Raw genomic sequence first — 72089 nt, forward strand, 5'->3', positions numbered from 1 at the left:
CTACAGTATTAGATCTTTGGGTATCATCCCTGCCCCAATTTTACTTTCTAATTGGAAGGTTTTTGGGTTACCATATCTTGTGTCAAAGTGTTATGAATATTTTATTACTTTTATTCTTTCATGTATACAATTAGATCAAAATATTATATGAAAGATTAATTAGTGAAATAAGATAAAGTTTTATTGGTTCCTGATTCACCCCTCCCCTCTTAGTAACCTATCTGACATTATATTTCCAATAGTTTGTATCAAATATCTTAGTTCTCATAGAATAAGTTTGACAACTTGAGATAAGATCAGAGGCAATAGAGGTATATATGCTAGATAAGGATATTGAGAATGAAATTTTGGATTTGGAATTGGCCATTGGACAACTCAAGAAAGAAAAGGAGCAACTCTCTCAATCATTGAAAAGAAGTAAATATTGTGCAATACAAATGGATGATAATCTCTACATTGAAAGTACAATTGAAGACTTGTGTCTTGAAAAAATTCAGATGAAGTTGATGTTGCAATCAAAGACCTATTAAAAATAATTCAACTTTTATAAAGAAGTCAGAAAGATTAAAAGAGAAAAAGAAATTTAATCAGTCAAATTATGTGAAGTCTTGGAAGAAAAATACAAAGCCAAATAAGTGATAGAAAATAAGGATAATGAAATTTTAAAAACTATCCCTTCAATAAGAAAACTTTATTGATTAACCCAATGATGTAAATCAAGAGCTTATCAATATAAAGACAGAGAATGAAATACTATAGAATGACCTTAACATTGAAAAGAAAACCAATGAGAGAATGATGAATCTCAAGTAAAAATGAGTCAATTGAATGAGAAAATTTAGTATAGACACAAACCCAAAGCTCGACTAGGATATACAGAAGAAGGTGAATAATCTCAATAAGGAGCTCAAAAGAACAAAAGGTCTACTTGCAATGATTGGGATAAGATATGTCATACATCTAAAAAATGTTGGAGAAATGGTAAAGAAAAATTCAATGGAAGGTGTTATAGTTGCAACAAGCATGGTCATAAAGCAAGTGAATGCATAGAGAAAACTAACTTTGAAGGAAAGTGTCACATTTGTAAGAAACAAGGACATAAATCTTCAAAATGCAAAACCAAGAATTGGAACCCATTAGAACAAATTGTGAAAGAAATATTTGGATGGGATTACAAACCATGGTGTAGATGTCAAAACTACGGTGAATTTGGACACATTAGAGAAAATTGTGTGAAACATCACATGAGGAAAATGTTATATTGTTGTGATTGATCGAGATTTATAGATTTTCCACTAAAGTTATGGCTAATTTATGGCCGATATGTTATAACCCTAAAGCAGTTTGATACTTGTATAAAAGGGCTTAGGGTTAGGGATTGTTTTATAGTGTGATGCTAAATTGCTTCTTGCGGCGTTATTGAGCTATAAGGGATTACAGATTGTAATCAAGTTGTAATTACTGGATTGTAATAATATTGGACTTGTAGTTTGGTGGATGTAGCCCAGGGATTGGGTGAACCATGTTAAATCTTGGTGCCTTGTGTTCACTTTTGTGTGATCTATTATTTCCTGTTATTGGTTATATTTGCACATAGTTTTTATTTTTGTTTGTGGTTTTATCTTAACAAGTGGTATCAGAGCCTAGTAGTTTTTCAGTTATCCTCTATAGGAAAGTTTCATGGTTAAGTGGGAGTCTCACGATTGAGTGGGAGTGATGGAAGATGAGGGTAAGCTGAGGGTTGATAGGTTTAATGGGTAGAACTTCTAGATATGGAAGATGCAAATGGAAGACTATCTTTATCAAAAGGATTTATGGAAGCCATTGGAAGGCAAAGCCAAGAATCAAGGATCTATGTCAAATGATGAATGGGATCTTTTGAACAAAAAGGCACTTGGAAGCATTCGATTATGCTTGCACCATTAGTTTCATTTAATATTACAAAAGTGAAGACGATAGAAGAGTTGATGAAAACCCTAGCGACACTATATGAAAAGCCCTCTACTTCAAAAAAGGTATTTCTAATGAAGCATTTATTAAATATGAAAATGGCAGAAGGTGGATCTGTTGTAGATCATTTAAATGAGTTTAATACTATATTACTAGTCAGATATCTTCTATGTGTATCAATTTTGATGAAGAAATTAGGGCTCTCTTGATTTTGTGTTCTTTGCCTGAAAGCTAGAATGGCTTGGTAATTGCGGTGAGTAATTTTGTTTCCTGGATCTAGTACCCTAAATTATGATGATGTGATCGGTGTTGTTTTTAGTGAGGAAACTCATAAGAAATCCTCAGGTGGATCTACATCAAGAAGTGCTTTGAATGCACAAAGCAGGGGCAGAATGACTAAGAGAGGAAATAACTCTGGAAATCGTGGAAAATCAAGAGGAAAGTCAAAGGGGAAGAGGTCTCAATCAAGAGGACCAGATGACTATTAGTACTATGGCAAACCAGGTCATAAAAAGAAAGATTGTTGGAATCAAAAGAAAAATGAAGGAGATAAATCAGATGGAGACAAGGAGGAAAATGTGGTAAGTAAAAAATTCAAAGAGGATTCTTTTCTTTTTTCTTTAGAAACTGTTGATGATTCATGGGTTTTAGATTCGGGTGCTTCATTTCATGCTACACCTAATAGAGGTTATTTCATTGATTATGTCCAAGGGAATTTTGGGCTTGTTTATTTGGAGGATAATGAACCCTGTCAGATTGTTGGAAAGGGAAAAATTAAGATTAAGTTGTAGAATGGGAATCATTGACTACTACATGAGGTAAGACATGTTCCAAGGCTAAGTAGGAATTTAATTTTAGCAGGGAAACTCGGTGATGAGGGTTGTGTAGTTACTTTTAATGATAAAAATTGGAAGTTTTCAAAAGGTTCCCTTGTAGTAGAAAAGGGTGTGAAAGTAGGCACCTTATATCTTTGTATAAGTCATATTGTTCCTTCTACTTTGATTATTTCAGAGAAAAATGAATGTTTACGAACAATTGTTGCAGTTGAGCAGGGAGAACAAATAGCTACTGTAGATTTTGATACAACACTATGGCACAACAGACTTGGGCACATGAGTGTGAAAGGTATGAAATTACTTCATTCGAAGAAAGTTTTACTAGGTCTGAAATGTGTTAGTATGGATTTCTATTAAAGTTGTGTATGGAAGACAAAAGAGAGTGAGTTTTGCAAAGACTAGGAAGGAAAACAAAAAGGAGAAATTAGAGCTTGTGCATACAGATGTATGGGGACCCGCTTAGGTATCTTCCCTTGGTAGCTCTCATTATTATGTTACATTTATTGATGATGCAACTAGAAAAGTATGGGTTTATTTTCTTAGACAAAAATCTGATGTATTTCAAACTATTAAGAAATAGAAATGCTTGGTTGAAAATGAGATTGGTAAGAAATTAAAATATCTCAGATCTAATAAGGGTAGTGAGTATTGCAGTCATGAATTTGAAGATTATTGCTCCACTAATGGTATTCGTAGACAAAAATTTATTCCAAGGACTCCATAGGAAAATGGAGATTGAACGCATCAACAAGACTATAATGGAGTGCGCAAGGAGCATAAGGTTGCATGCTAGGTTGCCCTTACACATGTGGGGAGAGGCTATCAATACTATAGTATATTTGATTAATAGAAGTCCCTCTACTCCTTTGGGCTATGGTATTCCAGAGGATGCATGGACTGGTAAGAAGGTAAGTTATTCTTTTCTCAAGACCTTCGGTTGTGAAGCTTTTGCTCATATAGATTCTGAAAATAGAACCAAGCTAGAAGCCAAATCAAAGAAATGTGTCTTTTTTGGATATGGCATTAATGAATTTGGTTATAGGCTTTGGAATTTTGAAAATCATAAAATTGTAAGAAGCTGGGATGTCATATTCAATGAGAAAGTGTTGTACAAAGATCTATTGCTGCAACATGAGAAGAAAGAAGATGATAATGTAGTGCTAGATGATACTCCAAAAGCTGATGTTCCAACCATTACTCATGATTTGCAACAACTATAACAACAAATACCACAAACACCAATGAATGCTAGACGATCAACGAGGAAAATTAGACCTCCACAAAGATTTTCTCCCTCTTTGTATTCTATTTTACTTACTGATGCTAGTGAACCTGAAAGTTATGATGAAGCTGTCCAGGTGGATACTAAGATTCAGTGGGAGTCTGCAATGAAAGATGAAATGGACTCTTTGCTGAAGAATAAGACATGGGATTTGTGCAAGTTGCCTGTAGGTAAAAAGGCTTTATAGAATAAGTGGGTTTATAGGTTGAAAGAAGAGGAAGGAGGTAAGAAAAGATTTAAGGCCGAGTTAGTTGTAAAAGGATTTGCATAGTAAAAGGGAATTGATTATGATGAGATATTTTCTCCTGTTGTTAAAATGACTTCTATCCGTACTATTTTAAGTCTTGTGGCTACTGAAGATTCTTATTTAGAGTAGCTAGATGTTAAAATAGCCTTCCTTCATGGTGATTTGGATGAAGGAATATATATGGCTCAGCCACAAGGTTTTGAGGTCAAAATAAGGAGAACTTAGTGTGCAAATTGAAGAAAAGTTTATATGGCTTGAAGCAAGCACCTCAGCAATGGTATCTGAAATTTGATAGGTATATGCATGAGCATGGCTAACACATGTGTCATTTAGATTATTGTGTTTATTTTAAGAGGTTGGATGATGATAGCTACATTATTTTATGTTTATATGTTGATGGTATGCTTGTAGCTAGGTCTAACATGGATCATATTAAGGGGTTGAAATGTCAGTTAACACGCGCATTTTCTATGAAGGATTTGGGGGTAGCAAAACTAATCCTTGGTATGAAGATTTGTAGAGATAGGAAGAATAGAACATTGATGCTATCTCAGGCTGATTATGTTGAGAAGGTGTTGCAATGTTTCTCTATGGAGAATGCTAAAGCTGTCAGCACACCTTTACCTGGTCATTTGAAATTGACAAAGGAGATGTGTCCCAAGACATAAGAAGAGGAGGATAAGATGTCCAAGGTACCCTATGCTTCAGCTATAGGAAGCTTGATGTATGCTGTGGTATGCACTAGCCCAGATATTGCCCATGCAGTGTGAGTCGTTAGCCAATATATGAGTCATACAGGAATTGAGCATTGGAATGTAGTAAAATGGATTCTCAAATATTGGAGAGGAACATCCAAAAAGTGTTTACACTTTGGGGGCTCTACTACTAATTTAAAGGGCTATGTTAACTCATATATGGTAGGGGATATTGATACTAGGCAAAGTACTACAGGTTATGTCTTTACTGTTGGTGGGGCAGCTATGAGTTGAGTTTCTAGGTTATAGAAGATTAATGCTCTATCCACTACAGAGGCAGAGTATGTTACTACTACAGAGGTAGCCAAGTAGATGATATGGCTCTAGTTCTTCTTGGAATAATTGGGACATCCTCAGAAGGATAATTATTTGTTCACAGATAGTCAGAGTGCCATTCATCTTGCAAAGAATTCAGCTCTACATTCTAAGACCAAACACATATAGTTGTGGTACCATTTCATTCGGTCAGTTTTGGAGGATGGATAGTTAAAGCTAGTAAAGATACATACAAATGAAAATCCAACAAATATGTTGACAAAGGTTGTACCAAGGGAGAAGCTGAACTCCTCTTTAGTTTCGGGTGGTCTCTAGACTGAACATGAATAAAAGAACAGTAGAGTCTAGGGTGCTTTTATCCTTTGGGAGCCCCATGTGGTAGTGGTCTTGCTCCAGGATTAGTCTCCAAGTGGGAGATTGTTGTTTAGTATGGATTATAATTAGTCCCCAAGTGGGAGATTGTTAGATTGTGGTGACTGATCGGGAAAGTATTTTACATACTCCATTGTTAGATTTTGGGCCCTATTTTATCAGGATTCATAGATTTTCCACTAAACTAATGGCTAATTTATGGCTGACATGTTATAACCTTAAAGCAGTTTAATACTTGTATAAAAGGGCTTAGGGTTAGGGATTGTTTTATAGTGTGATGCAAAATTGCTTTTTGCAGTGGTATTGAGTTGTAAGGGATTACAGATTGTAATCAAGTTGGAATCATTGGATTGTAATATTATTGGGCTTGTAGTTTGGTGGACGTAGCCCAGGGATTGGGTGAACCACATTCAATCTTGGTGCCTTGAGTTCATTTCTATGTGATCTATTATTTTCTATTATTGGTTATATTTGAATGTAGTTTTTTTTTGTCTATGGTTTTATCCTAACAGAAAAAGATATACTACAAAAAGATGTTTTATTTGTATAGAACTTGGACATCTTGCCAAGAACTCCATGAACACAAAAAAAATTGAATATTGAAATAAAGTCGAGGATGACAATATCAAAAAATAAATAAGGCAACAATGGGTACTAAAATCTATAGAGAATGCAAGCCAAAATCATGAAGTGAACGACACCCAAGTTAATGAGTTGGGTGGCACAATCATTTCAACTTAGTTCCCTGTGGAGATCACTGAAACTATAATTTAGAAGAAGCCATCTAACATAAGTTCTAGCTAGCAAGCAGAAAGATCCATAGTAGCATTCAAGATGCACAAGGATCACTAAGTTATGATGGTAAATTCAAGACCTTAACGAGCAAGTTTGGGATACACTAGAACAATGGATACAGATATCGAGTAATGATAACTCTACCAAACTATGAATATCTCCTGAACATTAAAAGCCAAACTAAGTGGAGAATAGTCTATCATTGAATGAGTGTATGTACGAAGCATTAATGATGAAACAAAATATGAAATCCATTAAAAGGAAGAAATCAATTGCATTGTTTCACTATGAATTACTACAACTATCTATGAAGAGAGAATTTAGAGCCCCTAAGTGATTTGAGCATTTGTTGTTGAAGATTTCTCATATTTTCAAAATTTCTACCAAGCATTGCATCATCTACCAGCAAAGTCAAGAAAGGTTTTGAAATGTTAGTCTGAGGAGTCGACTACTAGGTACCTACATCCATGTTGAATATGATGATTGCAGAGTTACTCAACCTAGTTGGTGCTCAGTCTCAAATTCTACTCAAGGTATTACTCATGCACAACATTTTTTCATTCTACCACTACTCTATTCAGGAACTGGGAACTATAGGAACAAATGAGGCATTCAATGAATTATTTGTGGATGGTGTATTTAAACTCAAATATCAACATTTAGAAACCAAGGGTTTGACGCATATTTCACATATGCCAAGGGATTTTCAAGTCAAATGGATTGGACTTATTCTAAGTTGTATTTATAATGGTAAATTATGGTTGGATCAATCCATTTAGTTAATGAACTTAACAATTCATAGAATCACTAGACTATCAATGTTAAATAAAGCAAAGACCACCAAAACCCTAGGTCATTCCAAGTTGAACTCTTGTCGAGTAGGAAAGAAGAGGCATGAAGCTGGGTGACATAATAAACATAGAGCTAAAGTTTGGAATCCATTTCATTGCTCACAAAATATGTAGCTCAAGTCAGTTGAAAAATGTGTCATGTGAAGCTATTGATCTTGCATACAAGGTGGTAAAGAATAATTTATCTTTTGACCTTAGAGCCATTTTACACTACTTTGCACTTGAGGTTTGATAGTTATGTCTATATTATGGAAGTCATTAGGACCCAAGAAAAAGGTAATCAAAAGCATAGTCAAGATAGATATTTTCTCTTAAAAGAAGGAAGCAAATTAATGTCCATAGCCAAGTCAATGGGCTATATATGAATATTGAAGATCTCCAAAGAAGCTAATGATAATTCAAATAGAATAAATAGTTTTGTAAAACAGCCCATATAAGTTTGGTTCTCTTTTGACATGTCTATTCTTTACATTAAAAAAATTTCCCTTCAAAAGGATCTTTTGTATGGAGAAAGGATGTTCCTTTTTAATATTGATCAATGAGTACATAGTAGAAATGGGTGAGAATTTAAGTAGCATCATGGATAATTATTTTGAAACATTCAAAGAAAAGATGAAAAATAGATTTAGGATACCAAAGAATATTGCAGTAGACTATGAGCAAGATATTTGTTTCATGGTTGACTGTGACAATGTATATATTGAGGTAGTCACACCTAGAATGGCATGGGTTAAGCCTCTAGACTATGAGGTTAACATTGATGACACTAAGGATATCATTGAAGCTCTACTGAATGAGCCTATGGACCCTAAAGCCACCTATTTTGGAACCTATGATGAAGCTAAGGAAGGAATTGAGATTGAGATCATGGTACCTCAAGTAGTAAACAGAGGAAGGAAAAGGAAAGAAAAGATAATGAAAAACACAAAGCAATTAAATTCTCCACTAATTCTTATCAAGGGAAAATAAGATGATGTAGAAGATGAAGATGAAGAGGATGAAGAAGAGGAATTTGGATCTAAGAAGGAAGAGTCTCCTAAGAAGAAGGGGAATGTAATTATAACTAGACATATTAAGTCATCCCTTGTAGTATTCACAACAAGAATAGCCAAATCCAAGAAGAAGCTGAAGTTAGGTGAAGATGAAGCAGAATAGATCATCTTTAAAAAGTTTGCACCTACATTTCAAGAAAAAATGAAGAATATCAAAGAAGGATCTAGCATGGCATATTTTAAGTCTCTTAAGTATGAGACCAAAAATGATGAAGATAAAAAGAAGATAGAAGATACTCTTTTGACAAAATTAGGCAAATGGAAGTTCTCACCTTATGAACTTTCATAGAAAATTTTAGACGAACTTTTGAATGTAGTTAAACCTAAAGGGGAAAATACAATGAAAAATGAAAAAGACATCTATGAACAAAATTTGAGACAACTTATTTCAAGTCTCCATGAGAAAGAGGTGAAGGAATCCTTGAAGTAGAATGAAAATAATCTCACTCTCAAATTCTATACATGTATGATATTTCTTAAGGATATTTAATCTATGGTGTAGTCAACTTCTACCACATGGAAGAATGTCTATGGGTTGCACAAACCCAATGACTTTGTAGTGCATGTTGATGAAAAGGATGTTGAAGAAGATGTAGAAATAAAGGATGATGAAATAAATGATGTTGATCTTCATGATGAGGGGGAAGGATAGGAAACCACTGAGGAAATTCTTCTAGAAATTCAGAGCATTTAGGACATTGATGCCAAGAAAATTGTGATACTGGTCATGACCTCATTTCCTCACTCTTTGAGCAAAGCCTTAGTGAAATCAAGCTCTAAGAAGGCTCCTATTGATTTGGTTGTGGCTACTACTATTACACCAAGCATCCAACCAATCTCACAATCTCTACTATTGAGTACTTCATTGACTTAAGTGTCGAACACTTCATCTGTTGAGTAGCAAGTTCCTCCATCATCAAGCTTGACTGAGTTTCGACAAGGTATTCCTCTTATAAGTGCTATTTCTACATATATTTCTATTACATATATTTCTAAAATTGTTTATATTTTGAGTGTATCCACATAAAGTGCAATGGTAGTTAAGAATTAGTCCTAACTAGGCATTGAAGGTCTAAATAAGAGTAAGGAAATTTATTCTATAATTCTAAAGTTTAAGGGTAAAGAAGAAGAGGAAGAAATTGATCTAGATGATGATATAGTTATTCCAAATTGGGATATCTATATCATCACACCTAATCAAATGGATACCCGAGGTGAACTATTTAAAAAAAGGAATAAGAAAAAAAGCTTAGAGAAGAGAAGAAGAAGAAGAAAAATAAAGTCCTTGAGGACATAAAGAGCATATTTGTTGATTCTCTAAGTATTGAGGTTGATTGAAAACAACATAATCTAGACCAATTAGCTAAGATTGTCCACAACTATAATGAAGATTTGAATGGATAGGATAAACTATTGTAAAGAGTTGAAAGGAAGTTTGAAAACAAAGTGTTGGAGCAAGTTGTACTAAAGATTGCAATAAATCAAGTAGAGCTATCTAACATTCTTACTTCACTCAAAATATTTCCCAGTAAAGCCATTTCATTATTTGTCAAACTAAGTGACACATCTATCTTCACAAAGGAGATCAAGGATAAGTAGTCCAAGATAGATAATGATATGAAGGTAAGTGTACACCATATGTCAAATGATCTAAATTATATAGTTCTACATGTTGCAAGAGGATTAGATGTCTAACAAATCTACAAGAAAATTTATTGAGGGAAGAAGCCAAAATTAGGGGCACACTTGCAAAAATTTAGGGCATGATTTTTCCAAACATGGATGCATTGTAGAAACACATTGCACATGCAAAGAATATCATGGCCATGATAATAACTTCTCCATAGTTGACCACATGATGGAATTATAAATAGAAGTTTAGATACCCTTGCATGCAAGTAAGGTATTACAAGAGAATTGGGACAAGACTATGGTACTAATTTTGAAGCTACATTCTAATTTCTTGTCACATTTTGGTATTAACTTGTAGATATTATAAAACTTTGGCATTTATGCAAAAAAGGGGGAGAATTAATATGAAAAAGGGGAGAAAAAATATGCAAAGAGAGAGAGAGAAGTAAATATGTTAAGATTATATGTATGAGAGGGGAAATACTATACTCCAGATATATGTATATAGGTGAGATATATGTATGGGAGAGTAGTAGATACATCTACATATAAGTAGAAAATATTTCTACAAAAGTAATTTTTTAAAAATTAGAAAAATAGAGTATGTTACCAAGCTACAAAAGCTGAAAGTCAAAACCAAGTTGAAAATATAGAATGGTGATTACGAAATTTTTTTAGTATTCAAATTTTTTATTCGATAATTATTTTTGTCATGAATGCCAAAGGGGGAGATTGTTGACATTAAGGTCAATTTTTCTATCAGTGACTCAACACTTAGTCAATTGGTTACATTTCTACCAAGCTCTATAGTTGCTATCGAGCTTATCATTCATCAAGAAGTATCAACAAAGTGTCTCAGTTGCTACTAACAAAACAAACAATTTGTACTTCATGTCAAGTTACATAGTATCTACCGAGCATCAAAGATAATTTACAATGTAGCCTGAGTGTAGTAGTATCTACCAAGTTGTTCAGTGGAAGTGATGAAGACTTCATTTTTAACTAAGCTCTACAGTGTTAAACAAGTCCTACAGTGTCTACCAAGCTCATAAGGTCAACAAAATGAATCTAGAGTTGATCAAGTCATGCATTGTCAACCAAGTGATTTAGTTGTTATCGACTTTCTTAGTGTTCACCAAGTCACATAGTGTTGACTAAGTCTGAGCTACTTGAAGAGTGACTACTATGGACCGAGCTTCAGCTCCAACTAAGTGCTAGAGTTTTCCAAGCATTGATAGTGTTCGTAATGTATCAGAATATCACCGAGTTTGTCTTTATAACCCAAGTTATAGCTATTGGGCCGACTTTATGAATTATGATGAATTTGGTATTATAGCCTTCTCTGGAAGATAATTAATTGGATTAGTATATATGTAATGCATTGTATAATATCCAAATATGAGTGAGTATATATGTGAAGAGTATTATGATGTACATGAGTATGAATTAAACAAGGCTACAAGTAGTATAAGAGACAACAAAGATTTATCTATCACAGTTATGTGATCATTGCAATACAAGGGATTTCATTTAAAAAATTAGAGTTGTAGATCATAATATATCAACCAATAATTCATCCTAATAGGTGCATCTTTCAAATCCCTTAATAGGGTAGGCTCACACAATCTTTTGCTAAATCTCTTAATCTAGTGCATACTTCATTGTATGTTTGTAAATCCTTTATCAAGGTGGACCTCATAGTCCTTATTTCTCCTAATAGAGGAGATCACCAAAAGTGGTCAATTGTAAGCCTTATCAGGTTAACTTTATACTACAATACTAAAGCTTGTGTTTATCATCCCCACCCCAATTTTACTTTCTAATTGGAAGGTTTCTGGGTCACCATATCTTGTGTCAAAGTATTATGAATGTGTTATTGCTTTCATTCTTTCATGCATACAATTAAATCATAACATTATACGAAAGATTAATTGATGAAACACGATAAATTTTAATTGGTTCCTAATTCGCCCCTCCCCTCTTAGTAACCTAGCCTACCTTATATATTCAACAATAAATAGCATGGTTTTTAAATTTTTTTGGATATAATACTACATATTTTGATTGATGCATCATGATGATGCATGCTTTTTGGGGAAGTTATGTCACAATCCTCAATATCTATATATTTATTTAATTAATAATTTGATCAAAATTTAAAGCATATGCATTTAAGATACTAAATGTATATAGAGATACACACTTACACACACATAGAATACAATACATATAGATTGTTGTACAAGTATTTAATTATGAGGTTGCAAACATGTGTCTATATGTGTGCTTGCACAAACTCATCCATATTATATTTATATTATTTTTGATCTCATGGTTCTTTGTACATACATTACATATTTGGTTAGAGAACAAAAATAAAATGTTTATTGTGCTCAAGATATCTGTAATGTCTTCAATATTCTAATTGTCTTATTTCTAATTTAAAAATATTTATATTTACATACTTATCTTATTTATATTTAATACATAAAAAAGATATATTTATTTTCTTGTGAATATATTTATTTTTATATATTAAATAATACATGCATATATATGGTTTGTCTTAAGAGTAGTAGCAATTTCTCCTCCCTGTAGAACACTACCTTTAGATGACATTAGCATCGGGGATCCACTTGACAATTTTAATAAGTTTGGTAAACTCTTCATGAGTGGATAATCTTCAAGCATCAATGAACACCAACCTCATGCCAAATTTCCTCAATGCATCAAGCAAGAAAAATTTATTTCTCAATTGACATTATGTAGAATAAGATTTATTAAACAAGAGCTCTAAGAGAGGTTGAGTCTTTGCCTTATGCTATTAGTTAAACATACTATAAATTTTTAACATTATAAATTATTAAATTTTAGTGTAAGGAAGAATTTTTTTATTAGATTTAAATTATTTCAAATTAATATTTTTGGAGAAATTTATTGAGTAACAATGACTCATTAATCCAATATAACCTTATTTTTAAAATTAAAAAGTAGCCAAAAAGAGGCTCCAATATAGAAATGTTGAAAATATAATTCAAAATAATTAATAAGTATATTATTTTATTTTATGTTAATTATGTAATGATGAAAAAATTGCATAGATCAACTTTTATATATATATATATATAAACTAAAATTTTAAATAAAAACTTAAAAATTTTAAACATTAATAAAAACGTAGGGCTTTCTCAAAATTAATAAACAACTATGCTGGACGAATGATGCTTCATGGGATCTATATGTACCATTGCACCATTCTAGGGGCAGGTACTTCACTCTGTCACAATCAGACATGAGTACGACATGGACGCAAGATGGCAGAATGGCATGGGGAGGCATGAGGATGGGGGCATACCCAGGCAGTCGATCCTCCTACCTGGGTAGCCGTTGCCGTACGCTATCGAATCTTTATTTCGCTTTAATGACGCTAGCGCCTGACGTCACTTTTTCATAGAACTATATGATCACAATAATAAGAGCGAGTCAATCTTGCTCCCAATTTGATATAATGCAAGTTGCGGGAAATAAAGTCTGAAAAGTATTTCGGTTAATACATGGACCAAAATTGACTTATTTACAGTTTTGTAATTTAGTTTTATTAAGAAACATATTTTTCATACCAGAAAAGGTCAGTATATCAGAAATATTTCGATACTAGATAGAATTAAAATCACAGACTTAAAATACAATAAGCTCATAATAAGAATCGACCATTTTGAGGAGATACAATGCTTCCTCTCTATTTTAATGCGATGAAGAAGTTGGTCCTAGCTTAATCCAAGTTTGATATTCCAAAACGTGAGCAAGTTAATATTGACTGAGAACGAGATTAAATTATGGTTTGTGTCAGAAACCGAAGGCGTGCATTGATGTATGAACAAGAAGAAACTACGCAATCATACGAAGAGAGAAAAACGTTGAGTGGACTTTCTTTCTCAGCATAATTCTTCCCGAGCTCTTCCAATTTCTTGCATTGAAGGCAGGGGCGGCTCATTCAATCGCTCACAATTTGGCGATGGATGAGAAGTGGTTAAGACTTCTTTTTGCAGTTGCCGTGTTTATTCATCTGAAGAGTTATGGTGCTTCAGTCCAGGCCGGAGATACTCTTTCCTCGGGCGCCTCGCTAGGTGAAAATCAGACATTACTTTCAAAGAATGGAACATTTGAATTGGATTTCTTCACCGGAAGTGGAACATCTGGTACATTGGAATCTGGTACGCCAATATACCAGAGAAGACAATCGTTTGGGTGGCCAACAAAGAGACTCCCGTGAGAAACAAGCCTGGCGTTTTGACGCTGTCAAAAGAAGGTAAATTGGGTCTATTTGATGCAGAGGGCACATCTATTTGGTCGGTCAATGTATCGAGTAAGGCATCCAGGCCAATGATATTGGATTCCGGTAATTTATTGATGCTGAACGATGACAACAAATCTGAAATGGTTTGGCAGAGTTTAGACAATCCAACAGATACCTGGTTGCCTGCTATGAGATTCGGGAAAAGGCAAAAGCTTGTGTCTTGGAAAAGCTAATCCGATCCCAGTCTGGGGCCTTTCTCCTATGAAATTGATGCATCTGGTGCGTACCAAATCGTCCTGATGTGGAATAACTCTGTGAGTTATTGGGAGAGCGGAGTTTGGGACGGTAACATTTTCAGTCGTCTTCCAGAAATGGCAACCAAAGATGTCGTCAATTGCAGTGTTGAAATTACTAGTTCTGGCATGTATGTCCATTTGGAAGCCGCCGAGAAGTTGAAAGCGGCTCACACGTTTCGTGCTGACCAAGTCTGGGAATGCTCAATATTATCAGTTCGGTGGGAATAAGTGGATCTGGTCTCTGCCGAAAGAGGAATGTGCCGTGTATGGTCTGTGAGAAATATTAGAAATTTAAATTTCAACTCACAACCCTAACATTAACAAATTTCACTTGGCACTTAAATATTTGTTCGGCACATAAAGGTACCGAGTGTCAGTTATACTTGGCACTTGCTCGGCACTTGAAGGTGCTGAGTGATAGGCAACAGGTGCTGAGTGAACTCGGCACAAAGAGGAGCTCGGCAGCAAAGTCGAGTATGCTCGGCTCACAAAGGAAATGCTCGGCACCAATGGATGCCAAGTGAGCTCGGCTCCAACTGAGAAAGAAGATGCCAAGTGTTCTATTTCAAACTTAAAAAATATAACTTAGAAAATATTTCAACGTGAATGCTTTCACCATTAAAACCAGAGAGCCAAAGCTTTAAGCTTTCAACCAAACTTGTCAAATCCAATGAATAGAAGATGAAGAACAATAGATTAAGTATGTTGCTTGCTTTCTATTCAATCTTTCATTAAACTATTACAAATCTGGGAGCATTCGGCTTCAACTAGAAAATCTTAAAATGTTAAAACTTCAAACTTCAAACAACTTTAAAACTTGTAGCTCTAATGGTTGCATACATGAATGCCTGGAGCAATCACTGCTTCAACAGGACGAATCAAACAATAACAAACTTACAAGATAACCAGCAATCAATCACGTGCAACTGCAAGCACAAAACAAACAAACTTCCTTCTTCTTCTTCCAATGACTGATCTGCTAATATTCTCTACTCTGTCTACAACTTCTCTCTGATCTGCTTGATCTGCAAAAACTCTGCTTATCGATGAATGAATGTAGAAACATTCCTTTTTGTCACATACCAGTTTCTCTCTCAATGTTCAAATTTCAAAACTTACCTACCAAAATTAAATGCTTGCCAACCATGGATGCCTGCGGTGCTGACAGGGTAGATGGGTGTGGGGCTCGAGGACAAACAACTGGCTCTTGATGTTAATTTCCAACACTCCCCCTTTGTCCTGAGCCAAATAAAACAAAGATCACAGCTGATCCACATCAACTACATCAAGACACTCTCTTAGGTGTACAAAAGATCCAATGCTTAATGGCTTTTTGAAGATGTCTGCTAGCTACTGCTCAGACTTACAAAAATTTATCTTGATATCCCCATTCTCCACCAACTCTCTGATGAAGTGATATCTAATCTCTATATGCTTGTTTCTCCCATGGAAGACTGGATTCATGGACAATGCAATTGATGAGATGTTGTCACAATAAATTGTGGTTCCATCCTCTTGCCTTTCATTCAAATATGTCAAGATCCTCCTTAGCCAAATTGCTTGACATGCTACTGCATTTTCTGCAATGTATTTAGCCTTTTCTGTAGATTGAGCAACAATAGGTTGCTTCTTAAATGCCCATGAAATTGCACCCGATCCCAGATGAAACATGTATCTAGAAGTGCTCTTCCTATCATTTAAACTTCCAGCCCAATCACTATTAGTGTAACCAACCAACTTGAATTCATTTGATGCAGTATACAAAATTTCAAATCCCTTGGTACCTTTCACATACTTTAGGATCCTCTTTCCTGCTTGCCAATGGGAATTTTTTGGTGTTTCCATAAATCTAGAAATCAGACTTACTGCATGCATTAGGTCTGGCCAAGTTGCAGTCAAATACATTAAACTTCCAACCATACTCTTGTATAATGTTGGATCCACTCTCTTGCTAGAGTCTTCCTTGCTCAATTTCAGACCTATTGCTGTTGGTGTGGGGGCTACCTTACTGTTCTGCATTTTAAATCTCTCCAAGATCTGCCCTGCATATTTTTCTTGAGAGATGAAGATACCATCGTGCATTTGTTTTACTTCTATGCCTAGAAAGTACTTCAAGAGACCTAGGTCTGTCATTTCAAATTCACTTTTCATGGCCTCTTTGAATTCACCAATTAGAGCCTTGTCATTTCCAGTAAAAATCAAGTCATCTACATACAAGACAACAATCAATACATTACCATCTGCTACCTTGATATAAAGAGTGGGCTCGCCATTACTTTTGCTAAAACCATTGCTCATCAAATATGAGTCAATCCTATTGTACCATGCCCTTGGAGCTTGCTTGAGCCCATAGAGAGCTTTCTTCAATCTATATACTTTGTTCTCTTCACCTACTAATTCATAGCCAGGTGGTTGCTCCACATACACTTCTTCTTTCAATACACCATTAAGGAAGGTAGACTTCACATCCATTTGAAATACCTTCCACTTGTGCTGAGCTGCAATTACTATGACAACATGCACAGTTTCCATTCTTGCAACTGGGGCATAGGTCTCATCATAATCTCTTCCATACTGTTGTTTGTAGCCCTTGACTACCAGCCTTGCCTTACGCCTATCAATCTTGCCTTCAGCATTGCATTTGGTCTTATAGACCCATTTCACTCCAATCACATACTTCTTTGGAGGCAATTCAGTTAGCTCCCATGTCTCATTCCTTTCTATAGCATCTATTTCCTCATCCATGGCATTACACCATTTCTTCTCCTTAATAGCTTCCTCAAAATATATTGGATCACTATGAGAAAATAATGCAAAATTAACACTCTCATCATAATCTTCATACCTTTCATCTTGGCATAACTCCCTAAGACTCTTGGTCTTTCTTGGTAACAAGAAGGAGAGTGTGGGATTAGAATCTTCATTGCTGATGCATTGCCGACTAGCTCGGTCTTCACTGGCACTCGGCACTGACACTCGGTCATGCCTAGAAGAGCTCGGCACTATTTGAACCTACTTGCCTTTTCTTCTATTTCCTCTTTCTTCTTGTTGTTCATCAGCATCTTCTTCACTCATAATTGGCACTTTATTTGAAGTGCTTGGTGACTCATCAGTTGAACTATACCAAGACTGATTTTCAAAAAATTTCACATCTCTTGAAAGCATCATCTTGTTGTTCAATAGATCATACAATTTGTATGCCTTTGATTCTGGGTTGTACCTTGTGAAAATGCACTTCACACCTTTATCATCAAATTTTTGCCTTTGCTCTTTAGGCACATGTGCATATGCTACACATCCAAACACTCTTAAGTGTTCAACTATTCATCTTATTCGTGACCAAACTTCTATTGGAATTATGTCACGGACTGCCTTTGTAGGACACCTATTAATTAGGTAAACTGTTGTTGCCACAGCCTCTCCCCAAAAATCAGTTGGGAGACCTCTTTCATCATGCTCCTTGCCATTTCAACAATGGTCCTGTTCTTTCTTTCAGCCACTCCATTCTGTTGTAGTGTATAGCTGGCTGTGAGCTCTTTCTTTATGTCATGTTTCCTGCAAAAATTTACAAAAGAATTGGAGGTATAATCCCCTCCTCTATCTGATCTAAGGACCTTGATATAGTGTCCACATTCTCTTTCAGCCTGGGCTTTAAATTCTACAAATTTATCAAATGCTTCAGATTTATTCTTTAAGAAATACACCCATGTCCTACGACTGAAATCATCAATAAATGTCATGAAATAAGTACTCCCCCCAATGGAAGTAACTTGCATAAGACCGACAAGGTCAATATACACTAACTCTAATGGGTATCTAGCCCTCCTATAATTTTCAGAATTAAAGGGAAGCCTATGTTGCTTACCCAAAATACAAGCCTCACACTTATCACATGAATTTCCTACACGTGGCAAACCTTCTACCACTCTTTTATTTGACGATAAATTTAAACCAGCATAGCTAAGATGACCATACTTGAGGTGCCATAGCCGTGAGGGTTCTTCAATCACACTCCTTAGAGCTAATTGTGTGGGAGGTGCAGCACTAACTTGAGATGAGAAATATGTTTCAATCCTCAAGAGAAACATTCTGTTCTTTTTCATTTGAACTGCTGCAAGTAAATTCTTGCTCCCATCCTTTTCTTGAATGACACACGTGTCATTTTCCATCAGCACTTTGTATCCATTGTGAATGAGCTGACCAATGCTTATCAAATTGTGCTTCATACCTGGGGTGAAATACACATTTTGTATTTCCCTTTTCTCACCTTTCTTGGTGCGGATCATAATAGATCTTTTGCTCACAACTGGTAGGGTTCCTTTGTTACCCATCTTAATTTCTGATTTGAAACTCTTGTCAATGAATGAAAACAAGGTTTCATTACCACTCATGTGGTTGCTACATCCACTGTTGAGGTACCAAACCTCAGGGCTTCCTTCTTCACCAACATTACACATGATGAAGGCAGCAGCATTGGGTCCACTTCCCATATTCACATCAGCCACATTTGTTTGTCCTAACTGATCATTTTGCTTCTTCCAGCATTCATTTGCATAATGCCTATATTTATGACAATAGTAGCATTCTACATTACTCTTATTTGAGTTGTAATTTTTCTTACCTTCTCTTGAAGTATTTTGTGAGCGACTTGCTCCATCTGCTCTTCCTGAGCTTTCTGCTACAACATTCCTTTGTCCTCCATTACGTCGGCCTCTGCCTCTGGAGTTTCTACCTGAGCCATTTCTTCCTCCCCCCCTTCCTCTTGGATTTGACTTAGCCTTGAATGCTTGCTCTTGGGTAGAAGAAGATGTGGATCTATTGATCCTATACTCATGTGTTTGAAGAGAACCCATCAATTCATCCATTGTCAAAGTAGTGAGGTCTTTTGCCTCTTCTATTGTCATGACCAAATGGTCATATTTATGAGGTAAACTCCTCAATATCTTTTCCACTATCCTCTGCTCTTGATAGTCTTGTCCATTTGACTTCAATTGATTAATTACATTGGAGGTCCTTGAACTGAAGTCTGCAACTGATTCATTTTCTTTCATCTGAAGGTTCTCAAACTCCCTCCTTATGTTCTTTAGCTTTACAGTACGGACTTTATCAGTCTATTTGAAGTTTGTCTCGAGGATATCTCATGCTTCCTTTGCATAATTTGCTGCTGCAATCTTAGAAAATATGGACTCTGTCATTGCTGCTTCAATCAAACTTAGTGCTTTTGCATCTTTCTTCCTTGACTCTTTCAAATGAGTCTTCTGTGCATTTGTGAGAGTAGCATACTGAGTTGGATCAGTCACATCATTGAACCCATTAACTAAAAACTCTCATAAGTCATTTGCAACCATTATGGTTTTCATCTTCTTTGAAAATGTAACATAATTTAGTCCATTAAATGATGGTGGCTGCTGCCATATCTTTCTTGCATCTCCTGCCATGTCAAATATCCCAAGAAAACAAATGCTCTAACTCACTGTGGATGTGCGGCCTCAAAGCTCTAATACCATGTGAGAAATATTATAAATTTAAATTTCAACTCACAACCCTAACATTAACAAATTTCACTTGGCACTTAAATATTTGCTCAGCACATGAAGGTGTCGAGTGCCAGTTATGCTCGACACTTGCTCGGCACTTGAAGGCGCCGAGTGACAGGCAACAGGTGCCGAGTGAACTCAGCACAAAGAGGAGCTCGACAGAAAATGCTGAGTATGCTCGGCTCACAAAGGAAATGCTCGGCACCAATGGATGTCGAGTGAGCTCGGCTCCAACTGAGAAAGAAGATGTCGAGTGTTCTATTTCAAACTTAAGAAATATAACTTAGGAAATATTTCAACGTGAATGCTTTCACCATTAAAATCAGAGAGCCAAAGCTTTAAGCTTTCAACCAAACTTGTCAAATCCAATGAATAGAAGATGAAGAACAATAGATTAAGTATGATGCTTTCTTTCTATTCAATCTTTCATTAAACTATTACAAATCTGAGAGCATTCGGCTTCAACCAGAAAATATTAAAATGTTAAAACTTCAAACTTCAAACAACTTTAAAACTTACAGCTCTAATGGCTGCATACATGAATGCCTGGAGCAATCACTACTTCAATAGGACGAATCAAACAATAACAAACTTACAAGATAACCAGCAATCAATCACATGCAACTACAGGCACGAAACAAACAAACTTCCTTCTTCTTCTTCCAATGACTGATCTGCTTATTTTCTCTGCTCTGTCTACAACTTCTCTCTGATCTGCTCGATCTGTAAAAACTCTTCTTATCGATGAATGAATGTAGAAACGTTCCTTTTTGTCACATACCAGTTTCCCTCTCAACGTTCAAATTTCAAAACTTACCTACCAAAATTAAATGCCTGCCGACCATGGATGCCTGCGATGCTGACAAGGTAGATGGGTGTGGGGCTCGAGGATAAACAGCTGGCTCTTGACGTTAATTTTCAACATGGTCACTGTGGTGCTTATAGAACCTGCAACTCTGATAGCCTTGATCAGTTCTGCAACTGTGTGGAAGGCTTCATCCCAAAAGACAAGCAAGCCTAGGATTCATAGGAGTGGTGGTCTAGTGCCTGTGTTTGTCAGAGCCCCTTGAATTGCAGCACCGACATATTCGTCGATTACAACACAACATAGTTTAATGAGCACGCTTCCTCACACCTTGCAGTTGACCCCATGTCTAAGATGGCTTGCGAGAAAGCATGCCTCAAGAACTGCTCATGAACTACTTATGCTTTCAATCCGCCTTCACGACCCTGCCACATCTGGTCTGGAACTCTTCTAAACTTGCATAAATCAACAACAAAAAGCAATTCGAATGTCTTCTTTCGAGTAGCTGCCTCTACCCTTCTTAATTTAGATCCACCATCTTCCTCCAAACTCAAACCCATACTTCTGCCTGCAGTACTTGGTAGTTTCATTGCTCTTGTCATTTGTTTGAGTATCTTTTCATTTTTAATGCTAAGGAGGCGTCATGATCGGGCGCTACGATCTATTCAGAGTTGTGAAGATTCCCCTGACCCTTTTCTTAGAATGTTCAGTTACAAGGAGTTGAAGATAGCGACAAGGAATTTCAGGTCTAAGCTGCAGAGCGGAGGATTCGACTCAGTCTTCAAAGGATCTCTCCCAGACAGTACTCTTTTGGCTGTGAAGAAATTGGAATCCACTTCAAGCCGAGATGATAAGCAATTTCGAGCAGAAATTAGTTCTCTGGGAAGCATACAACATGGGAATCTAATCAGGCTTCGTGGATTTTGTGCTCAGGGATCTAGACGGATGCTAGTTTATGACTACATGCCCAATGGCTCTCTAAATTCCCTACTTTTCGCTATAAGTCCAAAACCAAACAGAAGATACTCGACTGGAAGACCCGATTCAAAATCGCGTTAGGCACAGCATGAGCTCTAGTTTACCTTCATGAGGAATGCAGAGAATGCATCATTCATGGGGATATAAAGCCGGAGAATATTCTGCTCGACACTGATTTTTCACCGAAGTTGGCTGATTTCAGGATGGTAAAGCTTGTGAGTAGAGATTTCAGCCGCATTCTGACCACAACGAGAGGAACGAGAGGCTATTTGGCTCCAGAATGGATTTCGGGCATTCCCATCACTACAAAGGTTGATTTATATAGCTTTGGTATGACGCTCTTTGAAATCATTTTTGGGTAAAGAAGTTTAGATTTGACTGTGCAAGATTTAAGTCTGTTTTACTTTCCTACATGGGGTACAACTAAAATTAGTCAGGGGAACGCGATTAATATGGTGGAAAAGGGTGTTGCGGAGGATAAAGATATTGAAGAGGTGAGAAGAGCAGTTGTTAAGGTATTGCTATGCATTGAAAAGGAGGAGGAGATGAGGCCAAACATGGGGCAAGTGGTGCTGATGCTGCAAGAGAAGGGAGAGCCTCCATCTCCTCCGGAGAGGGACAATGGAGCCAACCGAAGTGACACTACTATTGATAGCGATGTGATTGATGATTGAATAAAGCAAGTGGGGGCTGCCTTTGAAAAATGGGAGCTTGCACTAATCTAAGCTTAAACTTCAGCTCACTAGATTTATAATAATTATTGAGTCTAGTAGATGGTGTTAAAGCTATCAAAGTAAGAAATAAAGTATGCTATTCATTGCCCAACTTGAATAATCTTGGGGACTGATTGTTTCAAGTTTTTGGACTACTTTAAAGCATTTTTGGAACTTGAAGATTTGGATGATCACTTTAATTTGTTATTTGTTTATTGTTTATTCTAATGGTAAATTTTTCTTTTCATAAAATGAAGAGTTTTAATTAAAGTGGGCTTTGATTGTTAAAGTTAATATTTGTTGTTCACTATAATACATTTTCAATGTTGTGTTTCTATATTTTTGATAGATAGTATCTCTATTTAAATGTACTATGCACTTTATTTTAATAGTCTATTTTTTTAATATACATTTTAGTGTAAAATATATAATTTAAGCTAATGTCATAAAGGAAATTTGTTAAGAAAGAGTTAAATGTGAATTAAAATGTTTATTCTTTCTAAAAAATTATTGATGGTAAAATTTGTTGGGAAGTTGAAGCCTAAGTTTTACATGTCACTTCAAATTCCCTTATTTTCGTCTTCTAGTTGAACGCAGTTACATATATAGATATGCATAGTCATGTATTGAATACCACATAATGAATAATAAAGTGAGTTCCTTGTTGAGAGTGGATGTAGCCACAAGTTGTGGTGAACCATTATAACTTCTTATTTCTTTGTTTATTCTTCTTCTCGTTTGTATATTCTAGTTTAGTAATTTTCATTATGTTTTCTCTTCTTGTTTTGAGTCTACAACTGGTATTAGAGATGGTTTTGGCTTAAGTAGAGATGGAGGAAGAAGATGATGATGATGATTTTGTTATTGTTGAATTTCTTGAAAATTTGTAGTCGGTTGAAAAGGTGGATCTTGAAGAGGCCAAGAGTGAGGAGCAGTATGAAAAGAAAAACTTTGTGAGGTTGAAGGAGGAGAACTTCTTCTGACAAACCAACTATTTTGCTTGGACCAAAAGTTGGAGGTTTTTGGTCATATGTTGAATGTTGAGAAAGATAACTTCGAGGAAGAGTGGGAGTTTTTTGAATGGTCTCTATTTCAAGAAGAGGAAAATAATGTGATCTTGATAGAGGACTCTTTTCTCACAAAAATGTATGTCTCATTGGTAGAGATGTTTCTCGTTAGTGGAAAGAGATTACAAGAGGATTACAGGTGCCAGACAACTAAAGATCCAAGGAGCAAAAAGATTATAGAGCTTGAGGGGACTCATGAAAAGAGATAGGGGCTCAAGGCAGTAGTGATCTAGAAGCCTTTGACATGTTAGAGAATGAGGTCCTTGATGATTTGTTGTTACAAATTGCTGAAGTAGAAGTAGAGTGGAATGCATTGACTACAATGGAAGATTGTCAAGAGGCCCAAGTTGTTGCTCATCCTGAAAATGGTAAGGCCCATTTTGGAGATAGAGGAGGCCAAAAAGAATGAAGCATGAGATATGACAGTGAGTTAGATTCATCTTTAGAAATGGATGACAAAGAGTTTGACAACAAAGAAAAAGAAATGGAGAGGTGCGTGTCTTTTCTCAAAGTTTGAAAAGAAAAGAGTGAGTGCTCCAAGACTAGTTTGTGGGAGCAAGAAAATTGGTAGTATGCAAGTGGAATGACTTGAGGCTTCTGCCATCATCGAGAGCAAGAAAGTGAGGCATCTACATCAATTACCTGATATTTACATTGAGGAGTTGCAGTCACAGACTATTTTTGTAGAAAATCTACCAAGTGATTATCCCATCCAATATCTACAAATGTTTTTTGGTACAACACTTGCCAATTTTTGGATTTAATTCTCACAATACAAAATGTTGATGTGCATGAGAAGAAGAAAAAAAGATGTTCTTTGTAGAAGAAGGTGAATGGAAAGAAGGAGAGGCAAAGAGAAATCGACAGGATGTTGTGGCAACTTGTTTGGATAGAAAAGACAAAGAGAGACTATCCATTGTGGAAATTCCCTTACCACCTTTTTATAGTAATCAACAACTATTTTTCCTGCCATTTTTCATTTCTCTACCCATATCAATGATCATAAGCATGAAATAAATGGGATTCTTGAGCTAGAAGCCATTTCTAGGAAGCTTGTAGAAGGCACAGTTTTGTCAAAGAGCATTAGAAACATAGTCAAACTATTTCTATCAGCACTGATGGTAGCACTAGATAACATAGCGTCTAGATTGTGCACTATATACTATGAGAAGTTTGTAGTTGAAGATAATTTTGTACAGCAACCCATTAACCAATATGTTGGAAGTTATGGGTAGATGAATAGATCTAAGCTACTGCATGGAATGGTTCTCAGTGAGGAAGGGGCATGGAATAGTCCATCACTCATGTGGGATAGTAATTTCATTTCTTATTATGCAACTAACAAGACAAGATGTCAATATCTCCAAAAACCATTACTCTTTAACATGTAAATAGATGTGTGGAAGAGTACAATAAAGCACTAGGTATGCGATATACAATGGTTATTGCTCACATAGATAAGGTTGCAAATATGGTGGAGGTTACAAGGGTTAGTAACATTCCAATTTATGGACTATAAATTCTTAGAAACTTGCTATTATTTGGTAGTCTATAATGACATGATGCAATTAGTGAAGGCCTTATCTTATTTGAGGCAGCTCCACGTGGTCTTAGAATTGGATATGAACCTTATGGTATATAAGAATAATGATTTTTTTATGATATCTTATGAATATAGTGAGTAAATGTGATGTCCCCAAATTTTTAATGTAATAATTTAATTTAATTAATTAATTAATTAACTTGTCCTAGAATTTAAATAATATAAAAGGATCTTTAATTAGTTACTTTAATTAATTGATTTGGGCCTAAGTTAGTATTGGTATTTGTGGATCCAATCGATTTAATATATCTTGGACCTATTTTAATTTTTAGTTTCCATTGGTAAGTGTTGCCGTCAGCTATCTTTGTACACCCTCAGAAAGGTTTTCCCAATGGGTATTTAAGCATAGCTTATAGGTAGTAGTTGCTATGTGATTTGGATTATTTTCTTTATACTATGAATTCCTATTGGATTTCTCTATTATTTTACATTTGGAAGCAAAATATCTTGCCTACTTGGCTTTCTAATTTTTTTGGGATTCAACCCTTACCCTATTCCATTTCCTATAATACTTCATTTAGATTTGACAAATTGGAGGACCATCATTGTTTGTGAGTGTTTATTAGAGAATATCGGTGCTTAATATATATTTATGGTTGGCATTTATTTGATGGAGTTGTGTTCTAATATTATTTTCATATGAGTTTGTATGTTGTTTCGAATTTCTATATAATATCTGACGTACTAGTCCATCCACCTCCCTCTATACCTCTCCCTCCAATCATACTCCTCCCTCCATCTGCCATACTACCTCCCTCCATCCATACTCCTCCATCCACCTCCCTCTATACCTCCCCTCCAATCATACTCCTTCCTACATCCATACTCCTTCCTCCATCTGTACTCCTCCCTCCATTCATACTCCTCCCTCCATCTACCATACTACCTCCCTCCATCTATACTCCTCCATCCATCCATACTTCCTCCAACATGTACTATACTACCTCCTTACATCTGTACTCCTCCCTCCATCCATACCTCCCCCTCCACCTACTATACTATTGCCTCCATTTGTTCTCCTCCCTCCATCCATCATTCGTACTACCCCCCTTCGTACTTTTCCATACAATTTCATATTTCACATTTCATATTCCTTACATTTCCATTTCGTTCATACTTCAATTTTGATCTTCCACTACCAACCATTGTATTGGGGTTCTCTTCACCATACGTATGCCACAGTTCATATAGCCCTACATATTCACAAAATTTTTGGCATTTGTTCTATCCACTACCTCTTTGTCTAGATAAGAGACATTACAATGGTATCAGAGCTAGTGATTCTGCTAGCCTATTGGGAGAATGGAGAACTTTGACTCAGATTACACTATGGCTCAATTTCCATCTGATTGGAGGGCACATCTATTAGTCAAATACTCCAAAAATACTTTTATGTGCCAATTATTGGATGGTCAAGTGCAGGATGATGGGGACAAGGTGGTTGGCAATGTCATTTACCATAAAGATAGAATCTATTTGGTACCCAAATTGAAGATGAAGGAAATGACTATGGAAGAATGTACTTGCACAAAAAACATTAGACAAATGCTCGACGATCAACTTGATTGAACTTTGAGTTCTACCAATGACCCTCTAAATAAGAAAGCTCTGCCAGTAGTTGTTTAGCCTCCTAGTGATGCAGACTCAATTGAGGATTATTTGTAGGAGCAATCTTTATAGTTTTCTGATTATGAAATCTATTCTCCAGTGACAATCATGATGGACTACACAAATGAATTTCAAATCTGGGATCATGGTGACTACAGATGAAATAATATTTATATCAGAGTAGTGCAGTGGAGCCTAAATGATGATCTACTAATCTCAATTGAATTCAATTATGCACATGTGATCCTAAAGAAGCATGGAGTTTTCAGCAATATGCATCTATGCATGGTTTGGGATCTTGGAGTTTATGTGTTGCTTGAGGACAAGCAATCTTTGGCCAGTGAGGATTTGTAATGTCTCCAATTTTTAAATGTAATAATTTAATTAAGTTAATTAATTAACTAGTCCTAGAATTTAAATTATATAAAAGGACCTACAATTACTTACTTTAATTAATTAATATGGGCCCAAGTTAATATTTGTATTTGTGGTTCTGATTGATTTAATATATCTCGAGCCTATTTTAAATTTTAGTTTCCATTGGTAAGTGTTGTTATTGGCTATCTTTGTATAGCCTCAGAAAGGTTTCTCCTATGGGTATTTAAGCATGGCTTGTAGGTAGTAGTTGGTGTGAAATTTGGATTATTTTCTTTGTACTTCAAATTCATGTTGGAGTTCTCTATTGTTTGTCATTTCAAAAGTGAAAGATCTTCCCTACTTGGCTTTCTAGTTTTAGTGGGATTTTGTAATGCCCTGCCAAGGGATCCAAAGAATCAACCTAAAATTTAACTAAGTTTGGTAGCATTTTTTTTTGAAACATGAAAGTAAACCATACATAACATATTAGCGAAAGCAATAACAACATTCCACTGAAAGTAAACATAAACATACATAATAGGTTACATTCTTCAAGGATCCCTTAATGTTGAATCACATCAAAATTAACTAATACTGGTTCTATATAATTCCATCTAACATCACACATAAAATAATAATGAAAAGTCCAATGTTTTGAAATTACATTCCCGATTGCTCGATCATCCATTGTACATGCCACAGGGTATGAATGACATAAAAGAATATACATGTGTGAAAATATAGTACATCATCCTATTCTAATCCATGATGCAACAAAGTAAATGGAACCATATGTCAAAATCACAAGTGTCTACCTGGACACTGATGCTAAATCAGTTCTCCTCAGATGAGTCACAAGGTTGTAGACACCATGTGCTTAATTTGCGTGCTAACTCTTGTGTTGTTGACATATGTGCAATCAAGAGGTGCGTTTACTCCTAGGCAGGCTTATAAATTTTATTTTAATTCTTTTATTATTTCTATTATTATTATTTATTTACTATTTATTATTATTATTATTATTTGTTTGTTTGTTTGTTTGTTTTAATTCTTTTTCTCAATTAATCCCCATTTAATTAATTAACATCAAAATATCTAAAGATCATGACATTATATTAATTTTTCTAAAATAATTAAATTATTAATTAAATCTTTTAATTTTAGACTTAATTAATAGAAAATTCACCAAAGACCTCCAAAATAAAATATGAAAACCCATCATAGAACAATCCACACAAAATTAGTCTAAGGGGTTAAAATCATGAATCATGTCATTTGACACATTCGGAATGTAAAATATCCCAGGTACTTGTCCTACCTTTCTAGGACAAATGGTTTAAGAGTTTAAGATTTGGACTTGAAAATTTATCTCCCCTCTCTTACCATTGAGATAGTGTGATAGGGTATGCTCATTCTGGCAATTCATGGAAGTCAATACCCAATACCTGCAACCTACATAAAAACCATGCATGTGCATATATATATATATATATACATATATATATATATATATATATATATATATATATGATGCACCTGCTAGTCGTAGTCACCTACTAGTCGGGATCTACATGATGCACCACTTCTTGCCATTGCCTGTTTAGCTTAGCATATATATATATACATATACATATATATATATATATATACATATATATATATATATATATATGTATATATGTATATATCTACATATATACATATATATATGTGTATATATATATATATATGTATGTATATATGTATGTATATATATATATATGTATATATGTATATATCTACATATATACATATATATATGTGTATATATATATATGTATGTATATATGTATGTATATGTGTATATATATATATATATATATATGCTAAGCTAAACAGGCAATGGCAAGAAGTGGTGCATCATGTATATCCCGACTAGCAGGTGACTACAACTCCCTTCTTTAACCAAATCAAAAATGTCATACAATAAGAGAACAAACACACACACCATACACATGCAAGTATGGAGTAAGTATCCATAAGAAAACACATGTGATAATAAACCATCTAACTAATCATCATCAATAACTGAAAGTAATGTAATAATCATCATGCATACACGAAATGTAGAATCTCTGTAATCTCATCACATATAAACTAAATCCATAACAAAATATCTGATAGTCTAAAAACAATACTACTAACCATCAACATAAAACTAGTCTAATAGAGTTCGACCGTGATAGAAACAATGTATCAAAAAAAATGTAAACGAGGGCAGGCACTATAGATATAACCCTCACCCTATTCCATTTTCTATAATACTTCGTTCAGATTTGACAAATTGAAGCACCATCTTTGTTTGTCAGTGCTAATTGGAGAATATTGGTACTCAATATCTATTCATGCTTGGAATTTATTTGATGCAGTTGTGTTCTAATATTATTTTCATATGAGTTTGTATTCTCTTTCCAACTTCTATATAATACCCGACATACTCCTCCATCCACCTCCCTCTTTACCTCTCCCTCTAATCATACTCCTCCCTCCATCTACCATTCTACCTCCCTTCATCTGTACTCCTCCCTCCATTTATTGTGCTACCTCCCTCCATCCATACTTTTGCCTCCATATGTACTCCTCCCTCCATCTATTGTACTACCTCCCTCTATTCGTACTCCTCCATCCATCCATACTTCCCCCAACATCTTCCATATTACCTCCTTCCATTTGTACTCCTCCCTCCATCCACTATACTACCCCTTCAATTTTTACTCCTCCCTCCATCTATCATGTGTACTACCCCCATCTATACTCCTCCATACACTTCCATATTCTACATTTCATATTCCATACATTTACATTCCCTTCATACTTCAATTTTGATCTTCCACTACCAACCACCATACTAGGGTCTTCTACATCATACATATGCCATAGTTCATATATCCCTTCGTATTCACAAAATGTTAGGTGTACAGTCTTATATCCACCACCTCTTTGTTGGGACAAGGGACATTATAGTGAACTATTTGGAGATGAATTTTTGGACACAGGCATGTTTTAGCAAAGATTAATTTGTAGTGTTTGTGAACAAAGTTTGGCAATTATTAGATCTTTAATGGGTATGGTTCTACTCTAAATTTTGTAGTGGAACATAGGGAATTCAAAATGCATGGCTATGATTGTTGGAGTTCAAGTAAGATATTGTTGGGAATGTGAAGCCCAATAGTCACATGACACTTCAGATTTCCTTCTTTTCATCTTCTAGTTGAATGTGCTTGCATATATACATGTGCATAGTCATGTATTGAATATTGCTTAATGAATAATAAAGTGGGTTCCCTGTTGAGAGTGGATGCAGCCACAAGTTATGGTGAACCACTATAACTTCTTGTCTCTTTGTTTATTCATCTTCTTATTTGTATATTTTAGTTTAGTTGCATTCATTATTTTTTCTTGCTCATTTTGAGTCTACAAAACTCTTATAGAATAAAGAATAATTCTTCTTCTTATATTACATAGCATGATTTGGACTATATTCAACAACTTAATGAAAATGGTAGTAATATATAGATTTTGGATGTACCATTATGCCCTCAACTTTGTTTCTCTATATGCCTTAATACATTTCAAGACCTCAATTTTAAGTTTTCACTAGTAGTAAAGCTCCACAATCTTTTTTACATGACTTAAAAATAGTAGCTTTGATGTAAATGGCAATATTGTTTTAATTGAAACTCTACAATAAAATTTTCTTGGTGTACATAAAATGATAAAATACACCCAATCAAACTCAACTCAAACAAATCTTTCCAATTAACCTAATTGTATTCTACAAAGTGTCATGCTAGGAAAGTTATTTCTCTTTACTTTTTAGAGGACTCCTTTCACACACTCAAAATATTCTACTATGTTGATATTAATATGAAAATTTTTAAATCAAATGAATGCATCATTGTTGTTGATGCATAATAAAGCTCGGATATTAAATTTTAATCAATATTTTTTTTCATTACATTGCACTAGTTTATCAATGGTGTTATTTTCTAATGAATTCTATTAATAAGTACCATATATCAACTATAATCTAAGTTATAAATCTAAATCTAAATAATTAACTAGGTTAATGTAATATATGAAATCATCCAATATAATTTAATTTAAATGATCTATTTTAAAATTAAAAAAATACATAATTATTTTTGTTTCCTCCTTGTGTAAATGAAGAAATATTTCATGAAGGAAATAATCATGAAATTACCCTTCTTTGAGAGGAATAATGGAAGATACTAGAAAATTATTGAGCATATTACCACACAATTATGGATTAATATATAATATATATCAATTTTGAATTTTATGTTATTTATATAAGGGTTTGAGGGAGTACTCAAACATCTTAATCTACCTTTTTTTTTTCAATTATTTATTTATTTATATTTACTTCTTATTTTTTGGATATTATCTTCTCTCGTATATTTTTTTATCTTTCAGTTGCGATTCTTTCTATTTATTTTCTTTATATATTTGGGTCTTTCAACCTTTAGGCTACTCTTTCTTTCTTCCTTATATTTATTCAAGATGTATTTTCCTTGCTTCTCACTCCTCATATATGGTTATATTTTCTATGACCGTAAGAAGTGGGGTCGCAATTTCGTAGAAGTCAAATCTAAGGAATTTTACTTCTCAGAAATAGGTACTCGATTTTGCTAGAGTCGGGTACGCATTTCTAAATTCATGTTTTGGGCACCCAAGTTGAGATTTAAAAATTGGGCACCTGATTTTTAAAACTTGGATCGAGTGCCTAAGGCATTTAAAAATTGGGGACCCGATTACTTTACAAATCAAGTACTTGATTTGCTTCAAATCGAGTACCCCATTTTTGAAAAATTGGGTACACAATTTCAAAAACTAATATAAACCTAATTTTGGCATTTTTGAAGTCATTGGGTAAAAGCATAGATCTGTGTCACCGTTTGTGATACAAAAACCTGTTTTGGTCAAATCTCATTTCTCTATCAAAACTCAATTTTAAAAAAAAACTAAAAATACCCTATTATAGATTTCAGATTCAATATCATCATTATATAAATTTTTGAGTGTTTTGATTAGTTATAATATGCTATAATCTAAAAATATTATAAGTCGATATTTCAACATTTCAGAAGATGCTCTCTCAAAAAATGAAAAAAAATAGTAAATCATATCAAAAAAATAAAAAATATATATTTATCACTAGAGGAGAGAATCCTCTTCATGAATATGTAATTTTTTTTTTCAAGAAGGTATAGATTTGATAGGGAAGTTTTGACGGGAGGAAAAAACTGTTGGATTCTGACAAGGTCGAACTTGAGTACTTATAACAAAGAAAATATACATAAAAAATAATTATTTCTTTTTTTGTGCACTAGCTATACATGTCATCTATAAAATATTTTCAAATCATAACAAAAAAAGATGATTTGCACATACTTGTTTGACGGGAACTACATCCTATATTTTTTACAGTTAAAAAAGGGACTTCAAAATAAAATAAAATGAATAAATTCTTAGTCAAAAAAATAATAAAAATTATAGGCATAAAATTCATACAATTCTACACATTTCATCAGTTTACATCATCTTCATATTTTAAATGCAAATACCATTTTTTTTGTCATTAACGTTGAACTGTCACATTCTGATATCACTTTTCTTTATAAAAAGGTGACACAGGTCTGTGCTTTTACCCCATTTTCATGACTTCAAAAATAGAAGCCTGGTTAGAGACAGATTACGAGAACTTGATTTTTAGCTTTATCGACCACCCCTTGTTGCTAGTCTTTGATATACTAGGTATTTTAATATGTTTTGTACTATTTTACTTAATTTTTTTAGTTTTACGTTTTATATGTACGTTAATTTATTATTTTTTTTTCCTGTTTTAATATACATAAAATTGTAAATTTACATTGCTAATGAGTATATGTTTAGATTATTGTATCTGCTAATTAAAATATAGTTTCATAAATGTTCATTCAAAAAATTATTATTTTAGATGTTTTGAAATGTATTTAATTTATTTATTTATTATAATGTTGAATGATTAAATTAGATGTAGATTCATTGTTTAAACATTTAATTACAAATAAGTATAACCTTGACCTAGAACCATATAACCTCGACCTAAATTCATTGTTTAAACTATAATATTGACCTAGAACCATATAAGCTTGACCTAAATTTATTGTTTAAACTATAACCTCAACCTTAACCATATAGTTATGTACAATAAAACCCTAAACATATATAACTAAGTACTTAATCACATAACACCTCACCAAGGGATCCAAACACAAAACTTAGTATTTAATGATTTTACTTAAATTGTATTGTACTTTGTTTCATGGATAGAAAATGGATGATGTAAACTATTTATAAATGTATATTCTTTCAGCCTTTCATACCCTGTGACATGTATAGTGGATGATTGTGCATTTCAAATTAATTTTCCAAGTGGCATTCAAAACAAATGTATAAATTATTTAAATGGATTGAACTCAAGTAGTTATTCTTTCATGTGGATGTGTTATTTATTTTATTTTTAGTACTTATAATTATTTAAAAATGAAATGTAAATGTGCTCATTAAGGAATGTAATCTCTTATGTTTTTTTATAAATCTAACTTATTGTATGTATGTTATTGCTTTCTTAGTCAAACTTTTGATTAGTTCTTTGGATCCCTTGGTTGGGCATCATTTAGGATTAGCTATAATCCCAATTTTATCCAAAACTCTAATCATAACCCTTATTGTCATCCTAACCATAATCTTAATTTGCTAAAACCTACACCAAGTAATACATAAATAATTAAATAACTAGATCCTAAGAACCAAGTACTAATTTTATAAATGTCAAACCATAATCGTAACCTTATTTATGATAAACTAAATTATCCTAGAGGAGCATCATATCTACATCTACATGTCATACATGTGAATCTAAAAACATTTACATATCTAATTACATCATTTATTACATAGGAAGGATTTAAAATTTTTATTATATTATCCATGCATATCATATCAAAGAATCATATAGAGATATGTCATTTACTACATCCGTCATAGATAATTGAGAAGGGTACTTAGGTAAATTTATATATAACACTATATTATAAGAAAAGGAAAACACCATATAGGAGCATCTCATGTATAAACTAAAAAAATTACCATGACACATGTAATGAGATCAAATAATATTTGTAAGATTCATCAGATATAATATCAATGTATGGGGGTGATATAATCAAAATATCAAAAAAAGAGTGATATCGAAGTATTATATCTTAATATAACATTTTAAAAAAAACTAACACCCGGGTAACCCTAAACCAAATTGAATATCAAACTAGATTGAAAGATAACCCCAGCCCTTAACTAATTAATATTATACTTATAAACCAAATTAAATTAAATAATGATCATAAACCTAATTATATATCCCAACTTAATAGGACAAACCAAATTTAACCTTGAATCCTTTCCCTAACCATTAACCAAATTGAACCCTTACCCTAAGATTGAACCAAATTAAACGTTGGCCTTAAGACTAAACCAAATCACCCTAAACTTAAACCTAACTCAATAATATATTCAACATTTTAAAACAAAATGTAAACATAACATTTTTGAATTAATGTTGGTTTTTAATCTAAAACCAAATTTAACTCTTGTCCTAATTGAAACCTAAGCATAAACCTAATCAAACAATAAACCAAATTGAACCCTAATCCTAAAACTAATTAAACATTGATATCAAGGTCTCAAAATGATACATCATAAAAAGAAAGAAAGAGAAGAATGAATCAGGAATCCAATTAAATAACCCTCCCTCACCATCAAGAGGTGGAGGTGGAACATCAGTGTGAGTAGGAGGGACTATACCCTTGCATGCCCAAGAATATATCTAGAGAAGTAAATAACTTTTCTTTCCACTAGATGTCTAAACCTTTATATCCTAAGTGAGTATTCATCATAATAGTAAACCTTGGTAGCTCAGATGACCACCTATGTCTAGACTATCACATGGTACTATCCTACTCTCAATAGTCTCTATAGTCCCCTAATGGCATCTTCTTATGTGGGCTCTCCTTTGGCTTCCTACTCCAAAGGCCCATGACAAAACATCAATAATTTAATATTAAAAAAACAATTTTAAAAAAGGGGCATTGATTCATTAATTAATCCTAACATAATTAATCAAATCAAGTTTTTAAATCCTATGGCTAGAATTATTAATTAAATGCATTAATTAAAATGATCAATTATCCATATCATCACTAATGGAGAATGAAATTAATTCCCACCAATAAAGCCTAATCATGTATTGATCAATCAAGGATTCAGCCTCCACCACTCGTGCAGAATGAATCCAAACCATTGAACTCCTAGAGATTTCTATAAATGTGCCATCAACTCAAGCTTTTGAGATATCTACATTTTTTGTAATAAGGTTATGCAAATCATTCTAGTTGATTTTCAAGTGCTTCTGAGTGAATTATGGGCAATTTCAAGAGCTAATCCATATTACAAGATCATAATCTCATTACACTTTATAGCTTTCTAGCATCATGTAGGGTCTATTTAGTGTGACTTGAGTTCACATGATTACATCCATTTTATGATTGCATGCACCTAATTTACAAAATATTAAACCTTGACATTAACTTTTAAATTCTAATTATGTCAAGTCAAAACCCTTATCCTAAACCTCTATTTCCTAAATTCTTAACCCTTAGACTAACTAAGTTATCCTAAATGGTAAACCTTTATCCTAAAAATAATCATAAATGGTAAGCCCTTCTCCTAATTCTAAATAAAAATATTATACTTAAATTTTAAACCCTAATCTTTACCTTAACTATGATTTAGATGTATAAGGTTAGGGTTTAACATTTAACATTTAAGATTAGGATCTAGAGTTAGGATTTGTATTCAATTCTAGAATATAAATAGGATCTAAACTATTATAATTTAGATTTATGATTAAGGTTTATAAATCAGATTTATGATTAAGGTTTATGATTAGGGTTTATATCTAGCAACTCATTAAAACACCTTAAGAAAAATGATAATTTATGAAGTTTAAGTATTTATGATTAGAACAAGGATTATGATTAGAATTAGGATTATTATATGGTCAAGGATAGGGTTCATGTATTAGTTCATTAGGACGTGATCTAGACTTATAGTTTGCATTAAAAAGTGGATAATATTTAGGATTCAAACTATAATCATAAATAATTTAATCAAATCATAATTCTATCTCTAAGCTTTCATTCTAATTGTATCCTTAACTCTCATCCTAATGCCATCTATTATATATCCTTTAAACAATGGGACCACAATAAATATTCGAAACCTAAATATAATTCTAACTAAAACCATAATCCTAGGTAAGTTCCCTAACATTAAAGGACCATAATCATTATAATAATCTTAAGCTTAGCCATCATGAAAACTATAAACATAACAAAATTGTAAACCATAACCTTGCCATAATCTTAACTTTGTTTGACTTAACTTTGTATAAATTTGGTATTTAATGTTCAATTTGACTTAAGTGTTTAACTTTATTTATTTATTGAATATGATTTTAATCAAGATATGTGCATTTATATATCTAGTTGATATTTTAGATTTAAATTTCATTAAATAGTAATTTTGTCATTTTTAATGTTGTTTAAGCATATATGCAGATTATATTTGATGGACCCAACACCACCCCTTCCCCCTCCCACACCCTTGCCTCTACCCCCTCCATCTCCACCAACACCTCCACCTCCACCTCCACCCCCACCTCCACCACCCACCATAGATGAACTCCATGAAACCATGAGGCATAATTTTAATGACCTCATGCATGATATAGAGGCTATCCAATATGAGACCCACCCCCATCCTCACCTACTACATCTTGCAAATAGAATGCAAGGCATGATTCACTTCATACATCATTTAGATTCTGACACTGATTCATGTAGATTGTTTAGGGAAAGCATGTGTACCTTCTATTCCAATGACTTATCATACAGATAGGTTCATAACCTCAATATAGGTAAAAGAAATTTTAAAAGTTATATTTTAAACCCTAAGATAGGTGAGGAAATTAATTAAAAGAAGCCTCACATTTGCATTAGGTGGTGTACACATCCACGTATAGCAACACATTTTTGGGAGTGGTGGTGGATGGTATTTGACCATCCACCACACACTAACCATAAGGTGTCCATGTACTTCCTTAGGAAGCTATGGGCTGAGTTTGAGTTGGGTTTGAAACCCAATTATTTTGATATGAAAGCATTTCAGGGGGTTGGTGGAGGGATGCCTCAAGATACGCCAGGGGCAAAGTTGAGCGATAGAATGAGAAATTGTAGGTGAACCTAGCCCCTTGTACCTCTTCATATGCCTGTTGTCCTTATTCCTCACCACCATCAAGTAGTTTCATCTACTCTTACCCATTTGAGTGCCCTTTTGGACAATTTAGTATATCAGTGGATGTAGGTAGCACATGCTCCTCCACTTGGACATATTTGTACTAGTTTTGGAGGCATATGCATAGGCCCCCAAAGTGATCCTGATGCAGCACATGATGACCATTATGCTGAGGGTGTTGATTTATATGATGATGTATACGCTGCCCATATTGATGGTAGTGACAAGATACATGTATCATCATTTGTTGACCTCATGCAACAGGGAGAGGCTAGAGAGAGTCAAGAGCAGCAGGTAAAATTTTAATTTTAATTTAAATATAAAGTAAACATAATTATTTACTTTTGACATACATGTGTAATTGTATTAACCATATTAATTTGTACTTTTGAAATAATAGAGGATGGATGATATTGTTCCTCCTAGGAAGCAATATACTCTTTTTTTGAGACCTACAAATGCTGACATCCCTTATATGGTATGCACTTTGAATTACACTATAAAAATGTACATTTGAACTTGAATTTAATAACATGTGCTCATATGCTCTTTCTATATCATTTTGTAGGGATTTTCCACAGCTACACAATTTGATGTTAGTACAGGTCCTGTTCCAATTACCACTAAGGTATAGCCTCAAGTACATATGGTATGAACTTTTGACTAAAGAAAAATAACTTTTACTATTAAATTATGTATGTACATTTCTATTAACTTATAATCTAAAAAATTTTGACTCACATGTATTTATATTTTATGTGTTTTGATTTTATGAACAAGAGCCATAGCGTACTCATCCATACATGCCTCGATATAGTCTATTTTTGACTCCATCTTATGATCATCGTGCTAGCATAATTGTAGACACATCTGTGACATTGGCTACTACTCAGGTATGATATATATACATGTTAAATTTATAGTGTATAAAACATGTAGTGTACAAATTATGTACCTTTTAGTTTTCATACTTTGTAATTATTCATGTATACATAATTTTGACTAAATGTTTATCTATCCATAATTTTAGGACTATGTCACCATGAGTGTTGCTAAGAGCACATGACTTAACTAGATGGAGGTACCTACATTATCATTTGAGGCCAGTATTGTGATTTATGTACATAATGTATAGTTCATTATGCTCTAAAATCAAATTTTAAAAATGTATGTATTGTAAATTACAGGACCTCACCATTGCTGCATTTGGGAGTTTTCACAGTGCGCCTCCTCCCGTTATTGAGGGACACCCATCTCATGTGGTATTTATTTTATTATGTAGTGAATATTTAATTTATTTGCAACCTAGATTTTGAAACCCATTTCAATTAAGCATGTACATGATGAGCATGCCTCATGTTACACAAGGTGATCCATCTACCTCACAGGGTGTCCCACATGACAAGATAGCTCATATTACACATGATGATCCATCTTAGTCCTCTTCACATGGAGTAAAGAGGACATTCGGTCAAATTGATTAGGTCTTGTTGGCACCTATAGATTGTGCTTTTATGATGTATATTGTTTATGATGTATACATTTTGTGTTAGGACAATTAAAACTATATTATATATGTATTTTTTAACTTCATAGATCATGTTATGATGTATGTTAGAACATTTACTATTTTTTTACGACTTCTTATCATGCTTGTGTATGTAGTATATATTATTATGTTTCATCATTTTTTAAGTATTCAAACCATTTTCTTTATTCCGACATATTTTACTCATGAACATATGACACATTTTGTAAGTATATATGCTAGATGAAAAATAATTTTAACTATTTATAGAGCATTAGTACCGATATTAAAAATATTATTGGATAAATATCACATCAAATTTATGCATTGAGATTCATACAAATAATATTGACCTACTAGATTAAAAAATGTATGGATAATGTACCTAACAATGTATCATAAGTGATCTTAATGAGTTTTTTGGTAATGTAAGAGTCATTATTACCTAAAAAGACCTATTATATCCTAATAATACATATTAAGACTTATTAGAACCTATAGAAATTATTATGACCTATTAGGACTCCTATGTCCCCTTAAGACAGGCATGTATGTATAACGTACCTAACAATGTATCATAAGTGATCTTAATGTGTTGTTTGGTAATGTAAGACTCATTAATAACTAGAAATACCTATTGTGTGCTAATAATACATATTAAGACTTATTAGAAACTATAAAAAATATTGTGACCTATTAAGACTCCTATGTCTCCTTAAGACACACATATATGGATAATGTACCTAACAATGTATCATAAGTGATCTTAATGTGTTGTTTGATAACATAAGACTCATTATCACCTAATAAGACCTATTATATCCTGATAATAAATATTAAGACTTATTAGAACCTATAGAAATTATTATGACCTATTAGGACTCCTATGTCCCCTTAAGACACACATGTATGGATAACATACCTAACAATGTATCATAAGTGATCTTAATGTGTTGTTTGGTAATGCAATACTCATTATTAACTAAAAGTAGCTATTATGTGCTATTAATTATATCAATACCTATTATAACCTATAATAGACATAATGGACTAGTAGGACTCCCTAGGTCCCTTTAACATATATATGGATAAAAATATCTAGAAATGTATCGTAAGAAGTTCTTATGTGTCATTTAGTAATGTAAGACTCATTATTACCTAATAAGGCCTTTTCACCCTACTAAGATATATTAAGACCAATTATTTAACCTATAGCACACATTATGACTTGGTAGGACTCCCTATCTCCCCTTAAGACCCATTAGGAACCCTTATAATCCATCAAAACCTCTTAGAAACCTCTTGGAAACCTCTTGGACTCTCTCACTCTCTTCATCCTTCCCTCCCTCTCACTTAACATGGTTAACATGGTTATACATACATGTCAATTATCAACATAACAATAACATATAATCAATACAATGAGTAATGATCTTTAAATTATCATGTACAAGTGACTTGTTTTTAATATTACAATCAATAGTAATTTGAAACTTCAAAAAAACATTAATTTAAACATGCTTGAATGTAAAAGTAATGGAACAAAAAAGGAGGTCATTACTTAAATTGACAATTAATTTATAATTTATCAAGTGCATACCTTTAACTTTCAAATAGAAGTAAACTCTCATTTTAAATTAGTTTGTACAACATATTTCACAATATATGTAAGACAATGTCAATGATATATTTATAGAAGTGAACTCAAAATATAAAATTGGTTCAAAACATCTCTTCAAACATGGTCCTGTAAAATAAAATTGTAAAACAAAAACACATGTTAATAAACACATAAATTAATATGAGGTATCTGAACTATGTAAATATATGTGTAATTTGTATATACTTACTATGTGAAATTGCACAAGATGTTGATGTTTGATCCACTTTAACATCTAAATTTGCATAAATTGTAATTGACATCTAAATAAGAGGTATATATAAGTTCTCTAAATTGGTATTGACAACAAAAACATACATTTAATTAAATTATGCGTGGTACATATATATATATATATATATATATATATATATATATATATATATATAATAATAATACAATAAAGAAAAAAATTACATGTGTTTGGTTTAAATGTAGTCATCCCACTATACCATCTACATACTCTCTCTTTTGCAATGCATCTATAATTGTCTCGTGCTCGTCCATTGAAATTTTCCATAATACCTTATTGGCGGGTCTCCCTTTTTATCTTTCTAATTTGATATTTGTTGCCACAACCAAATGAGAATAGTGTAAAATATTCTTTTCGGTTTGGTAGTCTACAAATGCTGGAAAACCCATTTCTTCTTGTTAGGTATCTATGTAGCTAGGTGCCAGCTACAATGATAGACCCAATTGGATACTCAAAACCATCATCATCTACTTGATGACATGTCAATTTTTTCTTATGTTCCACACATCTAGCTAGCCAATACTCGGTCTATTGATCGTTATCACTAGGCGCAATAGCAACATAAACATGTCCTACAAGATAAGATAAAGTACAAAAACACTTTAATCACATGAGAGTACATATGCAGATTATAAAAAATTGAAGCATGAGATCACAACAAAATCTAATTAAATTGTGCATACTGAGTTATATGAGGTCCGAAATGTGACCATAGTCTTCTTATGCAAAAGTAACATTTAGGCCTTCATTTACTGTATCATCTTGAAAATGCATGTCAGTAGGTGCTAATTATTTTTGTTGCCAATCTTCAACCCATTCTATATTCTCACATTCTTCCCATTCACCTGCAAGACAAAACTAAAAAAAAAATCAAGTTCTCTAGTCCATATAATCCAAGTGTTAGAATTTGAACTCCTAAATGAATGCCATTTAGCTGACCCACTAATTGTATCACAATAATATCTTGAAAGGATATTCTTCTCTTCAACTAGGTAGAAGAAATGTTTGATTATAGAGTTCTCACTTGATCTTGTGTATAAATATTTTTTACACCATTCCATAATCTCATGTGCATTTTTGAATTTGGCTTTTCCCTCAAATTTTAATTTCTCTCTACTAAGGGCTCTCTTCACAGATGCACCAACACCATCATGTTCTCCTTTACCATGTCCGGCCTCAAAAAACCTACACACATGTTGGATATTAATTTGCCTATGTGTCCTACTCAACCAATAGAACATTCTAGCATTCTTGAATTGTCCTGTACAATTATCTGACCATATCCAATGTTGTGTCATTTGATTTTTTCTCTCTTTTAAATTATCATAAAAGACCTTGAAATAATATTGGACCAACACATATGAATGAAGTTTCTTATCACTCATATAGAAATGGTACTCTCTCAATATTTTTTGATCCTCCTCTGTACTATCAGGTGCATGCCTATAAACTATATGAACATAAATTGTTACTTGCACTAAATTATAATATTGTCGGTGTATCTCATCTTGCGGTGCAAGTGTGTAGTTCTCTGCAAAGTCAACAACTAAAAAAATAGTACCAATTGAAAATGTATTCTTACATATGTGAAATTGTTCATCAAGCCATCTAGCATATTGAGAGTATTTAACATATTTTGGTATGATCACACTCTTAAACTCATCCATAAATCCATGGCAACTAACTTTATCTGTAACTAGACCACACCTTCTTCCAATATTTTCATCCTCCAATAGATATTTAACAATTTTGAATCTTTTTGCATCAACTAATTCTTGTCCAGAAGTAGTCAAAGCATTTTCATGCAAACATTCATCTAACAAAGAAAGATTGCCACACATATCACATGTACCAGAAAGACATGCATTGGAAAGAAAGTATTGATCATTAGGTGGCTTACAAAACAAACCTAATATGAAATCCTTTATAGTTTGAGGTGGTATTTTTATACCACATTCCTACAACATTTCTTTACTATGCATGGTACCACGTATAGATCGAAATACATTATAATGGTAACGAAATTGAAGATGGGTTTTACAACAACATGTGATTGTTTCCTTGTTAATCCTTACATGCCATGGTTTACACTTTTCAAAATATCTTTGACTAATGATAATAGTTAATACCTTACCATTTACAAAAAATTTTAACAATTTAGTTTGAGTCATGTCCAAAAGTTGTTTAAGATGTGGATTACATATTTTTAACCCAATTCTCAATTTAAGAACATCTCTTGAATTAGGTGATACTCTTGTATTGTCATGCCAAAAAATTTCAACCAAACTTTTGACTTCACTAGTAAGTTTCATATCACATCTCAGGAATCTACCACTAGAAGTCCACAAAATATTTCTTGGATCACATTCAAAGTTAACCTTTCTCTTTACAACTCTTTCTAAAGTCTTATGATTGACATTAAGATATCCACTTATGTTGCTAATAAATCTTTTGTTAGTTGTTGATTTCTTAACTAAAGTTGTTGTTATTTCTTGTCGTGCTACATTTTTATCTTTAGAGCGACTTCTCTTTCCAATAACATCAAAGGCACTAGCAATAGTGGATACAACTTGTTTTAAAGATTCATTTGTATTTTTTAGTTTTGCATACATTACTAATTTTCTCATTACTTTTCTCATTTTAGACATTTTAATTAGTTACAACATCAACTAACATTGAAACCCAAATTTCTTATTATAAAAAAAATATCTATATAATCTGTTCGCATCTGTCCTAATTTGTCTCAATGAAACCAATCCTTCAAGATTATCTAACACATCATTAGGAAAATAAAAATTGCATTCAGACACTTTACTATCATTCTAACATGTTTGTTCAGTAGTTGGTGTTTCTATTTCTACATTCATGCAATTTTTATTATCAATTGATATTTCATTTTCACTAGTATTTGGGATTTCAATTTCATTTTCAAATTTTCTTGGTATTTTTTTCAAAGCATGCATTTCAATTGATGTTTGTTGTGTTGACAAATTATTCTCATGAAGAAAATGTAAATCATTTAAATTCTTACCTGCTTCTAAAAAAATAGCTATTTCAGCACGAGAAAAAATTTTAGGGTTTGGAGACACACCTATATTGAGTGTTTGATTAAAATGTGCACCTGAATTTTCTTGCATTAGGTTCTCTTCTTTGACCTCTTCATCCATCATGGTGTCCTCAATGTCTTTCTCCTTTGAAACATTGTTCAAGTCCTTAATTCTTTGTTTTCTCTCTTGTTGATGTTGTGCTTTATTCTCTTTATTTGTTTCAATCTCCTCATCTTTCAGAATTTTCATTTTCTTCTTTCTTCATTGTTTTGATCCCATGTTTGCACTTGTTTTGAATTTGAATCAATCACTTGCAAATTGTAGAAGAGGACAAGAAAATGGAATATGTGTGATAGAAGTCACTACTATAGATCTGAAACTATTATTCAATTATTTTAATCATTGAAAGTCAGCCTGTGGGATAGCTTTTGGGGCCCAACAAGTACATTAGAAATGGGTACCTAATTGCTTAAAAATTGGGTACCCAATTTTTATAGAATCGGGTACTCAATTTTTAAGCAATCAAGTACCTATTTTTATCAAAAATCAATCAACAATTATTGTTCAAGTCTTTAATTCTTTGTCTTCTCTCTTTTTGATGTTGTGCTTCATTCTCTTTATTTTTTGCAATCTCCTCATCTTTCAGAACTTTTGTTTTCTTCTTTCTTCATTGTTTTGATCCCATGTTTGCACCTATTTTGAATTTGAATCAATCGCTTGCAAATCATAGAAGAGGACAAGAAAAATGGAATATGTGTGATATAAGTCACTACTGCATATCCAAAACTATCATTCCATCATTTTAATCATTGAAAGTCAGCCTGTGGAGCAGCTTTTGGGCTTTTGGGGCCCAACGGGTACATTAGAAATGGGTACCCGATTGCTTAAAAATTTGGTACCCAATTTTTAAAGAATTGGGTACCTAATTTTTAAGCAATCGGGTAATCATTTTTTAAAAAATTGGGCAATGATTAATAGGAATTGGGTACCCGATTTTGAAGTTATAAATTGGTTACCTGATTTGTGAAAGTTGGTTAGGAATTTGGAATCACCACACATTTTGTATCGGGAAAGGCATGGCATAGGCTTGGTCCCACCAAGCCATGCCTTTGTGAACCATTTTTTTCCAAGGCATTTAATCAACAATTTCAGAGACTATCATAATTTTTATAGGGTCGTCCTTATTGAATTTTTTGATGAAACAAATACCCATTATAGGTCTTACTATTCTAATTTCAAAAATGTCAATTTTATAGTATTATTAATTTATTTGCTATTTTTCTATTATTTATTAATCAAAACTATCTCTTAAATGTTAAAAAGTGACATTCACTAAAACTTTAATAACTCTTTTACTTTGTAATTTTTTAAAAATTAATTTATATGTCATCAATCTAGATACAATTATTTTGAGGTTAAAAAAAAGATTTGAAAAAAGTAAATCTTTTTATCAAATTATGGTGTTTGTACATAAGTAGTTTTAAAATTTTCCTTTATAGCCAATTAATAATTAATAATAATAAAAATATTTAATAAAAAATTAAGGAAAAATATTGTCATCAATATTAGGTATATTAGGTAACTCCCTTTAAAAAGATATACTAATATTTATTTATTTGTGTCAAATTTTGGTGTTCATACACAAGTGTGGTATGGTCCTGAAACAAACATTTTGAAAAAGTGGTTTTTAAAGATCCATACTAAAAAAAAAAATCTATCATATGAGTACAAAAATAAATTACATATTCAAAAACTAGATTTCGAACACTAAAATTTTTATTCCTGAAGTTTTTTTATATTTATTCTCTAAATGCCTCAAATTTTGACATCAATTGACAAATTTTTTCAAAAATAGGAAAAACACTTCCACTTTTTGGCCAAAAGTGAGACTCAACTTCTTGCACTTACCCTTACATATATTTTAAGTTTATTATAATCACACCATCATCTAATGTGGCAACATTCATAAGAATTTCTCTAGTAATAAGTCTCAAAATTTCCTTCATGGCCATCATAGTGATATCTAAGAATATTGAATAAGTTGGATGGTTTTAGACCAGGTTTATATATATATATATATATATATATATATATATATATATATATATATTTGTTCACTTTTCTCATTGGTATGTAGAAATTATCATAAAAAATAATAATTTTTTTATTAAATGCTTCAACATCTTCATAAGGTTGTTCTAGAGGGAAATTTGGTGCCCTTTGAAAAGACCTACATAAAGCATGTGTATTATTACTTCATTGAATGCAACCAGCTAGGGGAAATATTTCACTCTATTATCACTAACTATTCAATTGTTTCAATGAAGATCATTTTGATGAGTTATTGTGAATTTAAGGACGTGAAGATTTTGGTTGACGTTGGGGGAGGCATTGGGTGCAACTATAGCACGATGAAGACTACTTATCCTCACATCTATATTGTTAATTTTGGAATCATCTTTTAGTTGCCAAAGCTCCAAGGTTATCAGGTAAGTAGAAGGATGATCTAACCCCAAATCTTTGCTAATAGATATTTGGTTTACATAATTAAATAGTATTAAGCTCAACTCTTTTTGTTACTTTTAAACATTCAAATCTTTATATGCCAACTAAATTATTAAAAAAGGTATTGTTAAAAAACCAAATTTTCCTTAGTAAATTTGTAGTTTAAACATAAAGAATGCAAACCAACATTTGACCACATTTATGAGATCTTTGTGTGGATGAGAAATGATCTTGAAGTTTAGGAGCAATGGAATTTGTGCCTCCATTTAATGGAGACACATGCTATAATATTCCCTCATTTAAGCCATGTATTTTTCACAACATTACACCAAGAAACTTCGACAAATATTCAATGCTTAATTCACCTTTATCTAAAAATATTTAGTTATGATAAAAAACAATCAAAATTATGTATTAATTGACTTATATACATATAAAGTTGCTTTCATTTTTTAATAGTTTAATATAATTGTTTTATGTAGTTTCTATATTTTAAAGTTAGTAAAGATTATTAAGTTATTTTACAATTTGATTATTAATGAGTAATTTTATAATAATGTTATGATGTAGATTTTGTTTATTTATCAAAAATAAATCTAATATTATTGGTCAAGTTTAAAATACAACTTAATCTATTAGATAAATCATATTTGTTTACATAGATTAAAAGTTAATAATTAATAACATATAATGTTTTACATATTTATTATACTAATATTTAATGTAGGCTAGGAGCATTTTACAAAAAAAAAATCCTTGTTTTTATGGTCATTATAAATAATTATATTTAGTGCAAAGATTTGGTAAAAAAATTAGGTGCATTTATTTTTTAGAGGTGGGAAAATAAAATTTGTGGGAATCTAGTTCTACTATGATTTAAGAATTTTCTTGTCTACTATCTTTACGTAATTTAAGAAAATCTATGTATGTTTAATATTTTTTGTTTGGAAATATTTGCTACCATTTTTCTAATAGACTTCTTTCATTTCTTTATTAGCCTCAATCCTACCCAATTTATATAACATATTGACAAAAGAGACTAGTCATGTTTAAGTATTTTTTAAAAGAATATGTAACAATATTTAAAAAATAACTCTATTGTTATAGATTAAATAAATATTTTCAATAGTTATATGATATGATTATATAGATGGATGGGCTTTCCTTTTATTTAAATTTATATTATAAATGATTATGATATGATTATATCCACTATGTTTTTAATTATATCTTTTTATTTGATGAATTGAACTTTTTCCATTATTTTATAATTTAAAGATACATAATCACAAAAAAGGGGTTGGGGCATACAAATGACACATGACTGGATTAACAACTATTCAAAAAAACTATTAAAAGAAAAGCATAGAGCTTTAGGCAGCAAGAGTAGTGTCAACCGAAGGAGGGTCTTTATCATTAGAACCCTAGAAGTCCTTAGGGTTAGTGATTAGCTTAGGGGGAGCCCAACCATCAGTAGCAACAACATCAACATCATCATCTTTATCTCCCTTAGGCCTAGACAGGGAGATAGCTAAGTCCAACCTATGGAATGTCCACTCAGGATCATGTTGCACAAATGAACAACTTGCAACGAGGGTAGCAAGGGGAGCCATTAGGGACCAACCCAAAACCAACCTACATGAAGGCGAGGTCAAGCAATGAAGACCATCAAAACCACCACTAGGAGAGCAGTAATGTGGCTACCACTGTTTAATTATATTTGGAATGATATATGATATGATTATAACACTTTGAACTTAAAACTATAATAATAATGTAAAATATTGTCCGAGTATTTATCGAATAAAATAAAGAGTGGGTGAAAAATAGTCACAATTAACATAACATAGTCACTAGATCTTCTCAATTCTCTAAAAGCTTTGTCCCACACAACACTGCAATGTGCAAGAAGATATGTTTGACCTTCAATTTGTTAATGCACTTGTCCTAAATTTGTTTTGAGCACCACTCTAATCAACACTGCTCATGTACCTATCATCACTTTTGAAATACTTCTCTTGGGGTCTATTTGGTTCATGGAATTTAAAAAACTAAGATTTCTGCAAACCTTGGTTTAGTTAGATCATTTTTTTTCAAATCTTCATTCTAATTTTTGGGATTTTACTTCAACCATTTGTTTCACTTGGAAGATGCATGTGAAGACACATTTTTATGTGTAAGCTTGGAGTTGAAGGCAAGTTTCAAAAAGTAGTCCAATCTATTATTTTTACACTCCTTATAAAACATAACCAATTCTTGATTTTCAATTCCTACTTGCCAGTAGGAAGTTGGAAAACTTGGTTTTGAGGAAAAAGTGGAAGTCCAATATGCTAATTCCATTTTGCCAATTTTGAAACAAACACAAAAGATTTCAAATCTGGATTTTGAAAAAGCCAATTCTTGCGATCTTCCAGGAACGAAATAGACCCTTGAAGACTTCTTGTTTTATTTTAATGGAAGTTCACATTCATGTAACCGCTAATGCTTTGGAAATAGTTGAAAAGAGGACAAAGCTCATCTAATTTCGCTCCTAGGATTTTCTCTGCTCAAGTGAACCAATATGGAATAATTTTGCAAAGTATTAGGAGAGCCCATGCAGTTTTTGAACAATTTGTATACAACCTTTTGAATATTGTCCACTATAATCTCTATTCCAACATAACTCTTCACTATGGCTCTTCAACCCATAGATGCTACAAGGGTGAATATCCCAGCTTTTATTCTCTATATGTCGATCTTTGCTACAATGAGAACATGAATTACATTCATTACTCAAACATGATTTGTTGAAACGTGCAGTACTACCAACATTAGATCTATCATGAGCAGCATCAGATCTCTCTCTTTTACCAAATCCAAGGCCTTCAAATTTTGACCTCCAAATGGGTTTGATGGGATCCTTCATGCCTTTCCCATTCTTTCCTAATTTGCTTCCTTGGAAACCCATTTTCTACATAATCTTCAAGCCAACACTATTCTTAAAACAAATTTGTCACTATGTGGAAATATTTCATCCATACTTGTAGATGGTTGCTTACCTTCATCTTCAACTAACAAAATAGGAAAACAAACCAAATATTGTGTCCTAAAAGCAACATCACAAACAAATGGCTTTGATTTCAACATTTCTTTTTCTTCTTTCAAAACTTTTAACTTCTTACTTAAATCTTCATTCTATTTCTTGATTCCATCAACTAGCATTAAATTCTTTTTTAATTCAACATTTTCCATTTTTCCATTTTCTAATTCCTTTTCAAGCTTCTCAATTTGACACAGATATTCATATCTTTGGTTCCCAAACTTGTTAAAATCCTCTAAGAATTCTAAATTACACTTCTCTAATTGTATCTATTCATCATTCTAAATATCTTATTTACAAATAAGACTTTCATTCTCCTTCTTAAACTTCTTACCTAATTTCCTCATTAATTCAAAGAATTTATTTACATAAATAAGTTACCTAGGAACAACCTTGTCTTTGCTATAATTTTTCATTGGAGCTACAATCGTAGTTTCTTCAAAACAAAATAACAAATTTCAACTATGAACCTTCAATTTCCTTCTCTCATTGCTTCATCTCAATCTTTTGCAAACATGTCCAAGATCTTATCTATGGCTCTGATACCAATTGAAAAAAACTAAAATAGCAAGAGAAAAAAATAGAACAAGATAGAACATAGAGAGAATACCAATTTAATTTACATAGATATACACACAAACACATCAATATCTTTATTGATATCCAAATATGATTACATTCTTGAAGGCTGCTACACATTGTATTCTACAGCTTAATTAAAAATCAAATCAGAATCACCTATTTATAAAACTCTATCTAAATTTCTCTCCATAGTTTCTGAAATGCCTATGGTTAAGGAGGTTTCTTGTTTACTACTTATAACAACAAATCAAACATCATCAAAGTCCACTTTATTTCATGCAATCTAAAATACGACAAAATTAGAGTTTACTAAAGTGGTGGAGTCAGTGGAGTTGGAGTTGAAAAACTCCAATGAGGATTATGGAACTAGGAATCAAACATCACTTATCTCAACACTTCTTGTTTTAAAGCCCGAAGGAGGTTTAATCAGTCGTTCACAATTTGGGGATGGATTGATAATCAATTGATCAACTTCTTCATATATATATATATATATATATATATATATATATATATATATATATAATGTGTGATTTATCTTATATGGACGATTCCAATAGCAACTTATATATTATTATAGTTTAGATTTTTAGAATTCAAGTACTAATTTTTAATATAGAATACATTTTAAAACTATTATTATTATTATTATTATTATTATTATTATTATATATTTCAATTAATAAATTTAATATAGACATATAGAATTTATGACATGCATTATTTTAATTTTATTTAAATGTGTTTATATAAAAAATATATTTGTGACATATTATAATATTTTTTAAATATAATAGTTTATGCATTATATATTCAAATAATAAATTAATATAAAATTATATAAGTTATATCAAGTATTGTATATCTATTTTTATTACTTAACCACTACATGACACTTGTTTTAAAAGTGATATAAAACTCACATAATCAAGAAACATTTGTACCATAAAAAAAATATGACTCTTTAAAAAATTTATCATATATTCTATACTCATATAATTTGACAGATGCAACATATTCCCTCCACTGCAAAATCTCCATGGACAAATGAACAATACCTATTTAGAAATATAACAAAGCAATGTCTAGCACTAAAAATACTAAAATAAATGTAATTATAGCACATATTTTTTGTGGAAGATGAGACTATCCTCCTTCATCATAAGTCTAAACATGTTGAGTGCAAGAAAATTATACAATTCAATCCTTCAATTGATAGAAAAATCAAAATTACCAACATATAGAAAATATTTAATACTTATAAATTACTAACATTATTTCTATTCCAATTTTCATCTTTAAAAAAATATAAATAACTTAAATAATTTTCTTATTAAATTAAAACAATAGTTATAAATCAAAACTATTATATTCTCTTATTTACTATCATTATTCTTAAATTAATTAATTTTTTAATGTAATATAATTTATTTTGTTTTATTATTTAATATTATTTAATATTCCTTTAACTTTAAAAAAAATCTATATATTATTAATAATATCTAATTATATCTTTATGCAAAACATATTTTAATTTTATTTCTTATTCTATCCTATATGCTGCTGCATGCTGAAAAAACATTAAGAATAGTTTGGCTCTAAAAGACCAATGTTGGATTTGTAATACATTTTCTAAAGAAACCAATGTTGGATTTTTAATACATTTTATTAATTAATTTGCAATAGATTTATAGTTTATTTCATAGTACACGGTATGCAATAAAGGATAGATGCAATATTTGGCAGACTGTACAATAGTATAGAAGGTCCATCCAAACTTCATGTATGTATAGATGGCATGAGGTAGGCATAGCCATCGACATACAGGGCATCTACCATAAAAAATAGTTTATGTTTTAGTCGTTGCCAATATTATTAGTTTGGTGGGAATAAGTGGACCGTGCTCTGGTCCCTACTGAAAGAGGAATGTGCCATGTATGATCACTATGGCACTTACAGAACCTGAAACTCTGACATTATTGATCAGTTTTGCAGCTGCTTAGAGGGCTTCACACCAAATGAAAAGCAATCCTGGGATTCACTAGAGTGGTAGTCCAGTGGCTATGTTCGCCAGAGCTCCTTGAATTGCACCACCCACATATTCATTAGCTCCAATGCAATATCATGTAATTAGCATGCCTCCTAGTACCTTGGAGTTCATGAGCCCATGTCTAAGATGGCTTGTGAGAAAGCCTATCTCAGCAACTATTGAGCTAAAATAAAAGATAAAGAAAATAAAGTAAAATTGAAAACTAAAACTGAAAAAAAAAATGTAAGAGTGGACACAAAATTTATACTGGTTCATCTAGCTAGTCTGGATTACATCCACTCTTCAAGCAGGTGAATTTCTTTTATTAGATAAATCACACATTATAATGAACAATACAAATCAATTTTTATACATATTTTTTTTAGTCGTTCAAAGGGAGATGAAAAGGCACGGAAAATGGAGAGATAGAAACAATTGGACTTCACCATTAGACAATCAGAGCTATTACAATATTCTCTTCCAAAACTATTACAATCTACCATTTCAAGGTGAATTAGTGCTGCACAAAGATATCCCTATAGAAACCCATGACAGCTCTAGTACACCTTGTAAAAGGTCGATGGGAAAAACAAATTGAAATGGAAAAATACTCAATGTGTCACGGCGCTTATATTTCATTAACCATTTTGTTCCTATCAATTACATTTCGTCCATATCAATAACATCACAAGATGCCTCTATTTATAGAGGTCTTTGATTGTTTCCAAAAACATCTATATTAGCCGACATAGCAAAAATAGACTTTTCTACAACTATCTAAACATAAATAACTTCTAGAACTTTACAAACCTAAATATTGATTTAACCTAACCCTATTTGGTAATCCAAGAATCTCTAGAATCCTCTATTATGCATTTACATTTCAATTGAGAAGGAAATTACACATTCTACCACCCCCCATAATTTCAACCTCAAATAATGCTGCATACAGATCAAAATCCTTTCTTTTGCTTGATGCCAAAATGTTATTTTCCAATAATCTTAATATCCATTTATGCATGAATAGTGTCTTCCAAGGTTGTGGCATTGAATTTCTACAAATATTTTGTCACCAATTGGCTTCCAATGATTTCCTTTTTTCATAGGATCCATTGATAATTTTGCCTCATCTGTCACAAATGCCAATGAGAAGATTCACTAATAACCTTGATCAAATTGATGTCTTCTTTCAGCTATCCCTTGATAGCTTCATCTCACATAGATGATGATAGGGTTCTTCAAATAACCTTGCTTTGTAAAATAATAAATCGCTTTGCTATCATAAATGGTGACAAAAAAATTCCTTCCTTCTTTAGCTATCCATTGATTAGCTATTTTTGTCAAACAAATAATGACAAGATACTCCCAATTAACTTGACTTTGATTTGTGTGTCACAAATGGTGACAAGATTTTCTTAACTTGACTTTGATACCACATGTAGAAACCCACAATAACTCTAGTACACCTTGTAAAAGTTGGATGGAAAAAACAAACTAAAAGGGAAAAATACTCAATGTGTTCTGCCGCTAGTATATTTCATTAACCATTTTGTCCATATCAATAATATTACAAGATGCCTCTATTTATAGAGGTCTTTGATTGTTTTTGGAAATATCTATATTATCGACATGGGACAAATAGATGTTTCAAAAACCATCTAAACATAAATAACTTCTAGAGCTTTACAAACACAAATATTAATTTAACCTAACCATATTCAGTAATCCAAATTTTTCTATAATCCTCTATTATGCATTTACATTTCATTTGAGGAAATTACACATTCCAACAATCCCCTACTTCGAATTCTTATGGCTATGTCATAACAATGATGAGAGAAGCTCTACAAAATTTGAACTTCTTTCTAAGTACAACTTTTGTAAACACATCATCTAGATTAACCTTTGTATCAATCTTCTCTAACTATAGCCTTCCCTCTCCAAGAGCATGATAGATGAAGTGAAAGTGAATTTTTTTATACTTCGTATGACTATGGATAGGTGAATTTTTAGCCAAATGAATGCCACTCTTGGTATTAAAAAATAGAGTAAAGTTGGATTGTTGAAATCCCATCTCTCCAAACAATCATTGTAACCATATAATCTCTTTAACCCCCTTAGTAAGTGAAATATATTTGGTCTCAGTAGAGGAAAGAGAAACAAATTATTATTTATGAGAAGCTCAGCTAATCGCTACCCGGAAAAAGTAAATACATAGCCTATTGTAGACCTCCTTTTATCTAAATCTCCATCCATATCATAATCAACATATTTTCAAATATAAGGGGTCTTGTTATTAAAACATAAAACATTAGAGCAAGTGCCTCTCAAATAATGAAAAATCCATTGATTTGCTTGCCAATGAGTTTTACCTGGATTACACATAAAACCACTTATGACTTCCACTACATGAGCAAGATTTGGGTATATATTAACCATTGCATACATTAAGCTCTCAATTGATGAAGAATAGGAAATACCATCCATCTCATGTTTTTCTTCTAGAGTGGAAGGACACATCTTTGATGATAACCAAAAAGGATCAGCCACTGAAGTTAAAACAGATTTAGCATTTAACATATTAAATTTTTATAGAACTTTAAGAAAATGCTTTTCTTGAGATAATCTAATTTATCTGTTATGTCTATCATAGATCATATCCATCCCAAGAATCCTCTTCACTGCCCCTAGATATTTCTCATACTATTTCTAGTGCTCAACATATCATCAACATACAAAATCAAAATCACAAACTCACCGATTGGAAGCCACTTGTAGTAAACACATGGGTTTGATCCTTAACAAGTAAAACCTTGTTGAGTCATGAAGTTATCAAAGTTTAAATACCATTGGCACAAAGCTTGCTTCAACCCATATAAACTGCTCTTTAACATAGAATGTAAATGCTATTGCCCCTATTTAACAAATCCCTCTAGCTGCTCCATATACAATTCCTCCTCAATATTCCCATGTAGAAAGATTGTTTTGACATTGAGTTGTTCAAGCTCAAGATCCAACAACCAAATGAATATTTTTCATCTTCACCGCTAGAAAGAAAACCTCATTAAAATCCACACCTTTTTGTTGAGAAAATCCCTTCACTACCAATATAGCCCTGTACCTTTTACATCCGCTATCTTCCTCTTTTATTTGATACACCCATTTATTTTTTAGAGTTTTACAATTTGGTAGAAGTGAAATGAAATTCCATGTTTGATTTGTATTTAAAGACTCCATTTCATCTTTCATAGTATCCATCCAATGCACTGAATTTACACCACTACAAGATTGATTGAAATTTTATGGCTTTGCCTAATCAAAACATAGAGAGAACAATAACTCATAGTCATCAGACTTTCAAGGACATTTTCTCTCTCTAATAGATTTCCTTGGCTAGAGAATGTGTGTGATTCAGTATGTATGTGCAATAGAAGAATCTGTATGTGTAGTGCACTATTGATTTGCTTGAGTTTGTGAAGTAGTTAGAGCTTTTGCAGATCCCTATTCTATATTGTTGTAAGTCCCTACTAGTCTATAGTCATCCAAATCCAAGGGTTGCTGAATCCCAACATGTGGCATGGAGGAAATCACAGAATGGGATTAGGAGGAATCCACGTTGGGATGAATTTTATGATGTGGTCTTGTCAACATATAATCATAGGTCAGCTATGGGGAATAAGAGTTGGGATGTTGCATGGCATCATGGAGACTATGTAGGCTACATAAATCATGGGTGGGATAGAGCCTTTCTTTTGAAATTGAATGTCGAACATAGAGGGAGCAGATAGAGCATCAGGCTGGCTTTCTTTCACATAGACCTTGTCAGAGGTAGCTACATGGTATTGTAGGTGTACTGGGGATGGAGAGGGCATTACATGTTGTGTATTTTTTATCAACAAGTGAGTCTAATTCAAGGAGTAGTAGTCAAACATGGTCTATGATGCAATAGAATCAGCACCCAACTAGAAGTCAATGCATGTGTTAGGAGAAGAGGTTCGATTGGAGGTGAGACCAAAGTGAGTTACAGGGGATGGGCTAAACAATGGAGATTCTTCCATAGGAATGTGGGAAACTTGTGAGGTTGGGGATAATGTTATAGTGGTGAAAAAACTCACAGATTTTCCTTGTTGAATTTGGCATTTTGAAGTGGAATGCATTCCATTATTTAAAAAAATCATATTCAAAGGAATTTTTAGAAGTGTTGTCTATTTTGTGCAAACTTGAAAATAATTTCTTATTAAAAATGACATCTTGAATTCAAAGCACTTTGTGGAAAATTAAATCCCACAACCAAGAGCCAAATTGGTCCTCACCATAATCCAAAATTATACACCTTTTGGATTTAAAATCCAATTTTGTTCTTTTTTTCTTTTGGAATGTGAACATACACATCATAGCCAAACAACTGTAAATAAGAAAAATAAATCCTTTTACTAGTCCACCTTTCTTCTGGGAGCTTGATTTATTAAATAAACAACAATCTTGAACACCTCTACCCAAAATTCCTTCTCCAAACCAATATTTGATAACATACATCGAGCCCTTTAAAAAATAGTTTGATTCAACCTCTTTGGCTCTAGTACACCATTTTCTTGAGGTGTATAGGGGACTATTTTAATCCTCTAAATACCATGATCTATGCAAAAAATATCAAACTTTGAAGAGAAAATCTCATCACCATTGTCTGTTAGTATACATTTAATCTTTTTCTTAATCTGATTTTCCACCATAGTCATAAAATTTTAAACTTCAAAAACACTTCAATATTCTTACTCAACATATAAACCTAAAATTTTTGAGTGCAATCATCAAGAAATGTGACAAAATAGTTAGCACCATTGAGAGAAGTTACCTTTGTAGGATTGATAACATCATTATGCACAAGATCTAATAGAGAATATTTCTTCTCGTGACCCATCCTAATGAATCTAGTGCAATTTTGCTTTCCATAAAGACAATTCTCACACAACTCCAAATAAAGAGATTTAAGTCCTAGAAGCTAGTCTCTTCAAAGAATGACTTCAAGAACCATTTTTCTTATGTGACTGAGCCTCTTATGCCAAAGTTCACCATTACTTTCCGCAACTGCCATCACTACTCCCACTTCACTATTGCACTCCAAAACATGTAAACTTCCAAATTTCCTTCCTTTAGCCAAAACTTACTAACCTTTGGATGATTTCCATGAATCAAGATCTAAGTTAACACTACAACCTTGTGTATACAACTGACTAACTAAAATCAAATCATGCTTAAGAGTAGGAACATGCCTAACATCTTTTAAAAGCCATTAACTACCATTTTTTAGTGATAGTAAAATATCCCCTATGACAAAAATATCACATTCTTTGTTATCACAAAGAAAAACTTTACCAAACATACCTTCATGGTAATTTGTGAATGCACTTTGACATGGAGTAGCATGTAAATATGCATAGAAATCAAGAACCCATGAACTTGAATCCATGTTATCAGCTATAATCACCAAAGCTTCATTAGTTCTAATATTTATGCTATCCTAGATTACTTTGTTTTGAGCCTTCTCATATTTCCAGCATTGCTTCTTAGTGTGGCTTGGTTTACCACAAAACTAGCTCTAGACTTCAACTGATGATTTAATCTACCTCCTTCATTATTATTATTGTTATGTCTACCTTTTTCATCACTTCTTCCTCTATTTATTACGCTCACAACTGTTAGAGCATCATCAAAAGAGGACTTGTGGTACTTTCTTCAAATGTCTTCACTAAGTAATGTAGTTGCAACCTCATCAAATTTTAGCTTGTTCTTGACTACTATTTAAGCGCTCATAGCCATTATTACACATTCTCATCTATTCAGAAGCGAACATAATAATAAAATAGCTTTGATTTCACTATCTAATGGTATACTAAATGAAATGAGTTGATTGGATAATGTATTGAACTCATTCAGATGATTTGACATTGCTCCCCCTTTTTCATTCTCAGATTATATAGCTTTTTCATTATAAGAACTTTATTTGATACTGAAGGTATCTCATACAATGAAGATAATTTCTCAACTATCTTTCTAGTTGCCTTCTTAGCTGAAACATTAAACAACACATTACTGGAGAGAGATAATAAAATTGTTGCCCTTGCTTTCAAATCTAGTTTTTCACATTCTTCGTCTGTCAATGATCCTTTGCTCTTTGTCTTACCAAGAAATGTAGGTTGTAAATCTTGTTTGATGATCCAAGACTCTATCTACACTTTCCATAACCAAAGTTTTGGCGAGAAATTTTTTCATTTTTCCACTTATTTGCCTCATCCATGGTGTCTGTAAATCTTTATCAATTTCTAGAAAATCAAATGAGCTTAACTAACTTTGATACAAATTGTTGAGCTAAAATAAAAGATACAAAAAATAAAGTAAAACTGAAAAATAAAACTAAATTAAAAAAAATATACAAGAATGGACACATAATTTATAGTGGTTCATCTAGCTAGTCTAGATTACATACACTCTTCAAGTAGGGGAATTTCTCTTATTAGATAAATCACACATTACAATGAACATCAACGATTAACTGTTATACATTGTCTTTTTAGTCTTTGAAAGGAAGATGAAAAGGCATGGAAGATGAAGAGATGACAATAATTAGACTTCACCATTAGGCAATAAGAGTTGTTACAATATTCTCTTCTAGAATCATTACAACAACTACTCTTGCACTACTAATGCTTTCACTTCGCCTTTAGGACCCTACCACATCAGGTCTGGATCTATTCTAAACTTGCTAAACTCTCTATCAAAAAGAAATTTGAACCTCTTCATTCGAGTAGCTTCCTCTCATGCCCTTCCAAATTTTGATCTACCATCACCCTTCAAATTCAAATCTATCCTTTAAGTAGTGCTTGGTAGTTTCATTTCTCTTGCCATTTGTTTGGGTATTTTTACATTTTTTATCTACATGAGGTGACATGATCAGGCACTGCGATCTACTGAGAGTTGTGAAGATTCATACGACTCTTTTCTTAGAATGTTCAGTTACAAGGAGTTAAAGATTGCAACAAATAATTTTAGGTGTAAGATAGGGAGAGAAGGATTCAGCTCAGTGTTCAAAGAATCTCTACGAGATGGTACTATTGTGGCCATAAAGAAGTTGGAATCCAGTTCAAGTTGAGATGATAAGCAATTTTGAGTAGAAATCAGTTCTCTAGGAAGCATACAACATGAGAATTTGATCAAGCTTTAAGGGTTTTGTGCTCAAGAATCCAGACGATTACTAGTTTATGATTACATGCTGAACGAATCTCTAAATTCCTTACTTTTCCTTGGTTAGCCCAAAAGTAAAAGGAAGATACTCGACTGGAAGACCTAATTCCATATCTCTTTAGGCTCTACTCAAGCTTTGGTCTACCTCCACGAGGAGTGTAGAGAACACATCATTCATGGGGATATAAAGCCCGAGAAAATTCTGCTCGATGCTAATTTTTCAGCCAAGTTGGTCAATTTTTGGATGACAAAGCTTGTGAGTAGAGATTTCAGCCACATAGTGACCACCGTGAGGGGGATGAGAGGTTATTTGGCTCCTAAATGGATTTCTGGTGTTCCCATCATTACAAAGGTTGATGTATATAGCTTTGGTATGACACTATTGGAAATCATTTCTAGGTGAAGAAATTTAGATTTGAATGTGCAAGATTTAAGTATGTATTACCTTCCTACATGGGCTGCAACTCAAATCAATCAGGGGAACACAATTAATTTTGTGGAAGTGGGTGTTACAGAGGAGAAAGATATTGAAGAGGTGAGAAGAGAAGTTGTTGTAGCATTGCTATGCATTTAAAAGGAGGAGGAGATGAGGTCAAGCATGCGGCAAGTGGTGCTGATGCTTGAAGGGAAGATAGAGTCTCCATCTCCTCCACGGATGGATAATCAAGTGAATCAAAGTGACACTAGTAGCGATTGCAATGGATATATGATTAATGTAAAATAATGTAAGGGGAAGTTGGCTTTGGGAAGTAGGAGCTTTCACATAGCCCACTTAAAATTGTAGTTAAGTAGAGGCTATATCTGAGTCAAACTATGGATGAAAGATATTTATGGTATATGGTGCTAAAGCTATCAGAGTAAGATAATATTTTTTGTGCAACTTGAATAACGGTGGAAAGTGATTGTTTAGGTTCTAAAGAAAAATTTTCTACAATAATTTGCAAGCAAATCATATTGAGGAACAATTACACAATATCATAAATGTAAATTCTTTCTATTGACTTTTTGAATTGTTTAATTTATTACTTATATGTACTTTATTTTTATTTAATAACATAAACTAATAATTATATAAGTATATAAATTAAAATATTCACATTAAACAAACTTTGTAAACCATTTGTAATAATCAACATCTATAGAAGAACTTGTTTTGCACATTAGGTAAATTACTATCAAAGTAAGCATTTAGATCAAAATATGATTATCAAAACAAAATGTCTGTGGATTCTTAACATAACTAGTTAGCATTACATTATCACAAAATACTGCAACAAAATATTAGTATTATAAAACTTAACATAAATTATAGAATTCAGATAAATAATTTAAAATATATAATTTAGGTAAATAGAGATGTAATCCAGGAAAGATATAAAAACAAAACATTAAAACATGTTATATCAAGATCCACACGTTAAGCTTGATAAGGTTCACAAAGCCCACTTTAGTGAAAACTAATAATCACATCAAAATGAAAAATTGAATTACAGTAAGTCAAGATGTTTACCGTGACAGTCTTGGCCTCAAAAAGTTATTGAAATACTTTATAGAACTCTTAAGTCCCATTTAGTTGCAGGCATAGGAATTAAAAATTAGAACTAAAAATGGAATGAGAATGGGAATGGAAAATCGAAATCCCAATCTCATTTGATTCACCTTAAATTTGATTGAGAATACATAAATTCCTTTGTTTAGTTGTACTAAATAGAATTTAGAATAAAATTAAGTTTATTTATTGCCATTTAATTTATTAAAATATTTTCTTTATTATATTATCGTTCTCATCATTCCTCAAAATTCCCAAATCAAGTCAACATCGACTTCCCTGATTGAATTTTTCTTGAATCTGAGAATCACACCTGCACATTTGGTGTGAAGACATTACCCCGATCCCATTTTTGTCGATTATTATCCATCAATAAAATCATGGAGAGAAGGGTCACATCCCATTGCCATGATCCATGGCCATTGCCACTCATCAATTTTATGGGGATTTATAGAGACTAGGCATTGAATTATATGTCACAACCATATTACTAAATGGACTTACACATATGTTAGGCCAGTCGAATAAGACTAATGATTTCTTATTTGTTGAACGCATATGTTCAATCCAATACTCGATGATGCACTTTTCTATGTCACGCTTCAGATTCGGGACTTCTGTGAGACAATGATCAAAATGCCAATGTTGCCAGAAATGGTTTTGTAATTCTTTGTGAGTAAATATTTTCATGTTGAAGTCCAGAATCTTTCTACGTGATAGATTACATATAAGGTATTTAAACCTGCCCTCAATTGTGATCGATCCAACTTGCGCATTTGCGATCTTCCTCACACAACACATCCCCCAAGCCCAGTGACTTGATCTCTCATTCAACAGATCACTGCATCCAACTTATGCAAGCTTCCATTGGTATCAGACTCGAACACCCTTCAAAATATTTATAGAAAAATGATGTCATTGTCAAATGAGCGAGCACCAGAATGATATAGCTGTTATGTGCGCCTAACAGGGAAAGCATTATTGAGAATATGAATAGCTTATTTCAATAACAACAATGTTTTGGAATGGATATATATTCATTCATTTTAGGGGTAAAATGGGAATATGTATTTCTATTCTGACTTAGTCTACCAAAAGGAGAACACAAAACATATTCCTAATTTGCCATTTCTATTCCAGCAACCAAACAGTCATATGATGGTAGGTCCCACGATGCATAAGAACCTTGAGGGAAATGACTAATAGGCTATTTTTATGACCTAACTAAATAATGATAGTTTCCTTCTTAAGATTATTGATTTAGGTAGAAGTAAGGACATGGTTTAATTGTGTACTACAAATCAATGGTAGCTCCTTAATCAGATTGTAATGCATAGTGATGAATGTTTTTGATTAAAACTAGTAGGAAAAGGGTCTTGACATCATTTAAACACACCCATAATTGCTCTAGGACATTACAGCCAAGCAGCAAAACAAGACAACTCAAGCTCAAACAATATGATTCCCACTGGAACATAATTAATAAAAAACCATCAAGTTCGAAGAGCAATTAATATTTTCATTCGTAACAACATTACTTAAACTATTGTAACTATAAAATGCAATAAAAAGTCTTCCAACCCCAATAGGATGGGGAGAAACATAATACATATAACTATTAAGATTGTGTCTCGAAATTACAAGTGAGAGAATAACAACCATCTCTAAGTAGATAAAACATACAAGTAGTTATAATGAGACAAAAAACTCAAAAAACCCAAGAAGGGTAAACCACTAAGCATGCTTAACAATTTTCCCAGTCTTCAACTAGAAACTTAAGGTGAACTCCATCAAGTTGACTTGAAATTCTTTGGGATCTTCGCCTCCTCATGATTTTTGTATAAGTAGGTCAAACTTCTTGAATTTTCTCTTTTCAGTGATGGTTCCAAACATGGCCTTCCTCATCATTTCCTTCAAAACCTCGCAAATAGAGAAGACAACAAAACCTAGCTTGATACATCTTATAGAACTCAATTTTGTGTTGTTGAGGGTATAAATTTGTCCTGAACCTCCTTAATCTCGGTTACGAAGTCCTTTTCCACATTTTCAATCCTATTCTGCATAGCAGGCACAAAATTCTCCTTTTTCTTTACTTTCCCCGTCCATCAAAATTTTGGGCAACTTGACCTCCTCTAGAATCCCTAGGTCTATCTCGATATGAGCCTTTTAAGAGTCATGTTCTGCATCTTTTGTCACCTTAGCAACTTCTTCTTTGAAGTCCTCATCTTCAATAGTGTTATTACCCAATTTTTTGCAGTCTCCTCCACTTCAGTTTCCTATATCACCTCTTCATTCTGATTATGTTGAGTACCCTCTTTTCTCTCTTCCTTCTAGTTGTTATATTTTTTTTTTTTTGAACCCAGAAGACCTTCTCTCCCCCAAACTTGACTCAACTTTTGGTTTCTTATCTCCATCTTTACCATCTGAATTACCTTAAGAATCTTGCTTATCCACTTCAATGTTTCCTTCTAAAAATATAATCTTTTTAGGGGATCATATAGGATTGGACTTAGTAGAAGCATTATTACACTTAGTAAGGATTTCAAATAATAGGGATTCCTCAAGGATTTGGTTTTTGTCCTTAGAAATGTTGGTCTTTTTATGAATTTTATCCATATTTTTTGGTCAAGAAGCTTTTTGGCAATGATTTCTTTAATAGTGATAGAGGATCTAGAGATATGAAGAGGGATTTCATTCTAGGGAAAAAATCTACCCAAACCAAGATGATGGGAGAAAACATGGTGATATAGGGCAATAATGAGGCCTCGGTGCATAGGTAAAGTATCCCTATCAATAATACTATTAAACAAAGAGGGCTACAAAAAAGAAGGGACCATTAATGACCTCACCGTGTCTTAACATATTGAGCAATGGAAAGTGATACCTATGGTAGGTGGTGAAGTGACCCTCTAGGGTAAGGTACTTGATAACCCACATTCACAAAATAGTGAAACGGATAGGAAGAAAAATATAATCATTGTATGTTGTTTGACTTGACTCTTGATAAGTAGGAGATAATTTCTACATCAAGTCAAATTGTGATATTGCTATCAAGATTTAACTGTGTGATTTTTGAGTCAAACTCGTTGACCCATGTTTCATGAGTAGTGATTCAACATGAATCCATCTCTCATGATAATAAATGGAACACTTTAGCACTCATTGGATCTAGGTGATGCTCACAGGAAGATGACTCTTACCGACTCTTCAGTGCTCTCGAAAAAATTTCTTGATTTTTTTGTAATTGGTGAAACCTTTTCTTTTCACTTTCATCCATTCATAGGCAATACTAGTGACTTTTACAATTAATTCTAGAGTCACAAGCTCAACACTCCAGATAGCCAACTGACCTTTGTGCCAAGAGTTGGAAAATTTTAAAGAAAGCATAATATTGTGGGGCCTCTCATCACTTGAATGCAATTTATCAAGCCCTGCCCTTTTTGAAGTAGTTCCATTTTCTTTGTTTTGTATTAATTCACTACAACTTTGTCTTGGAAAAGCAGAAGCTTGTGTCTTTGGAAAATGCAAAAGCTTGTGTCTTGGAAAAGATCATCCGATTCCAATCCGGGTCCTTTCTTTTATGAAATAGATCCATTTGGTGCCTACCAAATCATGCTGATGTGGAATAACTCTGTAAGTTATTGGGAGAGCGGAGACTGGAGTTTAGGATGGTAAAATTTTTAGTTATATTCCAGAGATGGAAACCAAAGATGTCATCAATTGCAGCATTGAAATTATGAGTTCGTGCATGTATGTCCATTTAGAAGCCCCTAAGAAGTTGAAATGGTTCATACGTTTCGTGTTGACCAAGTCTAGGAACGCTCAATATTATCAATTCGGTGAGAATAAGTGGAACGCGTTCTAGTCTCTACCGAAAGAGGAATGTGTCATTTATGGTCACTGCGGCTCTTACAAAACCTGCAACTCTGACACCCTTGATCACTTCTACAGCTATGTGATTGATTCACTCCCAAAGACAAGCAAGACTGGGATTCTATGGAGTGGTGGTTGAGCGGTTGTGTTTGCCAGAGCCCCTTGAATTGTACCGTTGATAGATTCATCAACTCCAATGCAACATCATTGAATGAGAACACTTTCTCATACCTTGGAGTTGAGCCCACGTCTAAGATGGATTGCGAGAAAGCCCACCTGAATAACTGTTGAGCTAAAATAAAAGATTCCAAAAAAAAAAAAAAAACTTGAAAAACTAAAACTAGTTTTAAAAAAAAGAAGAGTGGACACAAAATTTATAGTGGTTCATCTAGTTAGTTTGGATTACATCCACTCTTCAAAAAACATAATTTATCTTATTAGTTAAATCACACATTACAATGAACAACAACAATCAACTATTCTACATATTATTTTCAATCTTTTAGAGACGATAATGATTGGACTTCACTGTCAAATAATTAGAGTTGTTATTACAATCTCCCACTCGAAGGCTAATCGGTGCTACACAAAGATATCCCCTACTTGGAATTCTTATGGCTATGTCGTAAGAATGCCCAAGAGAAACTCTACAGAATTTGAACTTCTGTTGAGGTACATATTTTGTAAACACATTAGGCTAATTAAGCTTTGTATCAATCTTCTCTAATTGTAGCCTTCCCTCCTCAAGAATATGACGGATGAAGTGAAAGTGGGTTTGTATATGCTTCATGCAACTGTGGAAAGCTGAATTTTTAGCCAAATCAATGGCACTCCTGCTATCCAAAAAAAAAGTAAAGTTGGATTGTTGAAATCTCAACTCTCCAAACAATCACTGCAACCATATTAGCTCTTTAACCCCCTTACTAAGTGCAATATATTCAGACTCGGTAGAGGAAAGAGAAACAAATTGTTGCTTCCAAGAAGCCTAGATAATCACTACCTCGATAAATGTATACACATAGCTTGTTTTAGACCTCCTTTTATCTAAATCTCTAACCATATCAAAATCAACATATCCACAAATAAGGGGTCTTTTTATTAAAATATAAAACAGGAGAGGGAGCTCCGCTCAAATAATGAAAAATCCATTGAACTGTTTGCCTATGAGTTTTACCTGGATTACTCATTAAACCACTTATGAATCCCACAGCATGAGCAAGATCTGGGTGTGTACTAGCCATTACATACATTAAACTCCCAACTGCTAAAGAGTAAGGAACACCACCCATTTAATGTTTTTCTTCCAGATGGAAGGAAACATCTTTAATGACAACTGAAAATAATCAACCAATGGAGTGGCAATAGATTTAGAATTTGATATATTAAATCTTTCTAAAACTTTAAGAATGTATTTTCTTGAGATGATCTAATTTTTTTGTTATGTCTATCATAGATTATATCCATCCCAAGAATCCTCTTCACTACCCCTAAATATTTCATAGAAAAATGAAGAGCCAAATGCATCTTCAGCTCATAAATAATTCTCATACTATTTCCAGTAGTCAACATATCATCAACAGGGGAGTATGATTCAAGGGGGAGTAGTCAAACATGTTCTGCAATGCAATAGAATCATCGCCCAACTGGAAGTCTACACATGTGTTAAGAGAAGGGGCTTGATTGGAGGTGAGACTGAAGCGAGTTATAGGGGATGGGCTAAACAATGAAGATTTTCCCATAGGAATTGTAGGCAACTTGTGAGGTTGGGGAGAATGTTACAATGGGGGAAAACTCACAAATTTTCCTTGTTGAATTTGGCATTTTGAAGTGGATTGTGTTCCATTATTAAATAAATCATATTCTAAGCAATTTTCAGAAGTATTGTCTATTTTGTGCAAACCTAAAATTAATTTCTCATTAAAAATAACATCTCAACTTTGAAACACTTTGTGAGAAATCATATCCCACAACCAAAAGCCAAATTACTACTCACCATAACATACAAATATGGACCTTTTAAATTTAAAATCCAATTTTGAGCTTTGATCTTTTGGAATGTGAACATACACATCACAACCATACACACATAAATGAGAAAATGAAATCCTTTTACCAGTCCACCTTTCTTCCAAGATATCAAAATCCAAACATGATTAAGGACCTCAATTAATTAAATAAACAATAGTATTTCACACGTTTGCTCAAAATTCCTTTGACAAACCAACATTTGATAACATACATTGAGACCTTTCTAAAATAGTCTGATTCAACCTCTCTGTTACACCATTTTCTTGAGGTGTGTAGGGTACTATTTTAATCCTCTAAGTAGCATGATCTACAATTATTTTTATCAAACTTTGAAGAGAAAAACTCACCACCATTGTCCGTTAGTAGACATTTCATATTTTTCCCAATCTAATTTTCCTGCGTAGACTTACAATTTTTAAACTTTGAAAATAATTTAGATCTCTTATTCAACATATATAACCCAAATTTTTTTAGTACAATCATCAAGAAATGTTACAAAATAGTTAGCACCACTGAGAGAAGTTACCTCAACAGGACCAAAAACATCATAATGCACAAGCTCTAATGGAGAAGATTTCTTCTCATGACCCATCCTTACGAAGCTGGTGTGGATTTTCTTACCATAAAGAAAATGCTCACATAACTCCAAATCAAGAGATCTAAGACTCGGAAGATGGTCTCTTCGTAGCATGACTTTAAGACCCATTTTTCTTGGGTAACTGAGCCTCTTATGCCAAAGTTCAACATTACTTTCTGCAACCACCATGGCAGCTCCCAATTCACTATTACCCTCTAAAACATATAAACTTCAAGATTTCTTTCCTTGAGCCAAAAATAATAGATATTTGGACACTTTCCATGAATCAAGATCAAAGTTAACATTGCAATCTTGTGTGTACAACTGACTAATTGGAATCAAATTACACGTAAGTGTAGGAACATGCCTAACATCTTTTAAAAGCCATTGACTAAAATTTTTCAATGATAATAAAATATCCTTTTTTTTGACAATATCGCGTGCTTTGTTATCCCTAAGAAAAACTTTACCAAACATATCTTCATGGTAACTTGTGAACACACTCTAACATGGAGTAACATGAAAAGATGCACCAGAATCGAGAACCCATGAACTTGAATCCATGTCACCAGTTGCAAGTACCAAAGCTACATCAGTTGCAACTTTTATGCCATCCTAGATTACTTTGTTTCAAGCCTTCTTGTAATTCCAACATTGCTTCTTGGTGTGGCCTAGTTTACCACAAAACTAACAAGTGTCATTTCTTTCTCTAGAATTTAAGTGATGATTTGATCTACCTCTTCCATTATTATTATTGTGTTTTCTACCTCTTTCATAACTTTTTCCTCTATTTCTTGCTCTCACAACTTTTAGAGGATCACTGTAAGAGGATTTGTGGTGCTTCCTTCACATGTCTTCAGTAAGTAATGTAGTTGGGACATCATCAAATTTCAACTTGTTCTTGGCCTCTATTTAAGTGCTTACAGCCATTACTATGCCTTCTCAACTATCCAGAAGTGAATATAATAATTAAATAGATTTTATCTCATCATTTAATAGTATACCAACTGAAATGAGTTAACTAGTTAATATTTTAAACTCATTCAAATGATTCAACATTACTCTTTATTCTTTCATTTTTAGATTACATAGCTTCTTCATTATAAAAACATTATTCAATGCTGAAGGTATCTCATACAATGAAGATAATTTCTCAACTACCTCTCTAGTTGTCTTCTTAGTTGAAATGTTAAACAACATGTTACTGGAGAGAGCTAAAAAAATCATTGCCCTTGCTTTCAAATCCAATTTTTCCCATTTTGCATCTGTCAATGATCCTTTGCCCCTTGTTGCCAAGCAACACATATTTTAAATAATGCTCGATGATCAAAGACTCTATCTGCACCTTCGATAGCCCAAAGTTTTGCACAAAATACTTTTGGATTTTCCACTTATCCACCTCATCCATGGCATCTATAAATATTTATCGATTTCTAGAAAATCAAACTAGCTTAACTAGCTTTGATACCAATTATTGAGCTAAAATAAAAGATATAGAAAATAAAGTAAAATTGAAAACTAAAACTAAATTAGAAAAAGATGCAAGAATGTTTTTTTTATAGTAGTTCATCTAGCTAGTCTGGATTACATCTACTCTCCAACCATTGGAATTTCTTTTATTAGAAAAATCACACATTATAATGAACAAAAACAATCAATTGTTATACATATTATTTTTAGTCTTTCAAAGGAAGATGAAAAGACATGGAAGATGAAGAGATAACACTGATTGGACAACACTGTTAGACAATTAGAGCTATTACAATATTCTCTTCCAAAATCATTACGACAACTGATCCTGCACTACTAATGCTTTCCCTTCACCTTCAAGACCCTGTAACATCATGCTTGGATCTATTCTAAAATTGTGCAACCCTCCATCAAAAATTAGTTTGAACATCTTCATTCAAGTAGTTACCTCTTATGCCCTTTCAAATTTTGATCTACCATCATCCTCCAAATTCAAATTTATCCCACCTATAGTACTTGGTATTTTCATTTCTCTTGCCATTTGTTTGGGTGTTTTTACATTTTTCATGTAAAGGAGGTGACACAATCGGGCACTATAATCTATTGAGTGTTGTGAAGATCCAACCAACTCTTTTCTTAGAATGTTCAGTTACAAGGAGTTAAAAGGTTGTGACTAAGAACTTGAAGAGGAGAGGAGGATTCAACTCAAGATTAAAGGTTGTGAGTAAGTTGGGAGAAGAGGATTCAACTCATTGTTCAAAGGATCTCTAAAAGATGGTTTTCTTGTGGCCATAAAGAAATTAGAATCCAGTTCAACACTACTGCACAAGATGGTATTTTAAGACTTTTATTTCAAACAATATTGGGATACCATCTTAGATATTTAATTTTTAACTTCTAATATTTCAAATTAGAATTAGAACTTTCTTCATTGTCTCAAAAAGTACAGATTTAGACAAATGAGGAAACATCAATTTTAACATGCATTTTCACATGCGTTGAAGCGGGAAGGAATATTTTTTGGCTCCCATTTCTAATTTATAAATTATTATTCAGCTGATCGTATTCAATACTTGCTATGCGGTTGTTCGTTTGTAGAGATGTAATCACCTGTGAGCTCTACATCATGTCGTATTGATTTTCTGATGTTGAGGTATGCACTTCAATAAGCCCCAATCATGAATAAAATTACTAATAGGGTTTATTACAATAGTCTTTGGGAAATTTTTTTACGATATATTTTAAAACCCCATTTCTCATGGGAAAATTTCAGCGGCATTTAGAAAACCCCATCTCTAGCCATACAAAAATTATATATGTTTTTTAATCATGATTTTAAGATTTCATGTATGCCCAAACTGTAAAAAATAGAGCATGGTCATGCTGGGAGAAAGCAAAAGCAGAAAATCCAGTCCATTATCTCTACTGGAACGCTTCTATCAATTACTTCGCTTAGGCTTACGTTAACTACATTTTAGTTTGAGGGATTTGACATAGGTTTTATTTAAGGGTAATACAAAGCTGAATCTGTTGCTTTGCTAATTTTAGGGCTAAACACGCTAAGATGTCCCAGTTTTAATTTTCAAAGCCATAGAATAATCGGCCTCAATAAGGGGCATAATTTTTTCATTAAAATTAGCTGACGAAAGCATAGGAACAAAGTGTTGTGCCTGATTCTTTGTGCAATGATTGTTTACCATTTTTTTTTTTTAATGATTTTTTTAGACCGTACAAAGGAAGGTTAAGTTCTTTAGCTATTTTTTATGAGGAATTCAGGCACAATTGTTCATCCCTGTGCTTTCTTCGGCTATTTTTAATGGCCAAAGACTGGGATAGGAGCCGATTCTCTTTAATTGTTGGTTTTCAGCTACATGTGGGTTGATTTTGAATCGACATGCTATTAAAAATTTAAAAGCCTCCTTGCATGTTATGGGAAATTGTTGTTTTAATATTTTTGGTGAATTACAATTATTAGTAGTTTTAGGTTTAGTTTAATTGAATAAACTGTCGACTGCTAGTTTCTAAAGTATGGTTAGGGAATTGCAACAGATTTAGTAGTTGTTTGTACTGCCTATTCAAAGGCATTATTTTGAAATGTAATCTATAAAATATTAAATTTGCACTCTCATCGGGTATCAGAGCAAGACTGATTAATTAAGACATGGTGAAGAGGCATCCAAATTAGGTGAATGAAAGGAGATTGAACATAGAAGTATCCATGGTTAGAACATTGTTGATGTCTTGGCTTTCTCTGCATCTTTTATTCTACACACGAGACCATGTAAATTCTCTATTTTGCCACCCCCTGTTTAATAATGTTAATTATTGTTAGTTGGACAGCTGTTATTTCTGACCCGGAAATAGCAGCACTATTTATGGGTAGCTTGGACAGCTGTTCGTCCTTATCTATGAATAGCGGTTGTATTTATGGGTGGTTTGGACAGCTGTTTGTCCACTTGCCAAAAATTAGTAAATGGTTATTATTTACTAATTTTAGAGATTCCCTTTTGGACACCTTGCAACCAATTCTATTATTGGCTGTTGAGTTGTCTTAATCTCAGCCGTTGGTTTGTTTTAATCTCGGTCGTTGGTTTACCAACGAGAGTAGTATAAAAAGGGGTCTAGGGGGCATTTGGAGAGAAAGGCAGGAAGCTTTTGGAGAAGCAGTTTGCAGTGTTAGCAAACAGTCTTGCAGTATTAGCAAGGAAGCTTTTGGAGAAGCAGTTTGCAGTGTTAGCAAACAGTCTTGCAGTGCTAGCAAAGAAGCTTTGGAGAAGCAGTTTGCAGTGTTAGCAAACAGTCTTGCAGGAAGCTTTGGATGTGAAGAAGCTTTTGTGAAGCAATTTGCAGTGTTAGCAAACAGTCTTGCAGTGTTAGCAAGGGCACAAGGAAGAAGCGTTTTG

At 32.9% G+C, this 72089-nt stretch overlaps 1 protein-coding gene and 1 pseudogene across 1 annotated transcript; both read left to right on the top strand.

The window, feature by feature from the left end:
- The first annotated feature begins 14063 nt into the window (after positions 1-14063).
- On the top strand, positions 14064-14578 carry LOC149539387 (G-type lectin S-receptor-like serine/threonine-protein kinase At4g03230). The gene is made up of 2 exons (XM_089802563.1): positions 14064-14262; positions 14382-14578. The coding sequence occupies exons 1-2, from the start codon at positions 14064-14066 to the stop codon at positions 14576-14578; spliced, it is 396 nt and encodes a 131-aa protein (XP_089658689.1).
- Positions 14579-21049: 6471 nt separating this feature from the next.
- On the top strand, positions 21050-22635 carry LOC149539388 (G-type lectin S-receptor-like serine/threonine-protein kinase At2g19130 pseudogene; annotated as a pseudogene).
- The last annotated feature ends 49454 nt before the right edge of the window (positions 22636-72089 follow it).

The sequence above is a fragment of the Cupressus sempervirens genome, chromosome 9, assembly GCF_028749045.1.
Source record: "Cupressus sempervirens isolate cs-2001-9-10 chromosome 9, ASM2874904v1, whole genome shotgun sequence".
NCBI lineage: Eukaryota > Viridiplantae > Streptophyta > Pinopsida > Cupressales > Cupressaceae > Cupressus > Cupressus sempervirens.

Excerpts from the sequence above, each read along its gene's own strand:
- LOC149539387 (XM_089802563.1), top strand. The coding sequence starts at position 14,064 with ATGGATGAGAAGTGGTTAAGACTTCTTTTTGCAGTTGCCGTGTTTATT. Across the intron at positions 14,263-14,381 it reads ATCTGGTACATTGGAATCTG|AGGGCACATCTATTTGGTCG; the intron begins GTACGCCAATAT and ends TATTTGATGCAG.